This window comes from Cajanus cajan, chromosome 2 (assembly GCF_000230855.2).
Source record: "Cajanus cajan strain Asha chromosome 2, NIPB_CcT2T_4, whole genome shotgun sequence".
NCBI lineage: Eukaryota > Viridiplantae > Streptophyta > Magnoliopsida > Fabales > Fabaceae > Cajanus > Cajanus cajan.
Window position 1 is genome coordinate 52,560,766 of NC_138518.1, and position 72,089 is coordinate 52,632,854.

A 72,089-nucleotide genomic window follows, 5' to 3' on the forward strand; every position below is an offset into this window, starting at 1 on the left:
TCAATATAAACTAAGCTATGTGCAAACTATAATCCTCATCGCGGGAGTCACGTACGTTATCTTTTATGTACAGATTTCTCGTTTGTTTGTTTTATTTGCCACACTTTTCTTTTATTTGCGTGAGAATATGGTTATTTAATTTGTATATGTTATTTGCTTTTGGCCAAGATTTTTTCTTTTCTTTGATGTGTATCTTTGAATGCAGCGTCACCTTCACTTCATTTTCTTTACTACCTCATTTGCTTATTTGTTTTTATTTTATGTTATTAGTATTTCATGACAATGTTGAATCTGCTTTACCACTATGTTTTTTACTTATCTGAACATGTTTGTAAAAAAGGGGCTAGTCCAGTGAAATGGTGAAATGGCTCCTAATTAAAATATATTGTACACGTTTGTTTAATGCCTCTTTCATATCAATCTAATCATAATAATATAAAACATGTAAAATATTTATTAATCTTGAACTAAGTAATAAATAAATGGAGTGCATATACATGTTTATGTAGTGATCAGATTTTAAAAAAAGGGTTACTTGAATGTAATATGTTTTTTGAATGTTTGAATTTTATTATTATTATTATTTAATGTAAATTCTGATAATCTAATTGTTATTTTTTTTAAAGGATAATTTATTTCATCGATGTTAAAATGAAGTATTTTGGACTTAAAGGTATAAGTCGTGACAACTTATTATCTTAAAGTATTTTTAAATTAAAAATATAAAACTTACATCATAAATATTATAAATATCACTTCAACATTTTAATAAAATATTTATATTCATCATGACAAAAAATTTATGTGAAAAATGATTAATTAGAGGTGACATCTTTTTAATCTATGAATTTTAAGGTACAAGTTATGACAATTTGATGTCTTTCTTTTTAAAGTGAAAATATTAAACTAAGATTATATTTTTATACCATAATAGATAATGACAATAATTAATTAATATTAAATATTTCATTGAGCTGACTTTGGTGTACACCTTAGTCAATTTTATATTTTGAGGGTGAATGAGTTGAGACAGTTCAAGAATTCTAAAATTAACAAAAATAAAAATTAAAAAATATCAACACACAAATATTTTCTACAAAGAACTACGTGATTCTAATTCTTCATTACACATGGAGATACGTAGGAGCAAGAAATAAATCTTGTCGAGCCAAAAAATAAAAAAAATAATGTTATCTTCCTTTTTATATAACAATAATAACTTTAACCTTTTTTAAATGCATTGATTAAATTAGTTAAATAAAATACATTTGATCATTATAATTAATTAATTTAGGGTGATATAAATATTTTATAAGCTATAAATAATTTGTTTAATTAATTAAAGGTAATTGACTTAGGACGAACGTTGTGAGATGCTAATACCTTCCTCGCACGTAATCGACTCCCGAACTCAAAAATCTGGTTTTCGTAGACTATTTTCTATTTTATGGTTTTTTCAATGTTTTTTCATAAAAAATAACATTGGTGGCGACTTCCTTTTTTTAATTTATTTTTCATCGTCCCGTTGCGATTTCGGTTGCGACAATGAGTTATATGTTGGACTATGTTTTCACATGAAAGCTGATGTGCGAATGGATGTTAAACACTACTCTATGTATGCTCACCAGACATTTGTAGTTGTTGAGTCTGAATTGAAGGTTTTGTCACGATGCCTTAATAATAATGAAGGTTGCCCTTGGAAACTAAGGGCTATTATGTCCACTAAGTACAATAACAAGTGGGTGATAAAGAAATGAGGTGGTCGACACACATGCATGAATGCAATATTGTCTCAAGATCACAACAAATTGGACTCCGAATTCATTTGCTTTTGCATATTAGGTAACTTTATTTATACATACTCTTAAAATATTTTAAAATAACGGTAATTTTTGTAATAATTATTAATAGTATGCTTAATATTTCATTTCAGGAATGGTGAAGGAAGATGTTTCCATGTCAATTTTGTTAATTCAAGAAAGAATAAGTGGACAATTTAATTATAAGGTTTTGTACAGAAAGACGTGGAAAGCCAAACAAAAAGTCATTTCAAGAGTTTTTGGTGATTGGGAAGATTCATATGACCTTTTGCCAAGGTGGTTGGATAGGATGCTAGAGTGTTGTCCTGGGTCTACTTATAGACTTAAGACAATAGATTATATGTCCAATAATGTCGTTGCTGCATGATTTCGCAAGTTTCATCGTGTGTTTTGGACATTCAAACCTGTTTGTGATGCATTCAACTACACAAAACCCATCATACAAATTAATGGAACATTTTTATATGGGAACTATCGCGACACTCTACTAATCACTACAACACAAGAGGACAATGCTCACGTTTTGCCAATTGCTTTTGCTATAGTTGACGATGAAACATTAAGTGATTGGTCATGGTTCTTGTCAAACATTTGTCGCTACGTAACTACAAAGCAAGACATTTGTATAATATCAGGTCGACACCAAAGCATCAAATCAACTATGGTAAATGAAAATAATGGTTGGCAACCACCTTATAGCTATCATGTCTATTGCATTCGTCACATTGCAAGCAATTTCAACCAACGGTTTAAAAATGTCAAACTAAAAAAAGAGTTGATTCACATGAGTATAATATTATTTCCTTCTTATATTCTATGTTTTTCGTACTACATAATATGTTAGCTTATTACCTAATGTTGATATTTGTGGTCAAATTTGGATAGGCTACACAACTTGCAAAATAAGTTTGTTAGGAGGCTTGAACAATTTCGTGAGATAAGTCCAGAAATTCGTCGGTGGATTGATGGAATTTCGCTAGAAAAATGGAGCCTCGCCCATGATGACAAAGGTCGTAGATATCACATGATTACAAACTTGTCTAAGGCTATGAACAAGATCTTAAAGGGTAGTCGTAACCTACCAATAACAGCTCTTGTAAAGTGTACATATGCAATGTTAGTTGAGTATTTTGTGCAAAGGTTAGGTCAAGCAAACTTAGAGCTTGCGATTGGTCAAAAATATTGTCGAAAGTTAATAGACGCTATGCAGAACAACCAATAGGAGGCAACATCTCATTTCGTTCGAAGATATGATTATGAGGCCACCAAATTTGAAGTGAAAGAAGCTTTCAATCCTGTTACACAAAGAGGTGGTCATACTTAGATAGTAATTCTTAATGAATGAAAATGTGAGTGTGGTGCTTTCCAAGCTTACAGATATCCATGTTCACATGCCATTGCTGCATGTACTTATGTTAGCGCAGATCCGTTGAACTATGTTGATGCTGCCTATTCAAATGCACATATCAAATAGGCATATTCTAGGCAATGGTACCCACTTGGTAGTGATGATAACATTCGTGCTAACAATGGACCTCGCATTTTCCCTGACCAAGGCATGTTGCATGCTAAAGGCTGTCCAAAATCAACCCATATAAGAAATGAAATAGATTGGACAGAGTCACAACGAAAATAACGTTGTGGACATTGTAGGGTTAAAGGCCATAATAGAACAAACTGTCTGCAACTAGCATCAAATGTAATTGATGACCTCAATCATTAATGTGTATTTGCACTTGAAATATTAATATGTATTTTTTAAAGTATTTTACTAATGAAATTTGTTACTAATTTTAAAAAGCATATGTCCATGTCACTAAATTATATATAATGTATGGTGCTTTATTAATTAACAGTATGAAATCTTTTAAATTATTGGTAATAATCAATAACATGAATTATAAATTATAGTTCATTACGTAATTAAAATTAATGAAAATAAAAAAATATACAATACATACAAATGAATCATCTCTAAGGCCTTCATCGTGGATCTGTCGAATCATGAGGTGATAAAATACATTGACGACCACGATGCCTAGCACCCCTATCTGGGTTCCTTCTTATAAGGTCCTCCTCTTCTACTTCTTATGTATCGTGCTTTGATTGCTTAACTACAAAGGCTGACCCTAAAGAAGTAGGTTGTCCAAAAGGAGTACCTCCAAAATAACTCCCGCCTAAAGAAGTACCCTGCATATGATCTCCGCCATATTTAAATGGATAATAAGGTGCTAACGGAGTCATCATGTTCCCCATATAAGCATCTGGAGTGTATGTTGGTGGAGAAGGAACATATGTATCACATGGAGATGAAACATGAGCAACAAAAGTAGGACTTTCTCTACTAGTATCACTTGAAGTATATACATACTAACTATAACCCCTTGATGGTGTCATTGGATAAGCGTAATAACTACCTACAGGAGGGTCATGTGATGGCATGGATATATCTACAAGCTCGTGATTTACATGTCTGCGTCGGCATCCAAGGCCACGACCCTCTCGTCAGCCCGCACCAATATCTTCCACAACAACTACTTTAGGCTCATCTTGTGATGGTAGTGGAGCACTTGTAGAGGGATATTGCAATCTGTGTAATTCACCGTAAACCTCTAAACAGTTAGCAAGATTATCAGTCAATTCTTCCATTGAGAAACTGCTTCTAGGTTCTATTTTGGCCTTATGATACATTTCCTCCATAGTGTCCTCCTATAAATAAATAATCTGTTAATTTTACATGTTGAACTTAATATAAAACACAAACATAAACAACCAAACCAATTAATTATAAAACAATTATTATTATATATTGACTTACCACATAATCTTGTTTTGTACTAATACGTCCAATCCAACGTTTGGTGTGTCTTTTATACCACACCATGTACTTTTTCTACTACTTAAACGTGTAGTAGTATAAGCCTCTTGTGTCCAAACACGGTCTAACCTTGTTTCCCACTCGTGCATAAAGACAACGTGTTGAACTCGCCAATCAATATCATCTTTGCCACATAAAGTTAGATCATGCAAATTATCAGGTTGACGTGGAGGACGAGGAATGTATTGTACCATGCCAAATTGGCGTATCACACGGTCAGCATGGTGATACTCAATAATATGAAAGTCTATCAATGGCACTACTGCCCTCCAAATATTTGTGTTTTATACACAATATGATGGTAGAGAATGAAAATATTGAAGGTATGACTGTCAAACAAACTGCACACAAAAAATAAAAAGTCATAACTTAATACTAATTTCAAGATATCCAATTAAAAATTTTAATTATAAAAAAACTCTCAACGTACATCCTTATCCTTCATTTTATCTAACGCATCACGAATTTGAGTAAGAGTTCTTTTTGTCACCTGCAAAGCACTATTCCACCTGAAAATATGAAAAATTAACAAATTAATTACTTGTCTAATGTTAAATCTAATATTTAATAAGGCAATTTAATTTAAATTATTACCTTGCACCTAAAGGAACGCCAAAAATATTTAGTGGTGTCGTCAGGGATGCAAAATACGGCATCCGATACCATGCCCACAATTGTAGTAAAACACATGTCCCGCTAATTTCTTTATTGTCATAATTAATGGCAATGCATAGTTCTCTATATATATGAGCAAGTAAGGCTGATCCCCAACTAAGTTGGCCATATTGGTTTAAATCTGTCAACATGACCAAATATCGCATCGGTACTAGAGTTGAAGACTTGTCTAATAAAAGCATACCCCCAAGCAACCGCAAGATATAAGCTCAGCATATCGTTCCATTTGTTTCACGTTGTGCACATGCATGGAAACATCAAAAAAATGTTGATCGACCCAACTCATCTTTAGCCTTCCACCTTTAATTATAGTTGGTGGTGGTGTAATTCCAAACAAATCTTCAACAAGTGTGAACCATTTATATGTCAAACAACCAGTAATTGGGTCTCCATGTACCTTTAGACCAAGCAAAATGGAAACATCTTCCAATGTAATTGTACACTCTCCAAATGTCATGTGGAAAGAGTGTGTTTCCGGTCTCCACCGCTCAACTAATGCTGAAATTAACTGGTGGTCAATAGGAAAATATGACATTTCAACCACTCCTAGCATCCTTGCTTGTGTAAGATAGGGTCTAACTTCATCAGGAATTGCCCCATCTCGATGGTTGCTTTTGGTAGCTCTTCTAATACGAAGATATTTATCTGTTTTTGGTGGTTGTTTTCTTTCTTTTTTTCACTTCTCTCTTTTCACTTCTCTTCTTTTTTTCACCTTCATTCACACACTCACTAATCCACTCACTCACTTCCCAAATTTATATCCACTCACACTACTACAACAAACCTTCGTGGAAGCTTGCTTGGGAGCCTGCTAGAGGAGATGCGACCATCACGGGCTCTCATAAGGCCGGACGATCACGGGTGGAATAAAGGAAAACATCAGCTATAATGACGCCTTTGGAGGCTAAGAAAACGTCTCTAACCATGACGTTTTGAGTAAAGTTGTCAAAATGGGCTCAACCCGGTGAGCCAACCTGACCCACCATGGGTTTGAGCCGGGTTAGGCCAAAAAAATTTTGAAAATTTCAATACGGGACAATTTTGAACTCGGCTCACTAACAACCCCGCTCACCTGGGTTGAACCCGTGGTGAGCCGGGCTGACCCACCAACCCATTAAAAAAAACATATGCTTCAGCCTTCAGTTTATTAGGCCCAATTGGCCAAATGAGCATTAGGGTTTAAGACTCTCACTCTCAGTTCTCACTTCTCTTCTCAATTTCCCACACGACGCATGATGCACGCACCCTCATCTCAACATCAGTTCGCTGCACGCCACTTTGTACTCTACACAACACCACACTAGAGCCACAGCCACAAGCCATAGCTACTGCCACCATGTCACCGCACTAGCCACTTACTGCCACCGTCCTGCACAACACCACCGTCTTGCACAACACCACATCGCGCCACACTGCATTGCACAACACCGCGAGCCACCGTGCCCACCGCGCACAGCGAGTCGCGAGCCTCGGTGGGGATGGGCTCTTATGGTGGGTTTGGTGGGCAGCCTCCGATGGGGAATCATCGTCCCATGAATTCGTCGAATCCGGTGATTTTGGGCTTTAGTTATATATTAAAAAATTACATTTTTTTTTTAAATTAGGTGAACCAACCCGTTTAACCCACCAACTCGTGGTGGGCCGGGTGGGTTCAATTTTTTTGAGCCCACTAATAAATGAACCGGGATGGGTTGACCCACTAATAAATGAACCGGGATGGGTTGACCCACTAAATGCTCAACCCGTGGTGGGCTGGGCCGGGCTGGGCCGGGTTACCCGTTTTGACAGCTCTAGTTTTGAGACCTACAAACCTAGTTTTAAATTATTTGGAGGTTTTTAAATTTTTTGGACTTGGAAACGTGGTTTTAAATTGTTTGGAGGTTTTAAATTTTTTTGGATTTGGAAACGTGGATGTGATTTAAAAGGTGGAAAACGTCACCACCCTCGACGTTTTGGACTTGGAAAAGGTTTTAAAATGTTTTGAAAATGTCAATGCGGATGACATTTTCAAGTGTGGACATTTTCTGCACAATGCTCATCAAACACGCATGTAGACATAGGGTCATTAGTCATAGCTATGCAGGTTGATTAGATGCATGCAAGCTATGCAGCCACGGACACACAGGAGCTTTTTTACAATATAATGCATAATTAAATTTGAATACATAACATCAACCTCCTCATTGCTGACATACATTTAATTGCTTTGGTACACATATTTTTTTTTCATTTTTATCGCTTTTGATACTTCATGCATAACAAAACATCAAAGATATTGACGATTTACATTCCATGTTTTTTTCACGAGTGGCGTCAATTTGGTTGACGACTTCTGTTATATACTATACTCGTCACTGCTCTCGACGTTTTCTTCTTATCTGTCTCTCTCCTACCTGTCAAAAATAATTTATTTTGGTAAATAGTTTTTTTAAAATTTATTTACGTAATTTTTATTTTATTTATTATGGTCAAATACCCTTATAGTTTTGCTATAATAATTTTGATAAAGATATTAGTAGTAAAAGCTACTTTGAATGTAAAAATGTTAATGAGAGCAAAAATGTTACTATACTTCAACAGAATCATTTTAAGCATAAAATATTATCTTTATTTGATTTATTTTCAAAATTTTCAAAATTAAATCTTTTAAATAATTATTATTTATTTTCACTTATTTTATGAATTTACTTAAATGCAAGGGAAAAATTACAATAAGGAACATTTGGTACGCGAAATATTTTTACTTCTATGAGAATCTTAAATCTAAAATCTTAATTTATCATGTTTGGTAACTATTTTAAAAAAAAATTCTCAAAAATATAGTTTCTTGGAAACTATTTTTATCCCACTTTCTCACAAAAACACTTTCATGATGAGATGGAATCCCAATTTTCTCGAATTATGGAAAAAAGATTTATATATATGCTTAAAATAAGGATACAAATAAATATTAAAAGGAAAATAAATTTATTTTATGTATTTGTGAAACTACAAAGTTTATCAAGTTTGAGAAAATTTATGGATATTCTAGTAAATTGACTTTCTTTTTGAATTGTTCAAAATATTTCTAATTTAAAGTAAATATGACTAAATTAAATTTAAATATTAAATATTAAGTATTCAAATTAAATATATTTATTCTTTAATTTTTTTTAAAATTTTACATTTAGTCTTTAAAAAAATTTGATCAATTTTTGTCTTTAAACATTTTCTCTATTAACATTTTTTTTTTGCTCACAACATTTTTTTTTGTCACTAGTTCTAAAAACAAATACACCAACACATGTTTTTTGGTCTCCATATGTTACATAGAAAGATCACTAATACCCCTAATTTTGAAAATGTATTGTTAGAGAAATAATTTTCATGTTGATTATAAAATATTAAGTTGAAGGCAAAAATTCAAAAGGATAAAATTGTAAAAAATGAATCAACTTCTCCTTGTTTAATGCAAATATATATATATATATATATATATATATATATATATATATATATATATATGTGTGTGTGTATATATATGTATATATTGGATTTAAGCATGTTACACAAAGAAACAACTCAATATTTATTTATATAAAATGACTATTCAACTCTTGAAGTTGTAGATCAATTACTTGTTAAAATAACTCAAGCAATACCGTATTGCATCATCAACACCCATGAGGAAGCTCATTGCTAATTTTCTTATATGACCTACTACATCCAAAAATCCTCATTTGTCTAAACCCAAACACTCATCATCACTCAAACAAAATCCACTCAACCATAAACATAAATCCTGTCTTAAACCAAACCTAGGATCATCCTCAAGAAAGATCCTAAGGTTAGTGAAAGATTTTCCCCATTTCTCACGTCATAAATCTTCACAAAATTTTGAAAATTAGTGTTAGGAACGTGTTTATTTTGTAGGTCCCTCTAATCGTAATTTTCAATCCCAATTACAACCTTTCCTACATTTTGCATTAAGAGCCACACTACCAACTTGGCATAACCTCTTGGTCTTTAAGTTTTAAGTGTAATCCTATACTTTTTAGTGCCTTAAGTAATGAAATCGTGTGCCCATTGAAGCATTAGATTGACACATTTCTAACCTTTAATTTTACATTCCACATTACCTTGTGTATGCAATTTTTGCAATGATTCCACATAAAAGTCTTGTTTCCTCTTTTTTTTGCCTTGTTATTATTGTTTTTTCTTTACCACTAACCACTTGGTATGTATTAGCTCATGTTCATTTGTAATCACCTTGTTAGTAGTTTTTTTTTATTTGTAATGATCTAGAATGTTTTTACACTTATTACAACTTAGTGATTAACTAGCAAAAAACATAAATGTAAACTAATTTAGGATTTTTCATGCAAGTAATACCTAAATATTCATACAACAATATATATGTAAAGAAATAAACAACTGAAAATATAAAATCTCTTAGTGGTATTACATACACAAATATCAAAACAACAAAAAATAAAATGTTCTAAGTTATTGGTCAAGTAACATCTAGCTGTATCAGAACAACTTTCTCTCAAAATACGTCAATAATAATATGACTCAACATCTTACTCTCCCTTCTACCTATTCTTACCCTAATCCCATTATATATTGTAGAAAAAAAGAGAGACACTGGAAGGAGAGTTAAATAGTGTCAATAAAAAATTTACATTTTTTTGAAAATAATGAAGTAATAACTTTATGAAGTGTAGATGAAGAGATAAAAAATTGAACACAAAATTTCTATACTGGTTCGCTTCAATTATCGAAATTACATCTAGTTCTTAATTCAACCAAATCAAGTTCCACTATCTTATACAACAATGCAATTATTCTTTGGCCAAGTCACTTTCGACTCAAACCTAAGTGTTCTTTGACTTGCATCTTCAAATAACTACCTAAATATTCTTTTCAACACAAAGTCTCCCCAGGCTTTAATAACCAAGTATTCTTTTACAGACAAGTATCTCCAAGCTTAACAACAAAGTATTATTTTACAGATAAGTCTCTCCAAGCTCAAAGCAATAACATAAAATTAAAGTTGGTTAAGCTAATTATGTTGTTTCATCTTACTATCAAAACATAATACAACCAATTAAGTGAAAAGACTTTTTACAAAAAGAAAGGATATAATATTTTACAATATTTTTGAATTTCAAACTTCCTTTTATAGGACTTAAATGAAGATGACGATTGCAAATCCTTTAGCATCTCTCATAGGCTTACTTCATTTGTCTTCATCTTTGTTTCTTGTGGACAGAAGTGTTCGTTGATGCATTAAATGTTTTCACTAAATAGTTACTTTTTAGTTGATCAATGAAATTACTTATCACCTTTTAAGTATCGAACAAGTAAAGTCATGTGTGTGTCGGTTCAAAACAATTTTTTTTAAGATTTTCATAATTCATGAGATCTGCTTGACTTTTTTTTGACAAAAATCATGTCTTCATTATCTTTTGTTAGTGTAGGTACCAAAGAAGTTATTTTGCTTCGATTTGTTAAGGAATATTATACACAAAGATTGATTTAGTTATTAGACATCATAAATGATATAAATTCAACATAAATGCCTTACAATTAAAATATTTCGTTTATTAGACACTTATGTCAAGATAACAAGTTGTCTTAGTGCATTCCTTACAAAGAGCATTCATCTTATTGAATGGTTTTAAAAAAATTTCTCAAATAAATCATTTATGTTTGTTATCATTAAGACATTATGGTTAATGGATCTAAGATTGTCTTTTTGACTCAACAAATATGATCATCACATTCTAACAACATGGAAAGTAAGAAAACAACATAATATGTTAGAGATACAAACTAACTATATAAACATATTTACAACAAAAGTACAACTTCACAACTAAACAACTTTACCACATCACTTTCAACTCAACATTTAACAATGCATACAAGTTTCAACAACTTTACCACATAACAACACAACAACACATAATACAACTTATCAACATATCATCTTAACAACACAACAACTTATATGCATTGTTATACATTTCAACTAATATATCTCTTACAACATAGGTGAACAGTCTAAGTGACTTGACCCTACCGAATTACTATATTTATCCCTAAAAAAAGATCAAGTCAATACAATGTATAACATACCAACACCAAGTCAATACAACATCTAGTATACTATTATCAAGTCAACAACTTTATTGATTTCTCAAATGTCGCTACTTAAATTACAAAAGTACAATACCATTATCAAAAATACAACAATTTGTGTGTAAGTTTGCCACGACATTAGTATGCATCAACTAAGCTTATATGGAATTAACCTGTCGACTACCCTCCAAATATTGTACACCTTTTTAGTAATTAATTAAGGATTTTATCCCTCAACTTTAACCTTATTCAATTTGGTTACTTTTAAACTAGTATGACTCAACCTTACCCCCATAGGTATCAATTAAGGACTTAGAGGAGACATAATACTCCACTTCAAGAGTTAGCTCTCTCAAGAAGGGCTTTTCAACATTGGGTTCTCAAAACACCACAACACATATCTACACAATGAGATATTTCAACTTTCAAAAACAACACTTCTTCCTCTAGTCCTAAGTTTGCAATATAACTTATCATCGTGTGTTGTGCATCATGCACAATACAACACAACACAACTCAACTCAATACAACATCTCTACTTGTCAACACAACTTATACAACATTTAGAATAACTCCTAGTTTAGTTTAAACAACTCAACATACTTTGGTTTCAACTTTTTACAAGATAATTTATCAATCATAACAGTATAACATATCTTTATAATAATTCAACTTATCATCTCAACATATCATATAAAAGCATTAAGTGTAAAGGCCATGAAATAGGGCTCTCTCTAAGGCTCATCGTTGGGCTCTGTAACACCCTACGTTTTTGTAATTAGATTAATACATACACACACATACACACACACACACATATATATATATATATATATATATGTATATATATTAAAAAATTTAAAGGGATTGACATCTGAGAGCATTTTAAGGTTGAAACTATATTTTGTATATTTATTTTGGTTAAATTATATGAGGATTATATTATAATATAATATTTTATTATTTGTTATAACTCAATTTTGTCCCGATTAGTACTAAATAAATTAAAAAAACAATAAAATAAAATAGAGATTTACATTTTTAAAAATAAAATAAAACAAAAGAAAAAAAAAGAAAAAAGAAATGATATGCTCCAATAGAAAGAATTGGAGAAGGTACACATAACAATAACAAGCAACACACTCTAGAATTTTATTTTGGATATTGCAATCAAGATGACTTTCTTTATGTCTTTTAAAATTGCTATATTAGTGTAGGCAATTCTTCTTTTGTGCCATGCATGCATAGTTTGTTTTGGGATTGCAGGCTAAGCTAGTTGTCACCCTTTGGCAGCATGCTTTAGTTTTCTATACGACTCTTCTTCATAAAGGGAGGAAGAGAAGAGTATGTGGGGATGATTTTTGAATTCTCTAAAAAATTTGAACCTCTCACACACAACAACCTCATAAAAAACCAAAGCATGTTGTAGTTTGAACCAATTCTTCCCATCTAGTGCACAAAAACAAAAAACAAATTAAAAAAGTTCAACCACCATACATACCACCCATGATGCCACCTAAGTAAACCTTTGGAACATCACCAATGAACTAACTCTTACACCTTACGTCAATCTCAAACTAGCAATACCTATCTTGAACCAGCAAGCAAGTACACTTTGAATCAAAATAACATGAATCCTTTGCTACGAAAAACAAGTATCCGCAATCATGAAATACATTATGAACTCATATTTTCCTTTCTTAATCATATTCCAAGAATAAAGGCATGAATTTGATTCATATTGAGATTAACTTTTGTTTTGGGTTGTATTCTCTACGATCTATATTTATTATTATTTTTTTTTATATAAATGTGTCATTTTTTTTGTTTTTTTAGCTATCGATAATGTACATGTATGCTTCCCATCTACATTTTATAATTGCTTTTGCATTTTATGTTCATTGTAGTATGGATGGATTTAATATCTTTAAAGGTGATTTTGTTTAGTATTATTATTTGAATTGCATATATGTGTAGAAAATCTAGGTGATGTGAAAGTTTTGTTAGAATAAGCGTGTCTTTTGTATTTTACTTTTATATTTATAATGATATTAATGATATATTTATTATAAGATAAAAATATTGAGAAAATAGTTTAAATATTTTTAGTGACTAATGACAATAATTAATAGTTAAAACCTAAAATATGGTTAATTTGATGTGATATTTCTTTGACCTTGGGTTCTTAGAATGCAAGTTGTGACAATTTGGAGGTTCCAAGTCTTTTAAAATAAAATATTTGATGGAAGTTAAAACTAATCTTTGCAATTTAATCAAATTATAATACGTTTAGAGAAAATGAATAATTGGATGTGACACCTTTTTTAAACATGAAATTATAAGGAAAAACTTGAGACAATTTGATGCCTTATATCTATTCTCTAAAGCAAATAAAATTATCAAATAAAGATAACAAATAAAATATTTCAATAGATTGACTTGGGTGTACACCTTGTTCAATTTTACAATTTGAAATGTATGAATTGTGACAATTTAGAAATTCTAAAATCTAACAAACATAAAACTAAAAAATTAACCCACAAATATTTTCTACCAAAAGAACTATGTAACTCTGATTCTCAATTACACATGGAAATACGTAGGAGCAAGAAACTATTCCTGTCGAGCTAAAAATAAATAATAATATTAATCTTTTTTCAATATAATAACAAAATTTAGTTTTTAAAAAATAAAATAAAATAAACACTTATTAAATGAATAATAAATCATTATCATAATTATTTTCTTTAATTTTTTGGGTGAGATAGATATTTTTTAAAAAATTATAAGATGAATGTTGTAAGATGCTAATATTTTCCTTACACGTAATTGACTCTCAAATTCAAAAATTTGGTTTTAAAGATCATTTACTTCTAAAGGTTTTTCCTGAGGTTTTTCTAAATAAAAATTGGTGGTTACTTCATGTTTTAAATTTATTTTTGTTGTCCTGTTGCGATTCGTGTTGCAACATTATTGTTTTATTATTATTATTATTATTATTATTATTATTATTATTAAGTGAGGAAACGAGATTTGTGATCATAATTAAGGTTGAGTAACCATGGATGGGTTAGATGAAGGTTAAGTTAGGTTTAATATTAAAAAGGAAGATATGTCATTTTTCTACTCAGGCTTTCACTTTTTGTTTACACTCCGAAGAACCAGGAGGAGAAGAGACAAAAAAGATATCATCTCATAAATCCACGTTCTTCCTTGTTTGCCAATAAAAGTAAAGGGGGAGTGAGAATTCTCACTTTAGGACGTGGGGTAACTGATGGGTAGTAAGGTTGACCTACAACCACTGTATGTTGTATGCATTGCATGAAGGGGAAATCCCAATTGTTTCTGTTCTCATTGTTGTTTTCCCATGTGATATTATTGCTCTTAGATTGATATGAATTGTGATCATATATGATTAATTTTGTGCATTGGGCCCTTTTTGATATGAATTGAGTTGCTTGAGGGTTCTTGTGGGAATCCTAAGAATATGCGAGTGAATAGTCATTGCGTGAATAGTTGATGGAAGTTGTAATTGCTTGAAATTCGTATCTTATGATGTATTATTGTATGAGTAAAATAAAGTGTTTTACCAATCGAAATTATAAATGTATGCGTTGAGTTTGATATTTGCAAATCACGATTCTACATGTTTCTAGTTTCTAATATAAGGTCGGGCACCACTTGCGTCTTGTCGGGCGCTAAGGTGTCCGAGAGTAAGGCTCGCTCCCTGTTCTTTTGTGTTGGGCGTGGGATATGCCTCATTAGGTGCTAATGAGGCTGCGAGTCTTTATGACACTCATGCCGAGTGTGGGTTGAGCTCGTTGAGCATGGAGGTTCTAAAAAGCTCCCTATTATTATCTCGCTAGGCGTGACACGTCGGATGTAAGTCATCCCAAGAGCTATGAGTGCCCTCTAGATGAGATGTGTTGGGTGTGGATGGACTTCCACTAGGTAGAATTCGTGTATGAAGAATGTTCCTTTACTTGAGATGGAGAGGTTTGATTGAGTAAAATTAATGTTGATGAGTTTGAATTAATCATATATGTTGATAAACTAGTTGAATAAGATACTTGACTCTTATGACAAATTATGTATATGGTAAGTGTATGTTTGGTAAATAACAATTGAAAGCATGACAAATCGCATGTGTGACAAATCATTTGAGTGGCAAATCATTGAATATGTGTATATATAGTGATTTCATGATATGAAAGAGTCTATGTGACATGCATCATATGCATATAAATCGACAAATCGTTTAATATGCCCTACATATATCTTGATATTGGTACCACATGCTGTAAATCGAGAGTTTGTAGCTATTGCATCTCATATTCACATGTGACTAAATTACTTATGATTGATATGTTATTAACAAGTGATTGTGTTAATAGTAATAATTGAATGACTGTGATAGTTACCTGTTATTATCATGTTATTGTATAAGTCATGTATGGAGTGTGTTTACTTATCTATTTCTTATTCCATGCCATGAGCTAGAGTAAGAAATTTTCTCACTCCCGTTTATTTCTCACTTAATAATTATAATTCAAAATATTATTTATTACTTTAATTAATACTATTTATTTTATTTGCCAGGCTATCACTAAACTAACTAAGATCTAAAAATAGCAATTTTTTTGCAAGAGGCTTAAATAAGAAACCATATTTACATGAAATTAAAACATATTTAACTATTTATGTCTAAAATTTATAAATATATAAACAAATTCGTAATTTTTTTTTATATATAAATAAGAAATATTACAATAAAAAAAAGGTAAAACTAAGTTTTATGCATCTACATGATCTTAGTCCTACCGATAGACCGACGTTAATAATTCATATATAAATATACGTATTTTAATCAATAAATAATGTATGCATAGAAATGTTCGATAATGACATCAATAAACTTTATTATTCTTCTACTAAAAATATAATAATAATAATAATAATAATAATAATAATAATAATAATAAATAATAATAAAATTCTTTTATAAAGTACACATTAAAATTACATTCTCTAATTGTAACAAACGTCTCATCGATTAATACTATCTATTAAATAAATAAACAATAAAATATCTAAAATGGAAATGTCTAAAGTGCCTCAAGTTTAGGCGAAAAAATGAATCAAAACTATAATTTAATTTAATTTTATTATATACATAAGAATTTACAAATTAGAACGTGATGTTCTCACTCTCCTAAATTTCTTAAATGTTCAATTTTCTAACTGTGTATTTAGATACTACGTTGCAAGTCAGAAAAATATTTTTCCCTCAATTATTTTAAATCACTTTTTTTTAATCTCAATATATAAAACAAATTTCAATTGCTTTATAATTTTATTTAAATGGTCAATAATTAAAAATAACCTTAATTACAGTTTAAATCACAATCATAATATTTTTTTCTTCATATAAGTAGTATAAATATAGTTGTGTTAATTTAACTTATTTTTTTTTTGTTTGATATTTTTTAGTTTATATATGTGATATAGAGAAAGTTAAATTAAATAATTCTAACTTTTATTTTAAAAAAACTTAAAATAAAGATAGATCTTAAAATAAAAAAAGTGAAAAATAATAATTGAAATATCAATAATCTCTGATTCCGTATAAAACACACTATTCTTATTTCATGGTTTCGGTTACGTACACCTCCAAAGCAGTTAACTTTATTAATTGTCGTTTTTCGGGCTGGAGTGAGTCTGTAATCATCCCAAAAAATAAAAAATAAAAAATAAAAAATAAAATCTTAGAACTTGCAATAAATAAATAAATTTATAGTTGTATTTATAGTATTAGAAAAAAAAATTATATTTTTACACTCTTAAATTTAAAATAAATTTATTTCTAATCTCTCAAATTTAAAATTAAATTTTTAGTTATGTAATTTCAAACAAATTTATTTTAATCTTTATATTCAAATTTTTAAAAATCTATTAAGTATGATGATACAAAATATGTCTTTATTTTTTTTTTAGGTTCGTTCCTGGAGTATCTACCGCCGACAGCAGTGACTAATCTCCTTGCTACGTTGGAGGCACCTCAAAGGTGGGATAGCTAGTCCCAAGATTTAACGCGGCTGCATACAAAATATGTCTTTATAAATAAAAATATAATATTAAATTTAATTAGTATTGTATAATTATCTCAATTTCTTATTTTCAGATGTATTATTAGTGATTAGAAAGATTAAAATAAATTTTAAAAATTATAAAATTATAAAATAAAAAGATAATTTTAAATTTGAAAGAGAAAATAAATTTACTCAAAATTTGTTAGATTAAAAACGTATTTAAATAAAAAAATAATGGGAATTTGTTTTAGGATGACGTTACCGAATAGTAAGGCTATAAAACATATTTTTATGTTTGACCGTTGAATTGACCGGATACATCTCCCCCGATTTTCGCTCCTCAAATTCCCTGCCCCAAACCACTTAAAATTTCCACCATTCAAAAAAATAAAAATTATATATCAATTTTTGTCTATCACAACACAACTTTTTTATTTTTTATTTTTTTTATTTTTTTATTTTACATATAAGAATATTTTCTCAACATATTACAAAAGGAAAAACTATTTGACATCCGTGTTAAAAGTTTTCCATGTAAGTATAACGTTGTGTATGTGGTCAATACTAAAAAAACTCTCATTTCCCTTAAAAAATACAACCTAATTATATTTTGGCCTTTTTACTTTTATTTTATTTATTTAATTTTTCTGAATTTGACTTACTCACTATATTAATTATGTAATTTTAATCTACTTATTCACTATTAATATTTAATAAAGATATTAATCTGACACCGCAATAAAATATCATATGAACATAAATAAACGCAACAATAAATTAGAGTGTCACATAAATAATTTTGTAAAATACTAACTATTAAATTAACAGATCGATGAAAACCACATAATTAAAGTAACATTATCAAATTTAAAAATAAAAAAGGTTAAATTTATAAATTTAAGAAAATAAAGAACAAAATTTTCGATCAAGTCACTGAAAAGCAAAGGCCCCTAGTAAAAGAAAAAAAAAATAATATAAAGAGTTTTTGGTGCTTGAATTTGGGCACGGGACTTGACCCTCTTCTGGCTTTCTTTTTCTCTGATATATGCTCAAAACACAGAACGCACTTTTTTCACATAAAATAAAAAAGAAAACCAATTCCACCCACTATCACTAACCTATAGTCTCTGATTGATCTCGCTCTGCATAAACTTCCCATATTTTTTTAAGGTACTTTATTTACCACTGCCCCCTTTTTCTAGTTTCGTATATTCTTTCAAATTTGCCTTAGCCAATGTCCATTCCATTACATGTCACATTTATTTCCTGTCAATATCGCTTCAATTTCTATGGTGTCTGACCTATCTCACCCCAAGATATGTTGTGTACTTTATGCATATTATAATTTTATTTTCATACCCAAAATAAAGATGTGCTAATAATGGCAGCGGGGAGAACTTGCCTTTTATTAGGAATTTTGTAAGTGTCCAAGATATAATTGATGCCCAATTTTATACTTGTATGATTCTGCAACTTTATTTATTTATTTTTTCATTAATAAATTTTCAGATATGCAGAACATGGTCCTGAATTCTGATCCTTAATCAACCTTACATAATCAAAATTTGATTAGGGTTTATCTTCGTATTACAGGTTGAGCACAATAATGCGGGGAATTAATTCTATTTTTAATTGGGTCTTTGTCATTGAGGGTTTCTGGGTCACAGTAAGTAGATGTTAAGGTCTAGGTTTCGAAAACCTTGATGGGTCTGTGTTGTTTTGTATAAGCTTTAAGGTTGAAGCTTTTTCGTGTTGCTTTTGACGAAATTATTGCTGTTCCGGATTTTACGTCTCGTACTCTCGTGGGAACTTAGATCATTTGATTCCTAAAGAAAGTGTGGTTTTGGGGTTGGGGGGGATGAATTTACACACTGCGTGACAATTGTCAGATTTGATTTTAATGCAGTTGTCCATTTTTAATTAACAGAAATTCACCTATTTTAATGTTTATCACTGGTTGAATTTATTTGACCAAAAAAATTTACTCTAGCAAAACGATGTTTCATTTTAGACTTCAATGTTTAAAATTAGAATCAAATCATTTGTCCCCTTTGGCTGTAAACTTTCTTCTCCAACAATTAAAAATAAACATCTCTACAATAAAAAATAAAAAATAATAATAATAACCTGAAGAGACAATTCTTGTATTTAAAAGAAATATATTTTTAATGAGACGTCATTTTTCAACTAGAGGGACTAGCATGAAGATAAGTGATTTCCATTTGTTAAAATTTTCTTAAGCCTTACCCAAGAGTCATATATTTTTTTTTTAGTACATATCCAAGAGTCACAGTTCAAGTGCTTCTAAGTCTATTTTGGGAACTATTTCATACTCAGAGAATCTCACCCAGGTGGTTTTGCATGAATTCAATGAATTGTACCCTATCTTCTTCTCCATAAACCAGGTATTAGACCTCGATTGTAAATGTGTAATTATGAAAAAAAAAAAAACTCTACAATGGTGCTGTATATTTTGGGAATGCATCTATTGATTCAACATTGCATGGTAATAACATTCCATCATGAAGTTATGTGTGAATTATTATCGTTTCAGAAACTAAAAAAATTATAAAAATCAATGATGCCCCAATTATTATTGCCCTTCATCACTAAATGGTTTACTCTCGTCGGGGCAGTAAGAAAATATGTATTGTTCTGCTAGATTACACTGAATTCGTGGTTAGGTAATGCAATCTGAAGTGAATGGATTGTCCTATCTGCTGCTCTCTGCATGTGCAAGTCCCCACTTAATAGAGAGTCTGAGACCATAAACTGATGGGAAGGGGGAATTCTTTATAGACAGATTACTTAATTTATACGCTGTCAAATAATTTCACCTTTTTTTTTTATTATTATTTTTTTATTAAATTTTATACAATGGTATAACAGATATTATGTATTATTTTGCTTATTTTTCTCTTATGTATTTATTTTTCATAACTGTTTTGAACTTATTCATTCTCGTTTTATGAACTAATCGATTCTACTGTTTTATTGTATGCAGTCTATAAACAATTATTTTGATATATGAAGAAATAATTCTTAATTCATTGTACTTACTAGTTATGAAGCTCAAACACAAATTTGAAATGATCTGACATGTCATGGGATAGAATTAAATGTTTGATATAAAATGATGTAATTATTAACATCTAAAAAGCAAGAAATGCACCAAAGTTTATAGTGTCGCATTAAAATTTGAGGTATTTTGACATGGACACTGTTAAGATTTCATATGGGGCTGGGCATATGGTCAAACTAATCCTTATACAACTTTGTTAATCCTCTCACATTGAACCCACATTTGAGGTTAAGTTAGGATTGATCTGTTTTTAATATGATATTAGAGTCTATTCTTATAATGAGCTATCTGCAGATGCCGTGTTCTGCAAAACATTATGCTCTAGAGCTGAGTTTTGGAATATAGGGAATGCATCAAAATCTCATATTGGCTAGGAATCTGGCCAAAATACTCCGTGTAAGATTTGAATAATCCTCCTCCCTTGAGCTTGCTTTGGGGGTTTGAGTTAAGCCCAAATCATTTCTAATATGTTATCAATTGCAGATTGCAAAAAATGGTGGAAAGCCAATTATATGCTATATCATATAGTAGGTAGCGTATTGGGCAAATAGCGGAAGTTACATAGTGTTAGGAAACCATTTTAAGGTATGGAACATTGGGACTTGAGTCCCATATTGGAAGTATGGGATTCTAGTGTGAGGTTTATAAGACCATGGGTTCTCTAACTATAATAACTAACTTTTGTAGTGTGGTTCTCCCAAGATTCTTATCAATTGGGATCACAGCCTTCCATCATGTCTCCTATTTGCAAAGGAGCAGTGCAAGTTGTATGCCAAAGAAAACAAAATGCATAAAATTTGACATAATATTAACTAAAAAATTCAAATAGTTGGAGACTCGGGCAGAGATGACTAGAGGATGTAGGATACATGCTCTGCAAATATGACACCATAACGGCTACTATGGCCAGATGCAGTCATGATCGTGAATTCATGGAAAATTCTTAAGTGCAGCAGTGTTATATTACCACTATAGCGGCTATTTAACAACACCCAAAACTCATTTATTTTTCCAAATAGATTCTTATTGAACTTGTTAGGACTATAGTGGAGGGGAGTTAGTTAGAATATTATTTTGTTAGTGAGTAAGTGACATAAATAAATAGGAGGACTGAAGGTAAATAGGAGGACTGAAGGGGAGAGAAGGCATTCAAATCTTTTCATTTGTAAATTAAGCTTTGACTCTTTGTAAAAGGAGAAATCCTTTGTGTAGGTAAAACTCTTGTAGGAGAGTTATCTCTCCTATTTTGTGTTCATTCCATGCTATTCAATAAAATCTTTCCTTTCTTTCTCTTTACAATTCTTGGTTCCTTACAGAACCCTCCAAAAAGTGATTGCTTTATAGATTAAAATCAATTTGTTTTGAAAAGATTTATTTTAATAATTACAAAATCTTATGAGTTTGATATGTTTCTTTTTTGGGTTTGACTATTGCCATTAAAATTCGTATGCATGGCAGAGTAATTCTGAGAGTATATACCCTGTCATGGTTCACCATACATCATTTTGCTTTAATCCTGTAACTGAGAATAGTTAAAAATTATATTAGAATTCAGAATTATTACCTTGTGATATACATTTCTAGAGGTTATTTTCTGTTTTTGATGGTTAATCAGGAATACATAAATCTAAGGGTCTTATGTTTCTATCTAAATTCAAATAACCTTGCCACTTCATTTTAGGATCTGGTACCTGAATGACCTTGATAAAACTACTTAGTTTTGAGGGTGATACTATTAATACAGAATTAGAGAACTGAATATTCAGTTTAATTTTCATTTAATATTTGTACTTTAATTCTTTGAAGCTGTCGAACCTTTTAATGAAATGGGTTCCTTGAATATTGCCAAGTCATAAAGCCAGTAATTTAAGAAGGGAACTTGAATATGGTAATTTATATTTCTGGTGTAATCAAGTTCATGTTCTGCCATATTTTTTGGGAAATCGTTGAAATCCTAAATAGATTTTCACAAGTTCATAGCGGAGTTTGCTCCTAGTCAGGGAACATATATGGTGTTTTTCCTAGTTCTACTATATATCGCCTCTGAATATTAAATATTTTGCTCCCTTTTTCTTTTAATTTGAATATGATATACTCATGCCATTTAGTTTCTATATATTTTATTTCTGTTTGATTTTCAGCCTCTTTTTATCAATTACTATGTCTAACACTACATTATTATTCTTTTTGGAATGACCTTTGACAAAACAGTGGTTAGATGGGAGTCAACAATCATAGGAAGCATATTGTATGGTATTGCCAATTTTAAAATAGTATCATGGAAGTACTTCCTTGTTCTGGTGTTCAGTATGCTGGGGGATCTGATTGCTCACAGCCATGTTCAGGAACAACTTTTGTAAACCAGGGTGAACCTAATTTCCCTGAAAGTACTGATCAGGCTAAATTGGAGGATGATCGATTGAATGATTCATTAAAATTGGAAGGGGCTCAGATAGAAGGACAAGATCAAATGCAACAGACAGTTTGTGAACTCTTGACTAATATAGATTGTCAATGTGGTGGAGCTTCATGTTGTGACTGTCAAGTGGAGGGCCAGAAGGAATTCTATAGTTTTCATGATGTTGAAGATGATGAAATAAATGAACCCTGCTTAGCCTTTGAAAACTCTGTCTCTATTGTTGATACAATTGAAAGTGAATTACCAAATGATATTAGTGAAGTAGAGTTGTTATTTTCTGAACCCACTTGGCTGAAGGGGGATGCGCCTGTGGCATTGTGGGTCAAGGTGTGTATGCAAAGTTTGGTTATTTACTGTCTGTTGAGAGCCTTTTCTGATGGTTGTTCGTTATTCTTCCTACAATTAAGAGTATTTATTATTCACAAGTCTTGTGTAGCTAATGTTGTTGTATTTTTAGTTTAAAAGCACTCATATCACTTTACTAATATTGTAACAAGGATTAGAAAATCTTTATCTTACATATTCAATTGAGCACCTGGTTGGGGGGGGGGGGGGGGAATCAGAATGCAATGTTGCCTAATTTGTATTCTTTTTTACTTCTCTGTCTTTTTTAGTGGAGAGGGAACTGGCAGGCTGGTATTAAATGTGCAAGGGCTGACTGGCCATTATCAACTTTAAAAGCAAAACCAACTCATGGCCGGAAGAAATATTATGTCATATTTTTTCCTCACACAAGGAACTATTCTTGGGCTGATATGCTGCTTGTTCGTTCAATTTATGAGTTTCCCCAGCCTATTGCATACAAAACTCACGAAGCAGGACTGAAAATGGTAAAAGACTTGACTGTTGCAAGACGGTTTATAATGCAAAAGCTAGCCATTGGTGTAATTAGCATTGTTGATCAGCTTCATCCTAATGTAAGTGATGGTGGTTCTATTTCTTCTTCACTCTGTTTTCTTGTAATCTCTACCATTTTTTATTGTATTTTTTACTTTTGATATTTTTGATTCTCATAGGCCTTGCTAGAAACTGCTCGTGATGTGATGGTTTGGAAGGAATTGGCTATGGAGACTTCTCGTTGTAACAGTTATTCAGATTTTGGAAGAATGCTTCTAAAGCTACAAAATGTAAATTACAATTTCTGATAATAGTTTATGGAGTATAGAGCTTACATTTTTTCAGTATTTTAAGATTGTTTTATTTTAAAATGTCTGAACTTGTTTTAGTTATGCTCTCTATTGGGTAATGGGTTAATACACACTAAAATATAGTCATTGTGAATGTGAAGCTTCTACTTGCATAACAAAGTAGTGTGATTTATTTACAATAAGTTTTGCCTTTATTATATATTTTCAAGTCAAATAAAATTGTAAAGATACTTGATAACAATGCAGCTTTGGAACCTTATGTTTGAAAAAAAAAAATTCTACAAACAATTCAGCTTTGGAATTTGCTTCACAGGTTAGATTTTGGTAAATGTTTGTGAATAAGTTGCAAATGAAACCTTGATGATCATTTTTTGCTCTTCTCTAACATGTCTTTTAGGGATAACGCATACCTTGGTTACTATTGTAATGTTGTTCATTGGCCCTGAAGTTTTTTATGCTACATGGCTTTTGGGTTTCCTGTCCTCATTTTTTTCTTCTGGTTACTAATATTCTCCTACTTTTAAATTATATGGTTTCTTTTCTTGTTTCTTCAAGCCTCACTACTAGTATTTATTGTTCTTGTTTGGGCTTAGGCATTAACATGCTGCCAGGGGTTCCGTTTTCTTCCACTCGTTTGGGTGATGCGTCTCCTGGGTCCACAAGCATACTTAATATCACGTCTTAAAACTAATGGTGAATTCATATCTACTTTGCATGTAATATCATGTATTTCAGGATAGCACTGTAAAATAAGGACCATTTTAGTTTTCACTTATACATATTTTTATTCTTATTTTAAATATAGTTGGCCTGATTTCTTATCAAGGGGAGATATAAGAGACTGGCTTGGCATCTCTTTAATATTGCATATCATCAATTCAATTGATTTTGCATCTGTCACTCGGCTGAGCACATATTGCCGGTACATGGCAACTCGTTAATTTGATTGAATTCAATTTCCAGCACTCCTGTGAGGTTGTACGCTGATGTCTAATGTAAATTACTTGCATAATATGTGCTATTTATGTCATTCGGGCTATAATGTAGTTTTAAAATTCATAGATCCTAGTATTTTCAGTTCTCATTAGATAAATTCAAGTATCATGGTTTCGGTTAATATTTCTTGGCAACCTTCGTTTTTGGTGACTTAAGTAGCATAAGCCCTTTTTCATTACAGAGCATAGTAAAGCACTACACAAATGCTGATTGGATGCAACATTCATCTTACTCTTGGGCTGCACGATGCCAGAATGCAAATAGTGCCGAATCTATAGAGCTACTGAAGGAGGTACTTTATAATTTTGGTGACCAATTCATGTATCCAGAAAATAGGACTTTGTCTATTCATGTTTGAATGATCATCAAGGCAACTTTCATTTTTTTTTAATACTCATAAATGGACGAGAAACATAAAAATAGGACACTAAAATGCTTAAAATTCACATGCATAGCTAAAGGTTGTCTGACGCTACTATTTTGTATGCCCTGGCTCCATTTCTTTCCTGAAGTGTATTTTGATGAAAGGACATTCAAGGATAATAAAGACTTAAGTTATTAGGTGAAGGCTCAAGTTTGATTTTTTATATTTAACATAACCTCTCATCGTGCATGCATCCATTAGGCTTGAAGTGTGAATACACATGCTTAATCTACCTAGTGCTGAAAACTCAGCTTTATTTAAGAGAATGGAGATGGAGAGGATTGAACTTCTGCAGGAAAATAATTTATCTCATTCTCATCAAATATATATATATTCAAATTTATCTCATCAAAGTGATTCAAATAATTTAAAATATCAAATATCTCATCAATAAATATTATATAACTTTTCAAATATATACTATTAGTTTTTTTTGCCCAACTTGATAATTTATTTATTTATTCAAATAGATACTGAAAATTATCTTCTATTAAATATATTTTTCATAAATAAGTTATGTGATAATTTTACAAATATATGAGAAATAAAAATGTAAGCACAAGTTGTATCATAAATTTATAAATAAAAATAAATACATATAAATAAATTCAATTTGGATTAGATTAGGTTGGTTTTTAAAATCAAATCCAAAATCTGATTCAATTCAATAAAAAAAATTGGTTTTTCCAATTTACATTTTTTTTTGGTTTTTCAATTTTTTTAATCAGTTTATGAACACCACCGCTCACCAAAATGTGTCAAAGATAAAGAACATTCATTATTATTATTTATGATCTTACATAATTCCTATTATTTTAAGATAATGTGTAGTCTCTAGAAGTTTATCTGATAGGTTACTGAAAACCAAAATCCGATATGCATTCAATTTCCTATTTTGATTTACTGAGGCTATCTTCTTCCATCTAGGGATATCAGTATAATATAATTAACACTTCTAATGCCATTTTTTTAATGCAATATTTTTAGGAACATTTGTTAATGCATTTTAAACTTTAATAGTAGAGAATGTGGGTAATGTGGTGCTTCCTTTCTGATGCAGGGACTGAAATCATGTCAAATTTCTAAAGCCTGCTGAAATAAATACATAGCTTTGTTTTAAACAATAATCACAAAAACTTTTGCTTTGCTCAATATATTTGGTTGGTTTATTCCTTATTCTCTTGTTCAGGAATTGTTTGATTCTATTTTATGGAAGGATGTCAACACTCTCTGGGATACACCGGTGCAATCAACATTAGGTTGTGAATGGAAAACCTGGAAGCATGATGTGATGAAATGGTTTTCGACATCACCTTCCTTTTCTAGCAGTGAGGATATGCAGCAATTGACATTTGATGGGTTGTACCAAGTAAGCCTTCAGGTTGGTAGAAAAAGGCCCAAACTTGAAGTTCGTCGGGCAGAGACACATTCTTCACTGGTGGAAACCAACTGTTCAGATCACCCAATTACTCTTGAAACTGACCCAGGTTTCTATAGAAATAAGGACATTTCGAGTACAGTATCAGTTGAGACTTCTACACACAAATATGTTAGGGAGGTACCTGTGGCAACTGATTTACCTAGTAATTTGACCAATAAATGGAAAGAAATTGTAGTTGATGCTGCTGATTCCAATATGTTGCATTGCAGTGGAATGGAATCAACACATATGAATGAAATGGTTGGTAAAAAAATTGTAGAACCTGATACTAAGAATCGACAATGTGTAGCTTATATTGAAGCCAAGGGAAGACAGTGTGTGAGATGGGCAAATGATGGTGAGGTATACTGCTGTGCGCATTTGTCATCTCGTCTTTCGGGCAGCTCAGTAAAAGCTGAAAAACCTGTTTCAGTTGATACTCCAATGTGTGGAGGTACAACTGTTCATCATACTAAATGTAAGCATCATGCCCTTCCTGGCTCTTCATTCTGTAAGAAACACCGTCCCCGTGCTGAAACAGATGAGACCTCAAATTTAACCAATAGTATGCTGAAGAGAAAACTTGAAGAAAAACAAATTGGTTCAGAAGTCTTGATCAGCAAAGACATGGTATTGATAAATGCTGAAAGTTCATTTCAAGTAGAACCGGTGCCAGCCATTGATGGTGATTCCTTCGTTGAAAGAAGCAACTTAGATGAGAGGCCCATCCTTTCTGGAAATGATCAGATTGCAATGGAGGCACTTCGCTGTATAGGCTCTCCTCCTTATGATAACAAGGACCCTTGTTTGGAGGCACCAAACCGATATTTCTTATATTGTGAAAAACACCTTCCAAGCTGGCTTAGACGTGCAAGAAATGGAAAGAGTAGGATAATATCAAAAGAAGTGTTCACAAAACTTTTAAGGGACTGCTGCTCATGGAAGCAAAAGGTGCACCTGCATAAAGCATGTGAGCTTTTTTACAGGCTATTGAAAAGCATTCTGTCACAAAAAAGCCCAGTTTCTAAGGAAGTTCAGTTCCTGCAGGCTCTAACTGAAGCCTCAAAAGATACTAGTGTTGGAGAATTCTTTACAAAGTTGGTTCGTAGTGAAAAGCAGAGAATCAAATTGATTTGGGAATTTGACGATGAAATAAATGTATCCTCACTTGTGGAAGGACCACCTCTCATTCCATCCACAGATAATGACAGCTATGATAATGAAAATGCCATTAAGTGTAAGATTTGCTATGCAAAATTTCTTGATGACCAAACTCTTGGCAACCATTGGATGGACAACCATAAGAAGGAAGCACAGTGGCTGTTCAGAGGTTATGCGTGTGCCATTTGTCTGGATTCTTTTACAAACAAGAAACTATTGGAAATCCATGTTCAGGAGAGACACCATGTGCAGTTTGTTGAACAGTGCTTGCTTCTCCAATGTATTCCCTGTGGTAGTCATTTTGGAAATATGGAGCAGTTGTGGCTGCATGTTCTATCAGTTCACCCTGCAGAATTCAAGCCATCTAAAGCTCCTGAGCAGCAAACTTTGCCTACTTGTGAGGACTCTCCAGAAAAAATTGAGCAGGGAAATTCAGCTTCTGTGGAGAATAATTCTGACAATCTAGGTGGTTTGCGGAGGTTTGTTTGTCGGTTTTGTGGGTTAAAATTTAATTTACTACCTGACCTGGGTCGCCATCATCAAGCTTCTCATATGGGGCGCAAACTAGTTAGCAGCTGCTCTACAAAAAGGGGAGTTCGTCATTATACACATAGATTAAAATCTGGCAGACTTAGCCGACCTAGATTTAAAAATGGTTATGCAGCAGCAGCAGTTAAGATCAGGAATAGAGCTAATGCTAATTTAAAGAGAAACATTCAGGAAACAAAATCACTTGACATGGTGGAAACAACCATAAAAGATCATGTAACTGAGACAGCAAATGTTGGGAAGTTGGCAGAATATCAATGCTCGGCAGTTGCAAAGATTTTATTTTCCGAGATTCAGAAGACTAAACCCCGGCCTAACAATCTTGATATCTTATCCATTGGTCGTTCTGCATGCTGCAAAGTCAGTCTTAAAGCCTCACTAGAGGAGAAATATGGAATTTTGCCTGAAAGGCTCTATTTGAAGGCAGCAAAACTTTGCAGCGACAATAACATTCTGGTGAATTGGCACCAGGATGGGTTCATTTGTCCTAGGGGTTGTAAGGTTTTGAAAGACCAAAGGCATCTCTCTCCCTTAGCATCTCTTTCTAATGGTTTCCTAAAGCCGAATTCTGTAATTTTATCAGATCCTGCTAGTGACGAGTTGGAGGTGGATGAGTTTCACTACATCATTGATTCATACCATTTAAAAGTAGGATCCTTAGAAAAGGCCACAGTCTTGTGTGAGGACATAAGCTTTGGGAAGGAACCAATTCCTGTGATTTGTGTTGTCGATCAAGATATTATAAACTCTCTTAGGCATGGGTCCAATGAGGAAGACATAAATCTCTCTATGCCATGGGAGAGCTTTACCTATGTTACGAAGCCAATGCTTGATCAATCACTTGGTCTTGATTCTGAGGTAGTTAACCGTGACTTAGTTTATCCTTTGCTCAAATCCTAATCACATAAGAGTGAACTACTTTTATAATAAATGCATGTTATGTCGCATACTTATTTGTCATATGATAGCTCATCAATACTCATGTTTGTTTAAGGATCTAAAATGAACCAAGTTCTATGCTCAAGGATCCACACAAGTGTTGCACTTTTATGTTATATTTGTTTGTGAAACTGAAGCTAGAAATCAGTTTTGTAGAGCACACTGTACTTCTAATTGGTTCTCAATAATCTTAAACCTATTTATTTATTAGCAGAGTCTGCAACTGAGATGTGCTTGCTCATTTTCTGCCTGCTATCCTGAAACATGTGATCACGTCTACCTTTTTGACAATGACTATGATGATGCAAAAGACATATTTGGGAAACCAATGCGTGGAAGGTTCCCATATGACGAGAATGGTCGAATGATATTGGAGGTAAAATATTTGTATTAATTATTAGCTGCCATTATATATAAAATCTGTTATAAATATGTTAGGCATTGTTTGGCAACATATCTAGGTTATCCTTAAATCCCATGTACAATATACCTTCGACCTTCGTTCTTATTTCTGGATTTCTATATTTTGGTGTTATGTCCCTTTTGTGTTAGGAGTACGACTGTTTTGTGCAAACTGACTTAACACTCTTATCACCACCATGGGCATGCAGGAATCTGTTTTAGAATTAATTATATAGGATATACAGAAGATATTTCCCTTTTCTATTTCTATATTACTAATCTATAAATATTTTTTTTTTGTCTTATGCTGGGAATTTCTCTGCAAAACTATAGGAAGGTTACCTTGTGTATGAATGTAACCAGATGTGCAAATGCTATAAAACCTGTCCAAACAGAATATTGCAGAATGGAATACGAGTTAAATTGGAAGTCTTTAAAACAGAGAAGAAGGTGCTACTATTCTTCTTTTCATAAATTGCAAGTGACTTTTAAGGCCAGTTACATTGACTTCTATTATTTTATTCAAAGGGATGGGCAGTAAGGGCTGGTGAGGCTATCCTTCGTGGCACATTTGTGTGCGAGTACGTTGGAGAGGTTTTAGATAGGCAAGAGGCACACAACCGGCGCAAAAGGTTTACATTTCTTCATGATGTAGTTTCTTTTAGTTAAATGATGTTTCTTCTCTTTTAGTGACTCCGTCTATGTCAATACCAGATACGGCAATGAACACTGCAGTTATTTCTATGACATTGATGATCATGTGAATGATATGAGCAGATTGATTGAAGGACAGGCTCATTATGTCATTGATTCTTCTAAATTTGGAAATGTCTCGAGGTTCATCAATAACAGGTGAGCATAGCTTTAATGTAGGGCAGTATTTGTTATTTGATACAACAAAAATAAGATTATGCAATTTGTTCAATTTTTGTTTTTTGAAATGATAAAGATTTTACTTTTTTTTTTTCCTTCGAGCATTAATGGTTTTATTGAAGCTCAAGATTTTATCACTAGCAAATTTATATTCTATAGTGGTTTTTACTTCCTAATGCGGTTGGTTTTCTCTTAAAATTTGTCGTTATTGCAGCTGCTCGCCTAATCTTGTGTGTTATCAAGTTCTTGTGGAGAGCATGGATTGTGAGCGTGCACATATTGGTCTCTATGCAAATCGAGATGTAAGAACCCTTCTCTTTATGACTTTTCCTTGAGAGTGGCCCAATATTATGTTTCATGGGAGTATGCTCGGACAAACACTTTTCTTGATTTGGTGTGGGATGAGGTGAGTCAAACCAAATGAGATGTGGCTATAGGTAATCCCTAAAAGGTATGTTTGGGAGTTAGGTTTTAGAGGAAAAGGGAATGGAGGGCAATTTTTTCATTTCTAATAAATATTATTCAATTTGATAATTTTGTTTAAAATAAAAGAAATGATAGATTTGCATAAACTTTATGTGTTGATCTTTTATATATTTTTATAAACATTATATAACTCTCTTAATTTAAATATAAAATATTTGTTCTCCTCTTTTCCCCTCCAAAAACACAAATACTAAACATACTGAAAAAAAGTCTTCCACCATGTTTCCCAAATGTAAACAAGTAGCATGGATGGTGCTGACATTGCACTGTTCGCCCAAGACTAGTCAAAGGGCTAGTGCACAATCAGCCCATGTGGGTTTCAAGGCTGCTGACCATGGTACGATGCTAAGATCCAGTTACATTATGCAAGAATTGAGTACCACATTGGAAGTTTAAGATTTTAGTGTAGGATTTACAAGGCCTTGTACTATCCAACTATAACAGCTAGTTTTTGTAGCGTGGTTCTCCCAAAGTTCGTATCAATATACCCTATAAAGTGCTGAAAGTTATAACTGTTGCCCTCATTAGTAATGAAAGGGAAAAGAAGAATGTTTTGAATTTATGGATTAGATAATGGACATCACTTACTTGATAAGAATGAAAATTCCTCTGATGTTACAAATTCTGCATGATTGCCACTAATTGACATCGCTGTTTTGTCTAGCATTTTATACTACATGGATTAGATTTCACTTTGTCTCTTGTTAACAGATTGCTTTGGGTGAAGAATTGACATATAATTATCATTATGAGTTTCTGCCTGGAGAGGGATCTCCTTGCCTTTGTGGTTCTGCGAAGTGCCGGGGACGCCTGTACTAGAACGACAACAACATCCATTTAGTTTTTTCCAGATAGCCCAATTTGGGTAGTTAAATGATTCACTCAACATTTCAACATTACAATGTGGAAATCATGCCTGCCTAGCTTTGAAGGGTTACAATACTCTTGACGTCTCTTAACATACGAGACAAGTTAAGGCATCTATATGAAGCCAGGTATTAATTTACAGCTGTCTATACCAAACATGGTCGTATTCAAGTGATTAGGATTCTTTGCTGTGTAAAATTTCTCTCTCTCTATCTCTCTCTCTCTCAGTTTTGTAGCTTTGTTCACTTTTGTTTTCTTTTCTCTTTATTCTCTAATTTTCTCCTCGCCTCACCAAATGAAATCCAAAAGCAAGGAAGAGACATGTCTGAAGTTAATGCTGTCTGGATTAACTTTCGCTTTGTGTCAATATCATTGATAGTGTTGCAGAAATGTAAATAAGTCTAAGGGTTTAACTTACCTCCCTTTCTTTTGTCCGCTAAATTACTTATTTATAAAATTTTCTTGCTCGTAATTCTGTCAATCAAAAGATGAGCACCGAGTACGGTTAAGTGATCCTTTTCATTTATGAGTTTTTATTTATTTTTTGTTTTGGTTAAACTAACTGCATTACAGTTACAGAGAAAAACTAGTTGAAACTTTGAACACAATCTAAGGGTGAAAAGCATACGATGAATCTTCATGTTACAAGTTTCAGGTAATCTTGGTTCAGTGTTGAAAACTTAAATATGCTTTAAGTTGGTTGTGTTTTATAGCAACCATCAATTACCCAATTTGAAATTTCAATGGCCAATGGGTATGTCTGAGCGTGCAGTGGACGATCTCATGTAGCTTTGTTTTAAGCTGATAATGGTGGTTAGATAAATAGCATGCTTGGATCACTGGTGAACCATTAAAGATATTATATGATATGGTGGAAATTATGTTAGCACCATGATTTCAACGAAGTTTCATACATGAATCAACCATTGGAGATGTGTAATTTTCAAGTTTAATCAATGATCATAAGTTTAAGTTTTGTATATGGTTGTATTAAATATATGTGGTTTCTAGAAAAAAGCAAAATGAATCAACATAACTAAAATTTAAGTACCTTTCTTTGTCTTGATATGTTTCTATAACTTAGTAGATGAAACTAGTGCAATATTCATTTTAATTGGTGTGTTCAAGACTTAAATCTAGAATCCTTTTTTTTTTCTTCAAAGGAGTGACATGCATGTTTGACGAAAAATCAATTATTTCCGTTGGTAAGATATACAGAGTCTGTTTGTTTAATTATTTTTAATAAAATGATTTTTTAGTAGAATAAGTTGTTTTTTTATTATTTATTTTTTGTGTTTGTCTAAACTGTTTTTTCTTTAATAAACATTTTTTATAAAGCAATTCTTATGTTTCTTAAAGAAACACTTTTTAAATTTTAAACAAATAGACGCACAAAATTCAAAGCTAATTATAATTTATGAAGGTCTTTTTTATCCGTTAAAACTTAAAAGTGCTTAAAATTATCCAAACACGCGCTTGAAATTTTTTCAACCTTCAAATTTACTTGTAACTATTTGACATGGATACAGTTTTAAAAATAAAACAGATGGATTTTTGAGTCAAAAGTTCCGAGAGCAAGTCACAAGCAAAAATTGCAAAGTGCCCGTCGGTGTTCCATTCTATACACGAGCTATGAAAGAAATCATAAACAAAACTTAGATACATTTATTTAGTGTTATTCTTCCATTAGAATTAAAGTTTAATCTTAATAGAATACCCAAATGTACATTAATAAGGTTTGTATAAACTTAAATTTTGATTGAAAAACTGTACCTAAAGTTATGTATTAAAGTTGTCCTTTAATCATACCCTACAGCTACATAGTTGTGAAAGCCAGAAATTACTTATCCCGAAGGACACCCACTGACACTAATATTCCGTGGTTCCATAAGGCAGGTGTGGTAGGGGCTGTGAAGGTGACACTAAGTTAACTATCCTTCAACATATACTTACACACTAAAATGCATGGGACCACATAGCAATATGATTTGGTACTGCAACTATACTTTTCATTCCTAGAAATTGAACAAAATAAAATCTATGCATATATTTTTAGGTTCTGTTTAGCCCATAGGTCCAAAAGTATTTAATAGATTTTAGAGTTCTCAACTCTTTAAGAATTCAATTTTTATTCTTTTTTCAAAAAAAAATTGTCAACTTTTCATCTTTCATTAATTTTCTATTACATAAATTAGTCTTTGAGGTTAAATATCATTTTGTTAAGTAATGATGTATATTAATAAATTATGACTAACTTGACTATTAATATTCACATGATTGTTAAATACATGTCATGTCAAATCATATGACACGTATGATTTTATTATTTGTTCATTGTCATAGGAGTAAAAAATTATTTTAATAACATTTTTAATTTCAAAAAAGAATGTTTGACCATGAATGAATAGAAAAATTACATGTGCCATATAATTTGATATTTTTTAAGTAGTCATGTAGACATCTAAAATTAAGTTATCTATGATTTATTAACATACATTATCACTTAATCAATGATACTTAACTCTAAAAACTAATTTATGAGATAAAAATTAATGAAGGACTAAAAATTAGTAAAAAATTTAAAAGGAACTAAAAATTACACTCTTTACACGTTGAGAACACGTTGAGAGATTAAAAACTTATTTAACACTAAATTTTATTAAGTTATTATATGATTTTTGATAGAATAAAGTATTCTTTCAACTAAAAATTTTATACTTGTGTTTCCTTTAATCGGTGCATGATTCTAAAAGGACCGGTTAGAACATGTCGTATTTTTATTATCTATTTAATTTTTTTTTACTTGATTGTTCTGAAATAATGATAGATATTTGGATAAGTATTTTTTTTTATGTGTTAAAAGAGAAATAGAAAATAAAATAAAATATTTTACAATAAAATTAACGTTACGTAAGTTATATAATGTTTGATTGGATACAAATTTTTTATTCTATCAGTTAGAGACATTTTTGAACCGCCAATATTTATTTTAAAATGAAAAATATAATTGTGATAATTGAAAACCGCCAAAAACATTTAAAAATTGTAAAAACTATACACTTTATAGGGATTTATAACTGCTAGGAAAAAAAAATCGCGGCAAAATATAGTACAATAACCTTGGTTTGTGGCTGTTTTGTGTGGAAATAATAAGGTTGGAACTATCATCTTCTTATAGTACCATACACTTTTATTTTTACTATCTCCTTATTATTTTATACCAACCAAATAAGGGACCGATAAGAGGGAATTTCACTTGAAGCAAGTTAGACAGTGATTTTTATTATCTATTTGGATAACTATTTATGCAGGGTTGGCTCAAATCTTTATACCAACTCAACCCTTGACGTGTTTAAGATTAAATTCTGAGATTGTTTAGCATGCTATGATGAATTAGAGTTTTCCCTATGTTCTTAAGATTTGGAATGTTAAATATTGTAATTTAATTCATGTCTTGTAATCTTGTCTAGAATTGATTGGATTTATATTAAGACTTGTTTTTGGGACTCATAGTTTGGGAACCCATGGATTTTTTTGTAATTGGTTGTAAAAGCTTGAGTTTTTGCGTATGTCAAAATTGTATGCCGCTAAAATATTGTGAAATGCTAATTATTTTTTATTTATTTTATGTTTTTAATTAATAAATTCTTAATTTTAATATGTTAATTACACCAAAAATAAGATTTTTTTCTCGTTCAAAAATTAAATTATATCCTAGTTTTTAAACTCTTCGATATTTTTTTTAATTTACATATATTAATTAAAATTAAGAAAAAAGATGAAAGACAACTTTTTAACTGCATAATATAAATTTTAATTTAATATATACAAAATATTACAAAAAATTCATTTATATTACAAAAAAAATATCGTAATATATATCTTATAAGGCTCCGTCCTATGTATAAAAACACATCAACACCTTCATAGGTTTTAGGTAAAGATTTGTCTTTTTCCAACTATTTTAGGCCCAAAATCATCCTAGACAACATGATATATTTGTGTTTCTTACACAATTGGTGAGAAAGTTTAAAAATTAGAACACAACAATGAATTATGTTGGTGTAAAGAAAAAAACCATGAATTATCTTTACTATTAAGGTTACCGTAAAATTCATTCCATTCGTATAAAAGTATATTTATTCGTACAAGTAATTAAGAGTTGTCTTTTCTTTTAAGAAAATATATTAATACTAAGCAGAAGTGATTTTTCTTTTAAGAAAATATATATTTTTTAAAATCTTAAACCCTAAAAGAGATTTAAAACATTTTACACACTCACTCTACTCAACCAACTTGCCTAAATCTCTTAATAATAAATAGTATTTAGGTACATTTCATAAATTTAATAATATTTATTTTTTGACACTAAGTAATTTATTGCGAAAAATTCAAGTCTCACATCGACTAGAGATAAGACAATTAAAGAATATATAAGTGAAGAGCAATCCTCACCTTACAAGCCGATTTTGTAGGGTTGAGTTAGGCTTAAATCCATTATTTTAAAGTGATATCAGGTCTATCCTAGATCCTTAAAATAAGCCGCCTATCCTAGATCATTCAAAAAGGGTCACACATCATTTATCCGCATATCAAGCCCAATAGTGCTGGACGTGAGAGATTGTATTGAAAAAAATTCAAGTCCTACATCGACTAGAGATAAGTAGGAAAAATCTAAGTCTTACATCGACTAGAAATAAGACAATTAAAGAAAAGAATATATAAGTAGAGAACAATCATCACCTTACAAGCTGATTTTGTAGGATTGAGTTAGATTGAAATCACTATTCTAAGATAATTACTAAATTTTAAAAAATTTATTAGTAAAGTAACACATTTTTCAGGGCATTTAAAGTCAGAAGTTTATCTACTTTACCAACGGGTCAACTCTCACCGGTTCTTAGACAAAGTTTGATGGGGTTGGAGTAAGGAGTGGTTGCTATGGTTGGGTTTGTCGTGTTGCTATGTTGGACTTGGAAGAGAATGGGTAAGAAAAAATAAATAAAAACATTGACTCTGGTGTGTGTTTGGCTCAGGTATGGGTTCGAAGGTTGTGATGCCTTAGGATAAAGTTGTGACAAGAAGATTGGTGTTTGGTTTGTCGTTTGGTAGTAGGGTTGTAACATGATGTTTGTGCAGTGTAAGCTTAAGCAATTTGGTTGATTCCAATGGTGATGGGGTGGGGATGAGTTTTTTCTAGCAAGGAAGAAAAGTGGTATAGTCGACAAAGCTCTATATAGCAAAATCTAATTAAGTAATGAATAGACCTTAAATAATGAAAGAATAGAAAAGTTTTTCAATAAAATATTCTTGGACTTTGAAAGCAGTTTTTACCCACCCTAGTCCCATGATTTTGTTAGAACAATGATAAATCTATCTTAAGTGGTTGATAATAGCATTGATTTGGTAGGTAATGGTGTTGATGTGACTTTATCTGACCATTAAGCATGGCATTTGATTTGGGAGATATTTAATTGTTTTTTGGTTACTAAATAAAGATTATTATTCCTCCTCCCCAACTTTATCATTGGTTCACTCATTTCTTCAATATGCAATGGATTATCAATGGGGAAAGGCAAAGATTGTTTCTCTACTTCTGCGATTGATTAATAAAAGCTACAATGAAGTAAATTGTTATATTAATTTGACTGAAAAATGCTAGCAAATTAATCTCCTAGTCCTAGCACACTTTTATATATATATATATATATATATATATATATATATATATATATATATATATATATATATATATATATATATATACTCTTTTCAATTTGTTTTTTAAGGTTATTCTTTTTTATTTATTAAAATTTATTAAAAATTACATATTAGGTTAATCTCTCATCTTATTTAATAAATATGTCAAATAATTTCATAATATTAATAGAGTTGATCAAAAGATATATTCGAACAAATTTATTTTTATCTATTTTAGTCCAAAAATTTGTTAAAGTTATTTGATTGACCTAATAAAGTCTCAATAAAATAATAGATAAAATCGGATTAATCTAGTTTTTTTTTTTAATATAAGTTCAATTGTAGAATAAAAAAAATATAAAATTGAAATTAATATATTTTATTCTTTTGAAAATCATATATTTTTATAATATATTTTAAAACAAAAAATTTATTATAAATATACTATCATGTTATATAAAAATGTAACGATTCAGTAAGTCATTATGCTTAATATAGAACAGATATTACACAACGAAAATTATAAACTAATTAAATACACTAAAGTTCTCAAGCAGCTGTCACTTGAATATTCATATACAATAAAAATATATATAATTTGTAGAAAACTTAAAATAATTCTTACTTATAAGACTAGAAAATATATATATATATATATAAAATCCCTTCTTCGATTACACACACACACACACACACACACACACACACACACATATATATATATATATATATATATATATATATATATATATCAAAATAAACAAGTACTAAAACATAATCCTATTGTCAATCAAGCATCTATATACAACCATATTACATCATAGCAATCTATATACCAAAATTGGTCATCTCCCACATGACCATTCACTCACAACCTAAGTCATCCAGTTAATCTTATTTTGCTTTCATACCAAATATAATCATTATAGTCTAATCACAAGAAAATGGAAGGGTAAGTTTATGAAAGAATCGATCATCATAACAAGCGTGAAATTCAGAGCTTAAACAACATCAATAGTTAGCTCATAGCATAACATCAACTTAAAGCATCCATCATTGATTCATAGAAACAACTAGTAATGATCAATTATCAATTGGCCAACATATAAACAACTAGTAATGCATGACAACAACAAATAAATTGATCAAGTCCAAATTAATAAACTGGACAACTTAAACAATTGATGCGTCATCACGTATTTTAACTTACAAAAATCTCCTATAGTTGAGGTGAGTAGTCTAAGTAGCTTAACCCTATCGAACCACAACGGATGGTGTAAAACTAGAAACAATGCTAGTTATCAAACTAGAAACAATGGTTGGCATTGTGACCATAATTAATTTCTCAAGTTTTATCACTTAAAGTAGGAAAGTCTAGTACTATTGTCAAGGTAGGACAACTTGAGTGTGAGCCTACCATAGCCTTAGCATGCATATCTAAGCCTCATATAAGATTAATTTACCGACTATCCTCCAAATACTATGCACCTTTTCCAGTAATCAGTCAAGGTTTTTACCTCTCAACTCCATATTTTACTCGATTGGTTACTATATATATGTATGACTCAACCTGACCCTCATAATGTTTCCATATAAACCCTAAAGGAGACAACTTCTCATTTAAGAACCAACTTACTTACTAAAGGATTTTCAACTTAAAGCTCTCAGAGCACAACAACTTATATACACATAATACAATATTTTAAATTTTAAAACAACTTTTACTCTCATCTAGTGTTCATGTATCTCAACTAAAACACATGTCTCATCACCACATGCTTATACAACTTAAATCAACTCACTTCATACAACTAAAAAAAAACATATATCTTACAACTTAATCAACTCTTATTCATAAACAACTTACAACTAAAGTAACTTTAGACATCATCATACATCATTATAAATTAATGCATAATAAACTATAATCATACAACACATTTATATAGGTGAACCATCATACTTCAACAATTAGACAACTTAAAACATCATATTTCATTTCAACAAACTACATCCGACGCCATCCTCCCAATGCCCCGTGTTATTAAGGTAGAAAGTCTTTGGCTTGCCCACACTTGGCATGCACCAATCCACCTATGTTAGCATGGATGAGGTAGAGAGCTCTATGTCAATCACACTTGGCATAGTTAAACTTACACTCGTCCTTATCCAGGTAGAGAGTCTTTGCTTGATTCATGCTCAACATCACAAAACTTGTGCCCAATGTCATCCAAGTAGAGAGTCAATGACTTGGTCACGTTCAACGTTTTCTCAATTTTCACCTCATGCCAATCAAGCTAGAGACCTCCTCTAGTAATCATGCTTGACACCTTCCATGCCCGATGTCATCAAATTAGAAAACTTCTGATTGGCCCACGAGTGACGCTACCAATCATACACATGACATTGTTAGGGTAGAGAGAACTTAACTTGAGCTAAGCCTAGCACCGTGAATGCATTCTTGATGTGATGAGATTTTCGCTCTTGCTCGATGTGATGAAGAATTTTGCACTTAGCATAACCCTCAATTTTGCTCAAATTGCAAATCGCTTAGCTAAAATAGCATGCAACATACGATTCATCATATATGTACCATAAAGAACTCAAAATTAGCTCAATACATGGCATGCAACCATTAAAATGAAATTCATCAAATTTTTACCAAAATACCTTTGAGACACCAACTTAAAGTAAAACTCATCATATTTTCCAAATTTAATCAAAATAGCTACCAACTATCAATTACAAACTTCTTTTACCTTGAATCGCTCCGAAAATCAAGAGAAGGGAAGAAAATTGAGAGTTCCCAAGTCACCATACAACTCTCTCAACTTAAGATTATCAACTTCTGAAGCTTGAATCTCCAATTACTCAACTCTACTTAGCTACGAGGAAAATCTAAAAGGGTTATATTGATTTAGAAGGAGAAAAATCTTTTTTGGGTTTCGTCTCTCTAACTTTTCTAAAAATATGAACTTATGAAGTTCACTTCTTAAGAAAAATTTCATATACCTTTTCTTAAATTTAGACAACTTGACCCTAACTAAAATTATCTTAACAACAACTTAAATCTCAAAGGTTCTTTGTTCCTTAGAGCTCTAAAACAATAATAAATACAATAATTCAATAATTAATATATTAATATAAAAAATTAATAAATGATATTTTTGTAACACTGGATAATTTTAACTTTATTAAATATTAATTGTATGATATATATATATATATATATGTTAAAATAAAAGACTTAAATTTTTTAAAAAATATATAAATTATTAAATCGAAATGGAATAATTTAAAAAATAAGTCAACTTTATCCTCAAAATATGTCAAATCTAATTTTTAAAATGCGAATCCATAAAAATTACTTTGTGTTGGTCATAATTAAATAGACAAGTTGGATCCTACATATCTCTATTTTTAATAATTTTAATTAATAATAAAAATCATATTATCACTCTTCAAATTTATATTAGGTATAATAGTTGTACATAATATAATAAATTTCTACCAATTTTCCATAGCATAAATGAAATCGTGAAGACTTATATATTTGAATTTTTTTACATTCACTCTCTCTCTCTCTTTTCACATCATTTTCTTCCTATCTCTCTTTTTCTCATGACATCTCCAGTTTTCTGTCTTTCTTTCTTTCTATTTTTCTGTGTTTTCTACCCAAAATGAGATATACCTTTATCAAGGTGCATATATTTAAGAAAAATATTTTTTTTTTAATTATAAAATATATATAATTTTAATTTAATTTTTTAATTTGTATCTATAATAATAGATAAAGTTGATACGATGTTATTGTTCACACATTTCGTTATGCCTATTTTACTCTTTTTATCACATTATTTTTTATATTTTCTTTTATCAGTAATGGACAATTTAATAACTTTTATTTATAATATTAATTTAATAATTAATTAATTAATATTAAATTACTCAATAACTCTCTCCAAACGTTTATCAACTTCCACTACACATGACAAAAAAAAAAAAAAAAAACCCTCCATTACACGCATGACACAACTTGATTTTTCACCTCAATGGAATTACCAAAAAAAAATCTTATTTTTTTTATGCATAAAAAATTATAACTATCTTTCAGTTTAATTTAAAATAAAATATATACAGAAGTATGAACTGACTCAACCTTGTAAGTACAATATAATGAAAATAAATTTAATTATTTTTTCCATTCAAAGTTTTAAAATAAAAAACGATGATAATTTATAATTTAAAAAAATGTTAAGCCAAATAACCAAAAAAGAATTGTTTTAAACGCACAATTTGCCCTTTAGAAAATAAGTGCATGTTTGGATTTCATTTTGAAACGCGGATTATGCATTCTCTTTCCACGTCCAATGTTATATTTACGTAGAAATAAGATTTTTTTATTCAAGTAAACGTGAATTTTCACGTTACAAATGGAATGCAAACATGCACTAATTGGCTAATTTTGATACCTAGCTACTCATTCCTACAACAATGTTATTCCTAATTAACTATAAATGATAGTATAAAATCTTTAAATTATTTATATTATTTATTCAAAATGATATTTTATTGGATCTATCTTTTACATGATTGTATAGAATGAAAAAAAAAAGCTATGGATTGATTATTTTCACTCTACCTTAATGTTAAATAATCGTATTTTATTCTAAAAGGTTCAGGTTGAACTTTATTTTTATTCGCAATTTGTTTCTCAAGACAAATACTTTTCCTATTCTCTAATAAATAATATTCTAAATGATCATTATTTCACACTTATTCGGATAATTTATGCATAAAAGTGGCTTTTAATACAATATAAAAGTAATATATTATGTAATCACAAAAAAATTGAAATATATTATTTTAAAATTACTTTCGATCAATGTATCAAAATAAACAATTACTTATCACATTTTTTTAAAGATAAAATTTATATAGTAATTATTAAGAAAATGGTTTATACATATAAATTATAAATAGTTACATTGTCATCTAATCAAAATTCGTGATGTATAATAATTTTATTGAATTTTATAAAAACTATTTAGAAATAATATATACATACATACATATATATATATATATATATATTGATAAATAATATAAAATAATTTTACACTAGTAAAAAAAATATGATTATTTTTCTTAACTCTAATCTATAGACGTTAATTTAAACAGGATTGTGATTTAGGTTCTTTGTTGTTCACGTTAACTCTTTATGAGCTGGTGAGACCTTGAACGACACAAAACGAGTCAAGATTTAGGATTAATAATTAATTAGGTGCGTGTTCTTTACTACAATCTATAGAAAATTTGGCTAATTAGTTTGGTTACACTTTTGAGTAGCACATGGGACAGTGTCTATTGATCACATCTAATCTCAAGACTTGAAAGACCACTTAACATGTGGATCTGTTTTTCCTTCTAAAATCTAATATGCTTCATGAAAAAAAAAAATTAACATGTTTCTGTCATTCTTTTCTCTTTTCTCTGCCTCTTTCATGTTTAGAATTATTAATCATTACAAAGCTCTATGATTGCACTAAAGCCACTCCCACAGGTATGTGTAATTGCTTGGGAGAAATCACAAAGGAAACAAGTCAAAAGTTAATCAAATTATTGCGAATAGCAAACACAATCAATCCCTTTTCTTGGCATATATCTTACATCAAAAGGGGCCACAATAAAAGATAATTAAAGATACCTTTGGATATGAGATGGGTTATATTGTGGCAAATCAATCATTGATTAATTAGAAGGTGGCACTCTAATTCGGAGGGTATTGTAGCAACATCAATTGTTGCCTTTGATGCAAATTGCATTCATTCTTGCCTAATTCGACCTATTATCATAAAGGAGCAATCCCCAAATTAAAGTGAATCGAATTTGTTTAAAAAGCTCTGGATATAAGCAAAGAATTCAATGGAAATATCCATAGGACTCTTCTATTTCTTTTCTAGCTTTCCAGCAAACCAGTGATGTTTTAATATATCCATTAATTGTTTGCTGGATTTGGATTTAGCTTCCCTGAAGTTAGGAGCTACACTCACAATTGACAGAGTTTTGATAAAGTTAAATATATATTTATATTCAATAAAATTTAAAATTAAATACAATCTTGATCATTGAATTTTTTAATTAATAGTAATTTTATTTTATAAAATGCACTTTCCCTATTTGAGAAGAGTTAGACCTTATGGAATTCATTTCTTTTTACCATGATGCTTTGTTAGATTTTTTTTTTCAATAAAAAGTATTACAATAAGAATAATATTGAGATTGAATCCATATCTTCGTGTATCTTAATTAGTTATTTTAATCTAAACTACACCATTAAAAATTATAAAAATGTTAATTAATTCATTTGGTTGGTTTAAATTAAAATAAAAAACAAACTAATTATAATTAATTTGATTTATATTATTAAATTTATCAGATCGATCCGATCTTATAAGTTATAACTAACTTTAATTAAGAGCCGTCCTCTCGCATCAAATAAAATTTTAAATAGAATAAATTGCACTGATCAATAACTTATGGGATCAATAGTGCATAAAATGATGGTTATTGATATTTAGTATATAAATAAATATTATAAATTATTAATGAAAAATATGCAAGGACGATCTCCTACAGCATGCCCAGTAAATAATGAAAGTTCCATGCAGTAATCCTTAATTAGTAGATCGCCTTCATTAAGTATTAAAAAATTCATTAAATTAATTTTTGATATTAGAAGAAGACAAAAGTAATTATTGTTTTCCATTCTCTATCAAATTGTAGGACTATCTTACGATAAAAACAAATAAAGGGAGAGACGAGTGATGACAAAGCATCTCTTTTCCCCCGAAGAATCCAATTAATGGTAACAACAAACACTGCAATTTTATATTCTTAAACTATACAAGTAAAAAGTTTGTTCTTTGTATCGTTTGGATCCAAGATCACATAACACTTTGGGTTGTTTCGAGTATACAAGTGCCATCGTATAACACGAGAAAACAATGTTATTCCAAACAATCGCTCCTTTCCTAACAATAGTTGTTTTATAGTCGGTGTTATTTTACCATATGATCATCATTGCAGGTCACAATTCTTTGTTGCAGCGGAATATGTAGTTAAAATATAAAACCTAATAAATATTTCTTTTATTTGTATCCGGTTTTTTCTTTTTGGGGGGTAAGTAGATTAAGGATACGTTTTGAAAGGTTTTTTTTTTTTTTTTTAATTTTATTTTATGGAAAGAATGTTATAAATTAAGATAAGAAACATTCTAGGGAAATATATCTATTCTGGTAGGATAGAATGGCATGCATCTTATATACATTTTGTAGTATTGCATATGGTACAACTTGTATCCATTTATATATTTTCTCTTGGCTGATAAAAAAAACAAAAAATTGTTTGATCTTATATATCTTACTGGGGGGATTTTGACCTATCAGAGTTTCCCCCCCTTAAATATGTTATATCTTGATGTTAATTTTTTTTTTTAACTTGTAATTATTTTATTAATTCAACATTTTTATAATTTTTTTAATATTTTTTTAGTCTGTATCATTAACTCTAATTTTCTTTAGAGAGCAGGGTACAAGTGAGGGAGATGAAATCTCTACACTCCAATTTTTTATTTTAAAATTTCATATCATATTTTATTAAAGGTTCTATTTTATGTTTTACTTAAATAATAATTATTTTGAATAAAATTAATGACCGGAAAATAAGAGGAATTTTATAAAGTTTATTAATAGTATTGATAGATTTGGATAATTGGATTTCTTGTTCAATTGATAGATTTGATTGTTCTATGATCAGGTGTTTAGGGTCATTAGAATATGTCATGTATGATTGTAATAGTTAGTTTACTTTCTACAGTGTAAGCACAAGCTTTTCTTCAAGTTCGATTGTTTTATTTTTATTCTCATCTTGTTATATTTTATGTTAGTTAGTTATATGTTACTATTCAGTTACATCTGAACATTGTATCTTCCCTATTATAAATATAAGGATACTTGTAGCCTTAATATAATAATGAAATGCTTCAAATTCAGAGTAATTTTATTCTCTTCTTTTTTCTTTTATTGACATAGAAATCTAATATGGTATCTAGAGATCAGTGATCTATAACCTTGACTCTTGCACATAAACTAGTTTCTTTCCACCCTCCCCCTCCAAACATCTTTTCTTCTTCGACGTTAACTATCTTTTCACTCATGATCTTAGAGGAGTTAATAGTGGACAATTTTCTCCTATGAAAACAACAGCAGATCAAACTAGTTATCAAAGGCCACCAACTGCACCGTTACTTGGTGAATCCAAATGTTCTATCGCAATTTCCCATCAATGAAGATCGCAATGCTAACAATGTTAATTAGAAATATCTTCGGTAGGAACAACAAGATTCCTTACTTCTTTCATGGCTCTAAGCATCGATTTCAACACCAATTTTATCTCGATTAATCAATTATGTTCACTCTTGGAAAATCTCAGACAAGTTTCACAATCACTTCAATGCACACACACGTGTATATTTGAGAATGTTTTGCGCATAATTTTGGAATTTGAAGAAGAAGAACCATACAATTAATGAGTATGTTCTTCGCATCAAAGCAATTGTCAATGCTCTCTACTCCATTGGCGATCTTTTCTCCACTCAAGAAAAGCTTGATGTCATTGTTAAAGGTTTACTAGAGGAGTATGATTCCTCGATTAATTTGGTTACAAGTTGATTTGAATTGTGTGATCTAGATGAACTCAAGGCGATGCTCTTAGGGCGATGCTCTTAGCTCAAGAAGTTCATTTGGATTGTTATCACCAAAAATAATTTCAGTAATGAAAGCAATGTTGTTGCTCATCTATCTCAATCTATTGAGAAGAACAATTGTGTAGATGAAGAATTGAAACCACAAGCCAATGTCGTAAACAATTTATAGTTATACTCAATGAACCTTAACTATTAACATGGGAGAAATGTCGAGGAAAAATTTGTGGTCGTGGCCATGGTCATGGTTATGGTTGGGACGATCAACGTTTTATTCAATGCCAAGTGTGTAACAAATTTGGACACAATGCCTTTGTTTGCATTCAACCCAGGTTACGTTCCTTTTAATCAAAACTTTAGCTCCAACCCTAATTCGAATAGTTTCTAGCATTTTGGTAACAATTTTGGAAGCCATTAATAATTTATGAATATTAGTGATAACACTCAACAATTTGGAAACAATCATGGCACCAACAAGTATAACTCGGCCGAATTTCCCAATCATAACCAAACAACACCCTAGGCTTTTATCTATAACACCAATAACAATTTCTCCTCTAATTGGTATCCAAATTCAGGAGCTTCACACCATGTGACTCCTAACCAGTTCAACATAAACCAACCCGTTCAATATGAAGGTCCTGATCAACTATGGTTGGCAATAAACATGTCCTTACTATCTCCTCTTCAGGTTCAACTTGGTTTCCCTATAATCTTAATCCTAATGTTCATCTTGTCTTTCATAATCTTTAACATGTTCCTTATATAAAAAAAAAAAACCTTGTTACTGTAAGCCAATTTGCTAGAGATAACAATGTCTTCTTTGAACTTCATCCTAAAGTCTATCTTGTGAAAGGTCAAGGAACTGATGAGGTTCTTCTCCAAGATGAACTTGGTCAAGATGGGCTTTATAAGTTCTACAATCTTCATATATCTTTTGTGCAAAATAAACAATACCAATCTCATATTGTAAATACTATTAGTTTTGCTAATACTAGGCTTTGCAAGTTGGGTCATCCTAATAAGGATACTCTAATTAAAAAATTTTAATGTTTCAAATTTCAATGAAAATGAGTTAGACTTTTGTTCAACATGTTGTCTTGGAAAGTCATATAGATTACCTTCACATGCTTCCTTAACAAACCTTGTTTACTATCATAACTCTCTTATTATGTATCTCCTTTCTATATAGATAACATTGTCTTGGTAGGAAATTCCAAGCAGCTACTACAAGATCTCACTCAAGATATTAACACTATTTTTGCTCTAAAACAACTTGGTGATCTCAAATATTTCTTGGGTATTAAGGTCCAACATTTGAAGAATGGTACCCTATCATTCACTTAAAGGAAGTATGTACATGATCTTCTTAAGAAGGCTAAAATGTCTTAAGCTAAAGGAATTTTATCCTTAATGGTTGGTGGCCTCAAACTATCCAAGCATGGCTCTTACTTTTTCTATGATCCTTCTCTCTATCGCTCTGTGGTTGGCTCTTTATAATATGCGACTCTCGCTCACCCTAGAATTTCTTTCTTTATCAACAAGGTTTATTAGTTTATGTCAACACCCTTGGAGTCTTATTGGGTTCTTCTCTTGCAACCAACAATTTCTAATGAACATCTTTAACTCACAACATTTTTGGATGTGGACCGGGCCATGGATTTTGATGATAAGAGGTCTACTTCTAGTTCTTGCATATTTCTTAGGCTTGATCTAGTATCATGGTGGTCCAAGAACAAACAGTCTTCTCCCACTCCACCATAGAGGTTGAGTATAGGCATCTAGTAGCCATAATTGCTATAACTTTATGGATACAATCCCTTCTACAGGAATTTCACTACTCAACTACTCCACCTACTCTATATTGTGACAACCTTAGCATAGTCTTTAACCCACAATCTAGTTCTCCATGCAAGGACAAACACATGGAACTAGACATATTCTTTCTCAGAGAAAAGGTCATCAATAAGATTCTTAAGGTCTTCCATCCTTCAAATGAGCAATGTCTAGACATCCTCACTAAAGTGTGTTATCTCCAACATGGTTTATATACCTTCAAGACAAGCTAATGGTGTCAGACAATCCTTCTCAGACACATTCAGCTTCAGGGGGGAATGTTAGAATATGACATGTATGATTGTAATAGTTAGTTTACTTTATGCAGTGTAAGCACATGCTCTTCTTAGTTGTATTGTATTTTTATTTTCATTTTGTTATATTTATGTTAGTTTTTTTTTATTGTTCAGTTCCAATTGAACATTGTATCTTCTCTATTATAAATATAGGGGTACTTGTAGTTTTGGTATCATAATGAAATACTTTAGATTCAAAATAATTTTATTTTCTCATTTTCTCTCTCATTGAGATAGAAATCTAATAAGGCTTCTTGGATAATCGAGTCTTATAATTGAATTGTAATTTTGAAGAGAAATTTGAAATTACTATATGAATGTTTATGATTATTAAACTAAATGTATTGAATTTTGTATCAAAACCTAAAGTACTTGGATGCTAAAAATATGAGTTTGAGGGGTTTTTCAAGAAACTCCAATTTGTGTAGAATTTGCGAGTTTATGCTAAGCGTGAGACTTTCTCTTTTCTAACCACAAGACTCCTAGAAAACTCCAATTTGTGTAGAATTTGTGAGTTTATGCTAAGCGTGAGACTTTCTCTTTACTAACCACAAGACTCCTAGATGGTAAGGTTTGATCCTGATTCTCTAGCACTAAGCGAAATGAGGTTCTTGCTAAGTGTGATAGCTAGCCATAGTAAGCAAGGTAGTTTTGACACAAAGTGTGAGAGTCCTCACGCTGGGTGCAAATGCCATAGAAAGTGACCTTTAGTTGTTAAATTGTTCTCACTAAGCACATGATCCACAACAAACATAACGTATTTGGATGCTAAGTTAGAGAATGGTAGTGAGAAATAGTGTGGGTTTGATGCTAAGAACAAGATGATTCACACTAAGCATGAAAGTTTTAGACATCAATCATTGCCTTCTGCATTCTTGGAATTAGGCAAGAGAGTGTAGAGAACAATCGTTGCTCTCTGACCTCTTCACGTTGAGCTTGGAGAGACTAGTACTAAGCTTGAGTCCTTAGAGAACTTTACGTGTTTTAGTGATTTTATTTTTGAATTGAGCTTTATGACATAAGAACATGAGAATTGAGAATATGAGAACTTAAGGATGATATTTGACAGGATTGATTCGAAATAGATTGGATCCCCCATGAGAATACATAAGTTAGTTATATCGATAAACATGAGATAATATGAGAATTATTAAGTGAGTCATGCATCATAAGCATGAAAACTAAGTTTTGGAGTACATTTATGAACCTAACTAGAGAGGTCACTAAGAGTCTTCAAATCTTGACCTTGTAGGTGTACTTGGTTTGGGATCTCTACACGACATATAACTTAAGAATGAGTTAAAATAACCTATTCAAAATGGATTGGATCCCCCATGAGAATACATAAGTTATTTATATTGATGAACAAGAGATAATATGAGAATCATTAAATCATTCATGCATCATAAACATGGAAACTGGGTTTTAGAGTATGATTGTGAACAAAGAGGTCACTAAGAGTCTTCAGATCTTGACTTTGGGGTGTACTTGGTTTGAGACCTTTATATGACATATGTATGTTGATCTCATGAGGTCGGAGTACTCATGCAAGGCTTTGTAACCTTGACGAGTTGTTATTGGACATCATCCTAATCATTACAAAAAAATTGCCATATAGTGACATAATACTTGTCACTAAAAATTATTTTCACCTACACTATAGATACAATGTATATTGGTATATTATTAAAAAGTGTAGATGTAGGCTATAGTGACACACAATATATATTATTAAATTTCATTTAAAATCAACACTAAAATTATGTGTAGCTATATATCAAATATATTTATACCTACATATTTTGTACCTATAGTGACACTTTTTGTATGTCACTATATATAAAATTTCTTGTAATGAGTTGATAGTGATAATGTTGAATGCTCATGATGTGGTGTTTTGTTAACTATCATGTACTCCAAGGTTATTTTTATTTGAGATACGAGACTTTGAACTAATGTAACATGCATAAGTATATTAGAGTTCTATAGAGACATTGCATGACATCAATTATTATCTTGAGATGTCTATTGAATAATAAATTTTACATTGTTATATGTTTGTATGTATGTGAGTTGTCCAAACTTGGTCCTCACATCGGGAGCATTAAACTAGTGAGACACATATGCGCATGCGCGCACACACACACATACATATATAAGGATGGCAACAGGGCGGGACAGGTATGGGTTTCTCCTTACTTGTTTCTGTTCTCGTTGCCATACCCTATACTTATCCCTGTCCCTATACCAAATGAATATGAAATTTGTGTCTCCATCCTTGTATTCGTCAGATATCAGGTATACTCGTGCCCATCTTGTACCTATCCAAAATTAATTAAATATTACTTTTTGTAAAAAAAATATAAAAAAAGAATTTCAACATAAAATAATAATTATAAAATTACATTAATTAAATTTTATTTGACATAAATTTAAAAAAATAGTAAGAAATTACATAAATTTTAAGTAAATTCCAAAAAAAATAAATTAAATATTTATAAATTTTAAGCGGGTATGGATACGGGACGGGTATTTATATACTCGTCCTCGTTCCCGTACCCAGTTTAATGAATTGGGTAGTACCCGTACCTATGTCCGATCAAATTGGGTATTCTCCATCAAAGTCAGGGTATTATCCACAAGTACGGGTTTACTTGCCATTCCTACATACACGCACGCACGCACGCACGCACGCACACACACCCACCCACGCACGCACGCACGCACGCACACACCCACACACGCACACATATATATATGAGGATAGATCCATTTACTCTAATAGTAAGTCTATCTAAACTTACTCCATTCATATATATATATGAGGATAGATCCATTTACTCTAAGAGTAAGTCTATATAAACTTACTCCATTCAATAACTTATGTTTTAGATCGAATTTTAATGATCCAATCAATGAATTAAAAGTTCTTAATGCATAGATCGAATCTAAAAAATTTTAAAAAAAATTTAAAACTATATGATACCTTGTTTCATTAATTCAAATCAATGTATAAAATTCTTTTATGGTTATCTATCAATTTGAATTAATGAAACGAAGTGTCAAATAATTTTAAATTTTTTGGAAAATTTACAAACTTGATCTATGCATTAAGAATTTTTAATTTAATGTTTGGATTACTAAAATTTGATGTAAAATAATTTATTGAATGAGTTAAGTTTAAGTAGACTTACTCTTGAAGTAAGTGGGTCCCCTATCTCTCTTTCTCTTTCTATCTATCTATCTATCTATCTATCTATCTTTCTTTCTTTCTTTCTTTTCTCTCTCTCTCTCTCTCTCTCTCTCTCTCTCTATATATATATATATATATATATATATATATATATATATATATATATATATATCACTTTCCTGTGTTTGTTTTGTTTGTTTAGGTTGAAATCCCTTTGTAGGCAAGGATAAGTTAAATGTTGATATTAAAGAAGAAACTTAAAGTTCAATCTATTGTCGTGTTAGGTAACATTGTTTTGATAGGGTGTGACATCGAAGAATGGATTTTAAGTTTTAAATATTGTTATGAATTTAGGTTATTCAATTTTTAGACTTATGTATGGGCTTTGAAGTGTCAAATACTTATATGCTGCTTTACGTTTTCTTTTATTTAAATCTTAAATTTAAAGTTAATTTGAATATGTGATACTTTTTATGTACTTAAAAAAAGGATTTTGAAAACTCCACTTCTTTTATTTTCAATTGTGTCACAAATAGGGTCTTGTGTGGTGATGGTCAATAAGTTTTGGATATTCACGAGGGACTTTTGTTTCTTAAAGTAGGTTTGTATATATGGGTTTGTTGGTTCAAAAAACCTTTAACATGAATCAACCACAATCGGGTTTAACAGATTAAAATTGAACCAATCTAATGATCCAAACTTAAATTGAAGCTCTACCATTAAGTTAGGTTAACTAGTTTACGTGTCAACTTGCACCCACTTATCCCCCACTCTTGCTATTTTAATTAATAATTAATTAATTGTACAATTATGATATTTATTAATTTACCATCAACATACTTAGAGAAAATATTTGCATGATTCTCTACTACATTGTCATATCAATACATTAATATTGACATGATATTTTGCTATAAGAACTAAATTGGTGATATACTCAATCAAGATATTGAGTTAGTGAATTACTAGTTGAATTAAATATACATATATGTTCTTATATATATAACTTATATTAAAAATATAATATAAAAGTTATTTTTGTCACACATAAGTTGATAAGATATGTTGGTACAGTAATTTATTTTCTTTTAAGAATTCAAGGGACTTGAGTTCAATTCATTTTTAAAGAAAAAACTGCTTCAACGCACATCTTGAATTAAACACATTTTTACTAATTGGTCATGTCCGAGTTTAATGAGATTAAATTTTCACAAAAACATAGTAGTAAGGGATTAGAATAGAATTTTGATGATAATATAAAATGCATTTTCACCATTGTGTTGGATTTGAGTTTAATAAGACTAAATTCGTGTAAAAATAATTATAAAAACTAAAATAGAGATTTTAGAACACTATATATTACATGAATTATGTTCACAGATAAAAAAATATAGAATTCAACAATAATAAAAAGACTAAAAGATTAATTAAATTATTAATTTAATAATTTTCATTTTGTATTTTTTCACAACTTTTAATTTTAATTAATTTTTTATTAATTAAAAAGGTTAACTGCGTTGGTTTTCAAAATCTCTCCATGATTAAGGTAGACTTTCAAGAATATAACACTTGCAAATGAGTTTGATCTTTACTAAAAGGATAGACCTTTTATTGGTGTTTTGCATTAGCTTATCTGTTAGTGTTATTTATTTCTTAAACATACTATAATTTTAAATCTTTATATTCAACAACTATTTATTTTCCAAATAAGAGGCGTGACATCATCTTTCACATCGAATCATTTGTTTTTAAAGCCTTCATTGAATTGATTAGATAAATTAGGCTGATCATTAAAACACACTTGATTCGGAAGATATTGGAGGTTAGATATATAAAGTTAGGCGTGGCTAGTGGCTACGAAGACCCAGTCAAATGAAAAATTGTTCAGCCTAGAATAGGCACTCCATTCATGAACACTCATTATCTTCTGAATCATTCAATCAAGTGCCCCATTGTCATTAATTGGCGTCCACGCTCTAATTCATGTTTTCATTCATTGACAGTTTTCAATCTTTGTATTCCCCATTTATTTAGAACAGTTCAATTTGCTAGCTAGCTAGCTTGACCAAAATTAATCAATGCACGCCAAACTTTAGGTTGGGAGGATCGATTTCCATGCAAGAAATTAAAGAAGGAAAAAGGGTTAGGTTAGGTGTGAGTAAACTCAGTGATTTAATAGTGCTTGTTAGGTGTGTGACATACATACATGCAATTAAGCCACTGGGAATTAAATATTCAACATATTGGATGCCAATAATAATCTTTATATCACTTCTTACTTTACATATGTTAATTCTCATTATAAGATTAAAATGGCATTACACATGAAAAAAAACGTATTAACTAGCGTTTGGATATATACCAAGGTTCCAAATTTAGATCAAGATGCCCCACACGGTGTGAACCTAGTGGACTGACTCATTGATCTAGAAAAGTTGTGGAACCGAACATAACAGGGTCAGAAAAAGAACAAGCACCGCTATCCAATTCTGAAGATCCAAGAAGGTAAGGTAACACAGCATATTCTGCTTTTGGTTTGGACTTTACACTATCCATCGTTTTCGGTCCCCCATCTACGATGATATTTAACTGCCACTTTCATCATTATAAACTCAAAAACAAAAACAAAAAACAGGGGGAATATGCAGTTCTTATTTAGCAAAAATACTACAGACAAATTAATGCTAGCGATGTACACTGATTTTTTTTGCACACATTTTACTATAAGGTCAGTATTGAGATATGGGATCCACATGATATTTTTAAGTTCAATTTGTTTGTATTAAAATAATGTATCATCAACATAAGTTATGTGCTGCAATTACAGAATATTAATTGCAGAAAGTATGAGATTACATGGTATTCACTTACTATCATTAATACTTTAAGGCTATATTAGTACATGAACAGAAACAGTATTCTACTCGAGAACCTTAAACTAGAAGGGTGTACTAGTAATTGCGCATGTAACATACTTCATCTTTACTCTACTCTACATGACGGTCACTCCTAGTCTAGAAAATCCAACGACGGTCCCTTAAAGCAACTGGGACACAAAGAATCTCAGAAAATTATGGAAAAAATAAACGGAACAAAACGGGTGGCATGCCTGCTGTCTGTGATGAGTGCTGAGTTGTTGTGAGTAGAGAACAATAGGAAAAACAAGAGAAGCAAATGAAAAAGCAATACTTTTTCTTTTTCTCTTCTTCCAAAGACCATCACTTTTAAACACAACAAATGGTGGTGTAAATAAAATTCTGGGGGCCAAGTGATGCAAATTCTGAGACCCACGTAGGTACGAAGACAAATCATCAAAAGCATGGAAGTGGCAAAGTGAAGAAAACACAGCCCATGAGCCATCATCATCCCTTTTTGCTTTTCTATGGTGTCTCGTGGTGTTTCTAATTCCCTCTACTTTACAAATTAAAGAGGTTAGAACTGTGTGCTACACTGCACTGCACTACTAATTGTCCTCTCTGGCTACAATACAACTCTATGTTACCTGGTTCCCTTCATGCTTTGCACTGTGGATCCTGTTCTGTCACTTTTCACACACTGTGGGTTCAGTTGAGTTGGAATAAGATAAAAGACATGAATTCTCTGAGGTTTCTCAAGTGACACCATGTCTTGGACTCTTGGTAATGGTAATGGTAAGTTTAATGCTTTTGGCGGTGCTGCGGTTACTTATGTCAATAGAAAGAAGCCATTTTTCTGTGTGTTTTGGCTTTTTCCCCTTTCTCTCTCTCTCACTATTTAGTTTTTCTCTTTAGGGCGAGAACTCTTGGTTTGTACTTTTAAATTTTAAAATTAAAAATGCTTTAGGCAATTTCTCTCTCTCTCTCTCTCTACTAAAGTGATTTGGGATTCAAATATTTTGAGGAAAAAAAAAATCAAATAGCATTCCTTATGTTCCATGCAATTTGTATGAAACTGCAGTAATTCTTTAAGGGGAGAAGTAGATCAAGTTAAGAGATTGCAGATGCTTATTTGGTTTGTTTCCTTAGTTACAAGGCGAAAAACACTGTTTTCAAGGGAAGAGCCGAACTTGCGGAAAGAGTGGAGCAAAATTTGACGAGCGATTTTCTCCTCCTTGACTTGACTTGCAAGTACAATACAACCAATTTGGTTGTTTGTTACATAGGAAAACAACGAGGGGCTTGTTTGGTTTTTGTCTTCCACCGCATCATTTTCACAACTCGTAACTTGTGATGCTCTCATATCTTGTTCTCCCACATTAGCTTTGTGTGTTTGTGAATCTTGGCTAGAGATGGCAGAAATTAGGCTCACCAGGGTGGAGCAAGGCCAAACCAAGATCAAAAATGTTCCAATAGCTGTGACCCCAGAAGGGTTTTGGTGCTGCCCTTCTCCTGTTGTGTTTCAGAAAAGCCTCAAGGCCCAAAACCCTCTCAACAAGCCCAAACCCTCTTCACCCCCGCCAAAAACCAGTGTTCAGAAGAAGCCAGTGTCTGTGCCAGTGTGTGAGAGAAGAGCTTCTGCAGCACCTGCCCCTTCAAGATTGGTGCTTTCTGATGATCAGCAATGTGCAACTGCTCCAGAGAGGCCTCCACCTACCACATCTGTGGCTGCAGAGAGGACACCTAGGCCCAAAATTGAATCTTTGCCAAAGAAGGTTGCTATTGAGTTTGGTGAACCCGGAACTTGTGATATGAAGGTGGTTTTGTTGGGAAAGCAGGGTTTTTGTGTCAAGTTGAGTGTGCACAGGGATGTTCTGACAGAGAAGAGTTGCTTCTTTTCTGAAAAACTCTCTGAACAATCCGGTTTGTCCTGTCTCCAAATCGGTGACTGTGAGGATGTTGAGATATATGTTGAAACTGTTGGTCTTATGTACTGTAAGGAGATGAAGCAGCGGCTTATGAAGCAAAGTGTTTCTCGCATTCTTCGAATACTCAAGGTAATTTGCTATCTTTGTGTCTTGTTTTGGTGTTTTTTATCAACCCTGAAATTTGTTATGCTTACACAATTCTGTTGTATAATGTGTTTGTGGGGTTGAAATATGTTAAGTGTTGCTATCAATCTTTTGTTGTTATAGGTATTGTGATTGCGATTTTGGGATTATCTTTATGTTGTCTAGTGTCTGTTCATTTGTTCTTTTGAAACGCAATGCTGGCTCGAGTTTGACTGCTTAATGTTCATTCTCTGCTTAAGAGTATTAATGCTCCCCTCATTAATAATTCTCCTCGTGTAACTCCTCTCATTAATTATACACCTCTCAAAGTTAATGCGATTTTAAAAGGAAATTAAAATCTTTTGTACTACTTTTGATACTGAAAACGAGTATTGATAATTAATTGGAAGCTGGTGTAGCGAAACGGAAACTGGTGGTGCATTACAATTGTTTCAAAAATAATTTCTTATAGGGCTATTCGTAGTTTCTTTTCTTTTTTTTTTTCTTTTTCTTGGGAGGCCTTGATTGTTTTGACTTCAAGATTTCTTTTCAACTCTGGTCTTAAAAGTGGAAATGCTTCCATTACACATAAAACATGGAATTTCATGAAATGTGCTTTTATGATAGATATTAGATATACTCATATACTGACTAGGGATGGCGAAGTCAAGAGTTGCACAAGAAGATAACTTGTGCTATGAATGCCAGTTATGTTGATGATAAAATAATCCTCGTGTCTTTGTACCCAGACAAAAAAGGCTCTTGTCTTGTACTACTATGCGGAATTTTTTATATTATGGTTAATAAGTATATACTTATGTGCTCGTCAAAAGTATATACATAGCAATCTTGAAATACATAGAACTTGTATGTAAATATAGTTGACACAGATAGATCAAAGTTGCTTTGCAGAGTGGAGGGTTCCATGAACGAGGACTCTAGTGATGATCATGATAGAATTATGGCGTCACATGGGATAAAATTACCAAATTTTGACTGTTGAATGCTAGTTTTTTAAGATGAGCTAGTATTGAGGTCAGAAGAAAGCAAATAATTTAATGTGATCCTGCTGAATCTAAAGGGCTCTTTACGTCGTGTATATATATGTAAAAGGAGGGATTCACTTATTTCCAAGAATAAATTTATCTAGATTTACTCCACTCAATAACTCATGTTTTATTTCAAATTTTAATGATTTAACTTTTGAATTAAAAATTCTTAATTTATAATCTACAAATTTTTAAGAAATTTGAAAATTATTTGATACTCCATTGTATAAATTTAAATCAACGTATTAAATATTTTTATAATTATCCATCAATTTGAATTAATGAAATGGAGTATCAAAAAGTTTTCAAATTTTTTAAAATTTTGTAGATTTGATTTATGTATTGAGAATTTTTAATTTCACAGTTAGATCGTTAAAATATTATGTAAAACATGAGTTATTGAATGAAGTAAATCTAAGTAGACTTATTCTTGGAGTAAGTGGGTCCCTTTTCTCTCTCTATATATATATATATATATTTTGTACTACTCAGTGCATATTGAAATATGGACTATCGCGACTAAGTTAGCTTCATTGACATTGTGTAACTGTAGAGGGTAGATTTTTAGGGTCCAAGTAATAATCAAAGCCTTAGTCTAAAGTTTCTAAATTTTTCAAATTGATTTTATCTGAATGTCTACGAAATGCTGAACAAAGCATGCAATTTGCTCAATTATAGAATACCTTGATCAATGTCCATAGCGTATATTATCCTGCTTTACATTAGGATTTGTGAAAAAACTTGAAGTTGGGTGGATTTTTTATAATCAGCCTATGCTTAAATTTTTCCTAGAATCACTTGGTAGTTGGAATTTAATGAAGGAATATTTAAAATTTCTTTTGCAAAACCTAAAACATGTAATATTTCCCTCAGGTAGCTGAATTCCTCGGCTTCAGCTCATGTATCCAGTCATGTTTGGAGTACTTGGAAGCAGTCCCTTGGGTTGGAGAAGAAGAGGAAGAAAAGGTGGTCTCAACTGTACTGCAACTCCAAGCTGAAGGAATTGGGGTCAATCCTGTGCTGAAAAGAGTGTCATCTGACATTTCTAATGTCCCAAAAGACACTCTTTCCCACATCATTGAACTTGTTCTCAAAAGCAATGAGGAAAGAGGCCGCCGAGAGATGAAATCCATTGTCCTAAAGCTCCTCAGGGAGAACAACAGTCTTCCAAGCTATGCCCGTTCAACTGACATATGCAATGACATGATTTACAGATCATGCAGAAGCTGCTTGGATTCATTACTGTCTCTGTTCAAGCAGGCTGCAGAACCGGACAAACCGAGTGAGGAGCGTGATCCATTAACAAAGTGCATAGCTCTTGAAGCTGATAACTTATCATGGTTGCTTGAGATCTTAATTGACAAACAAGCTGCTGATGAGTTTGCACTGATGTGGGCAAACCAGCAGGAACTGGCAGTGTTACATGCTAAGCTGCCGACCGTGTTGCGCTACCATGTTAGCTGCCTTTCTGGGAGGCTTTATGTTGGCATTGGAAGGGGGGAATTGTTGCCGTCGAAGGACACACGGCAGTTGTTGTTGCAGACATGGCTGCAGCCTCTGATGAATGACTACAACTGGTTGCAGCATGGATGCAGGTCATTTGATCGGAAACTCGTGGAGGAAGGCATTGGGAGGACTATTCTCACCTTGCCTCTTGAGGATCAACAGAGCATTTTGCTTTCATGGTTGGGGAGTTTCTTGAAGACTGGTGATAGTTGTCCCAATCTTCAGAGGGCTTTTGAGGTGTGGTGGAGGAGAACTTTCATTAGACCTTATGTGGAGAACCAAGGTAATGTTGCTGTGTCTGCTGATAGTTCAATGTTGCCAAAGCAACAAGAATGAAGAAAGTGTCAAATGGGGTTCTTGAATGTCTTTCATTGGTAATGGAGTTTTTGGTTTATATTAAGGAGTTTGAGGAATTGTAAAGATATGTGTTGATTGCAGAATGTGGATTAACCTCCAGCAGCTAACTAGTACTGAGACGTGTCATGTGTCCCTTGCATGAGTTGACTCTCTATTAATTCTTTGAGGAAGACCTCAATGAATTGATAAATTTCAGTAATTGGATTTTGTATAATCTCTTCAAAGAGAGGAATGGAATGGAGTTTTTAGTTTTTTTTTTCTTCCTATTTTGACTGTGTAATACTATAATTAATAATTACAATAGGGTATCAAACATTATAAATCCCTAGGGAAAAAAAAAAGAAAGAAAAACAAAGCAAACCAAATGCATGCTCTTTATATATCTTTCATTTGCTTTTTATATTTCTTTTTATTGGCGTGTCCAGTAAAACTAACTTACAAGTTAGCTGAATGTTTGTAAGCTTAGATGTTGAAAAATTGAAAAATTATTAGTTAATGATTGAATTGAAAGTGTTTAATAATGTTAGTTGATAAATTTAAAATGATATAAAATAATTTTTATAATGAAAGTGGAAAATAATAAGTAGGTAAGAAAGGATTTAAATTGATGAGGATTTTTATAATGGAGTAATTTTTAAATAAAAGAATTAAAAATGATTTTAAATAAATTACTAAAGATAAAAAAAGACTAAGAACTTATTATTTCAATTAATTTATAATAAAAAAATTAAGCTTTTAAAATAAATTATCATAATAAATTTATTTTTGTCAAATTAACTTATAAATTAATAAACTAGATAAAAAAAAAAGTTTATAAGTTCATTAAAGGTGTGTTTGAGATGGGAGAAATGAAATAGAAAAGAAGTGAGAAAACGTGGAGAAGTGAAAGCAAGTTAGAAAAAATGGATGGTTTGGTATGAGAGGAAAGAAGTGTTTAAGCGGGTTCTATTGTTAAAAATTTCCCCTCTAATATAAGGGAAAGTGTGCGTAAATGTTTGTCAGTGTTGTTGTTTATCATTTTGTTAGATTGCAGTTCATAATTTGGTTTTGTTTTATATATAAAGTAAAAATAATCTAAGTTTTACATTAAAGGTGATAATAATAAATAAATGAATAAAATTAACTTCTATTATGTTAACAAATAACTTTTATTTATTCTTTATTTCTTACATATTTCCCTACACTTTTTTACATTTTTTTTCTCTATACCAAACACAGTGTAAATGTCTAGTTAAACTCTCTCTCTCTTTCTCTCACTATATATAAATCAAATTATTTACTAGATATTTTTACAATGCCATCTGATTGTTCTAAATTTAGAGTAGGACAGTGATGGTTTACCTCGTATTTACGACTCAAGTTGTTGAACAAAATAGATTTATAAATAATATATATTAGGGGTGGGCAATATTTCAAGAACTGGCCCGCAACTGAGCTATCTAAATGAAACAAAAGAATTTGGGTAGATTTGAACGATTTTGCAGGTTAAGCAGATATAAGAAACAGCTAAGATGAATAATAACGAGAGGGTTCCCATTCGAGATATTTTTCGTTTGAAATCGAAATCGAGTGAAATGCTGATTAGGAGCCTAAATGTTGATGTTTCATACTTCCATTTCTTACACAAACATGCATGGAAAGCTTTTATATATTTACCCGCTTAGGCATGTTATGTCGTTGTCAACTCATACACTTTTGTTCTATAACACATACTTGGGTTAACTTCTAATAATAATATGAAAATAAATGAATGGTTTAGATTTGAAGAGCCTTTTGTATTGGTCAAATTTGTTTGGTTGTAGTAAAATGTTTGTTATCATATAATGGATCAAATTTATAAGTAAAAATTAAATATATTTTTAGTCTATCAAAATTAGAGTAAATTTATTTTTGATCTCTTAAATTTAAAATTATTATTTTTAGTCATGTGATTTTTAAAAGTCTTATTTTAATCCCTCAAATCACTAATAATATATTTGAAAGTGACATATTTAGATAATTATGTACAATCAATTGAGTTTAATATAATGTTTTCGATAATAAGAACATTAATAAGTAAATTTTATATGACAATTTTTGACATATTTTTTTAACAAAATTTGAATATAAAGACTAAAATAATATTTTTTTTGAAATTATAGGAACTAAAAAGATTAATTTTAAATTTGAAGGATTAAAAATAAATTTACCTTAAATTTGAGAGATTAAAAATATATTGAAGTCTTAAATTATTAATATTTTATAATGTACAAAAATAACATGTTTCACAACCTATTTTCACTTGGAGTCTCATGTAAAAATTTTCACCATTAAAATCTCATTTTTTTATATTTAAATCTCCTCTCTTATTTTTAATTAGAGGTTGAATTTTTTTCATTTCCCATGCTTTACACCTTCAAAGAGTTAGTGGTTAGATTTCTTAATTCACATGGGTAAAAAAGCTACAATTAATCCTCTCAAGTAGTTGTTGGAAACACAAGGGGGAGGAGGTTAAACATCATAGAGAACTCTATTAATGAGTCATAAGCAAATAACACAAGTAAACTCGACATTACATCTTAAGCCAAAACTTTAAAGCATTAGATTTATGGGTCGTTCTATACGTTATTCAACATACTCAACTTTACCTAATTCAAGACTTTTATTCAAAAGTTGCACACCAATCTCTTCCACATACCTCAAGTGGCAGTCTTTTTTCATCCATGAGTGTTCAATGATGACCCTCAGAGCATAGCCATCTCCACCAATAAGTTCTAGATACCTTCACCGCCATTAACTCACATCAATGGACACATTGTATAACCTCTATATTGTCAAAAAGAATTTTGACACATAGGATCTCCAAACATGGATCTACCATTAATTTCATTAACCAATACTTGTCTGATTCAATTACTTGGTCAAATTATCAGCTATTTGATACCAATAGTTGGGAGCATAGGGGGCTTAAACATTATTGAGATCTCCATAATAGGTAATAAGAAAATCCCACAAGTGAACTCGATAACACATCTTAACCCAAAACCTTAAAGTCGCCATGTTTATGGGTATTTCTCTCTTATATGTTACTTAACATACTCAACTATATCTAATGTAAAAATCTAATTTGCACTTGCACATAACAAGTGGCATCGTCTATAGGAATCTTGATATACAAGTGCTATTAGATCTGTTGGTTCAACAAGGTGATTGACTCAAAAGTATTGAGGGTAAGCTATTATTAGTCGACACTAAAATTTGATTGTACTAACTTTGTCAAAAAAAAAATCCACCAAGTGCCAACAAAACGATAATTAATATTATTAACAGCCGGTAGAGGAGCTCCATTCTATTTTGTCATCCCACATGTCATCATCATTGATAATGACCTTTAGTTCATAGATAAAAAATTCAATGAGTTTCTACAAGGCCTAGGTGTCAAGCATTGATTCATGTTAATTATGAATGAGAATAGGTTAGATCAAACTAGACTTTAAATATATAAGTCGAGCTTTGATTATGAAAGAAAACCTATTCTATAAAATTAAAGTCTAAATTTAATATATAATCTATTATAGACTTCTTTTCTAGGTCTGACTTTTTTAAAAAACCTGATTTGGTCTATTAGCATATCAAAAATCTATTTTACATTAACAATATTAAATAGACCAATAAATTTGTTTTTAAATAAGTCAATACATTTATTTTTAAATATGCGTACAAATTTTTTTTTAATAATTTTCGTGATAAAAATATAGCTTATTCTAGTATTATTAAAATTTAAAGTTTAAAAAAAATAAAAATTAACGTTAAAGGGATAACTTATACACACTTCTATGTACACTAATATATACTCACACACGTGTAATGAAAGAAATAATCTTATAAAAAAATTCTAAATACTTCTTATATTCCATTTGGAATATCCTAAATAAACAACTATGAAATTGAAGGAAAATAGCAAACAAAGATACGATCGCTAGATTTTATTATTATTATTATTTCTTGATTTCATATGAACATGAAATGTAAATATTTAAACAAGTTAGTGAAAATGTAAAAAATATTAATAATCTATTTTTTGTATTACAAATTTATTTATTTAATTTTATATTTTTAATAATGTAATATGTATATTTTTTTTATTATATTATATAGATAAATAAACTAATCTATTAAGCTTAACAAACTTTTAATAAACCCAAGTTTAACCTTTTTAATTAAATACATTTTTTAAAAAATCTAAATTTGACCTTTTTATTAAATAGATCAGACCATGTTAGATTTAAAATAGGTTAGGCCATGAGGTCCTATTTAAGACTTGACCTATTCTCATCCCTAATATTAGTGGAACACATGTAGTCAAACAGGCAGACTGAGTCAGCAAACAAGCTTATTTTAATGGAATTGCACAAACAACTTGGAAGTGCGAAGGGAACATGGTTTAAACAACTACCTGAAATCCTATGGGTATATCGATGCACTCCACAATCCACCACGAGAGAAGCCCCTTTTCAATTGACTTACGAAACGGATACAATGTTGCTAGTAGAGGTCAGAGAACCTTCTTTCTGGAAACTCCATTTTCAAGAAGAACATAATGGGCAAGAGTTGAGAACCAAACTCGACTTAGCAGAAGCAAATTAGGAGCAAGCATGATTACTAGCCAAAGCTTGCAAACAAAGAATGATTAGAAGATTCAACTCCAAGTTAAGTCCTAGAGACTTTTAAGAAGGCGACCTAGTATGGAAACTCCACGAGGAAGCACAAAAAGATTTAAGAGAAGACAAACTCGCAACAAATTAGGACAACTTATTCTGTATGTGGCAAAATCTCAAGAATGGAGCTTACAAACTCGAATGGCTCTCAAGCAAGACCATTTCAAGAACATGGAAATCCACCCATATGATGTATTATAGTTGACCCATTTGTGTAGTGCATTTTTTTCTCACTCGATCATTTTTTCCTTAAAAAACGTGAAAGGATTTTAGGCAAGGAGGTTTTTAAATAGGTATTGTTATGATATCATTAGGTATTGTTGTCCTTAAAAACTCAATTTAATTTATTACAAGGTTTCCCTCTCAAGTCCCCACTTGGTCAAGGATGTACCTTCAATATTAAGTTTTCTTAATTTATTACAAGGTTTCCCTCTTGGGTCTCCAATCAACCAAAGATGTATCTTCAATATTCACTTTGCTTAATTTATTACAAGTTTTCCCTCTTGAGTTTCAAATCGGTCAAGGACATACCTTCGACCTTCCCTTTAATTAACTTATTACAAGGTTTCCCTCCTAAGTTTCCACTCAAACAAGAATGTACCTTTGATATTCTCTTTGCTTAGTTTATTACAAGGTTTTCCTCTCGAGTCTCCACTCGGCCAATAATATACGTTCGGTATTAACTTTGCTTAATTTATTACCAAGTTTTCTTCTCGTATTTCCACTCGGCTAAGGATGTACCTTCAATATTCACTTTACGTAATTTATGATAATTGTGTGATTTACTTAACATCAAGTGTGTAAATCTCAACAATTATCTTTTTTCCCCTTATTTCTGGTAATGTCAAACTCTTTTTAGCATGAGTTAGTTAGTTTTGCAATCCTTGTCAGTCCTTTAGAAGTTTTAGACCAAATTTCATGAGTGGAACTCCTTTTGTAGAAAAATGAGGATGAAGAAAGTTGAAGACTCCAATACTTAAGGATCAACCAAGAGCAAAGAAGTAACTCACTCAAATTGGCTCGTTGGGCAAAATTAAAGGATGGAAAAACACTGAGCCATAGAGCCATTTTCTAACTCAACAAGCCTACTTTAGCTTAATGAGGCTACAAAAACTTTCTCTTGTTGAGCAAGACATAGGTGTTGAGCGATAGACCTTTGTAAGCAATAGAGGCATTTTCTCACTCAACAAGATATCGTGGTTGTTGAGTGAAAATTAGTGGACACTTGGACATCTAAGGCAAAAAAAATGTCTTTATTATGGTAGACTTGGAGATTCAAGGAGCATCATTGAATACACTATTAAAAAGACCCTTGAAGGTTGGGGAACACCCTAGGAGAGCTCCATTTTCATCACTTCCATCAATTCTTCACCATTTTGTTTAGTTCCAATGGCTACTTGTAGCTAAAACTCCACTCATTGGGATTGAATGTAACTAGTTAAACAACATGTATTAACCTTGCTTTATTAATCTAATTTTTGTTTCATTCATTAGTGTTTTTACTCTTCCCTTAATTTCTTGATTTATTGTATCTTGAGTTGATTTATTGCTTTTGTTGTCATTGGATAATGCTTCTTTAGTTATGTATGAGTTAAAACACACATTGAGAGTCATGTTTAGGAATGACTATGATTCTCAATGGGCATTTGTGAACTACCCATGTTTAATGCTTGTATTTCAGTTAAGTCAACCAAGGGATTGGAGATTTGAGTGAAATACACAATTTCAAGTTCTTAAGGGATTAGGGCTTGTAGATTTTCTATGGTAATGTTAATGTTGAGGTGTAACATAAAGGAAAACCTTTTATAAACTGCTACATGATGGAGATCTAGTGAAATCTAATCCCAATGGTTCTTTCCATTTGATTTTATGTAATTATTGTCCCACATGTTTAAAACAAACCCTAAAAGATAGATTTAATTCCTTTTCTCATTTTATCACTTTAGAGCTTGTTTATGCAAAAACTCAACTTTAACAATTATAATTTCATTCTTTTGAGTTATAGTATAGTGTATTTAGTTACATTTGTCTTATATTGCACAAGTTCCTTAAGGAGATGATCTTAAATTGAAAATACTACACGTGATTTGATACATTTTTCAATTCATCAACAATTTATTTCAAGGTTTGCCTCCCGATTCTCCAATCATCCAAAAATGTACATTTGACATTTGCTTTGCTTAATTTATTACAAGGTTTCCTTTTTAAGTCTCTACTAAGTCAAAGATGTACCTTTGATATTCACTTTGCTAATTTATTATAGGGTTTCCCCCTTAAGTCTCCACTCGACTAAGGATGTACCTTCAATATTAAGTTTGCTTAATTTATTATAAGGTTTCCCTCTCGAGTTTCCACTCGATCAAGGATGTACCTTCGATATTCACTGTGCTTAATTTATTACAAGTTTTTCCTCCCGAGTCCCCATTCGGTCAAAAATGTACCTTCAATACTCACTTTACTTAATTTATTACAAGGTTTCCTTCTCGAGTCTCCACTCGACCAATGATATACCTTTGATATTCATTTTGCTTAATTTATTACAAGGTTTTCCTCTTGAGTCTCCATTCGACCAAGGATGTATCTTCGATATTCACTTTGTTTAATTTATTACGAGTTTTCCCTCCCAAGTCTACACTCAGCCAATAGTGTACCTTCAATATTCAATTTGCTTAATTTATTACAGGGTCTCCCTCCTAAGTCTCCACTCAACCAAAGATGTACCTTCAATATTCATTTCACTTAATTTATTACAAGGTTTCTTTCCCAAGTCTCCAATCGCCAAGGAAGAACCTTCGACATTCACTATGCTTAATTTATTACAAGGTTTTCCTCTCAAGTCTCCACTTGTCCAAAGATGTACCTTTGATATTCACTTTGCTTAACTTAATACAAGGTTTTCCTTCTGAGTCTCCACTCAGCCAAGGATATACCTTTAGTATTAACTTTGCTTAATTTATTACAAGGTGTCCCTCTCGAATCTCTAATCAGCCAAGGATGTATCTTTGGTATTCACTTTGTTTAATTTATTACAAGGTTTTTGTACCTTGGGCATATGTTTAATCTTGAATTGTTACAATGTTTCCTTCCTAAGTCTCCACTCGATTAAGGATGCACCTTCCGTGTTCATCTCACTTTACTTATTACGAGACTCCTTCTCGGAGCTTGGTTGGCAAAAGAAGTGTCTTTAACATAACTTAGTAAAATTATAATAAATGTGCATGATTATATGTCAAAGCAAATGAAAATGTTTCATTAAATAACTAAACAAAATGGGTATTATTGGCCCAACATACATAAATAGAATAAACTACTTTACTTAAAAAGTTGAAAAAATGTGCCTACTTGACTACCACATTAGCCCTACTAGGTAATTGCATCATTTTCTTCATCATCATGACTTCTAGCATGATCCTTTTCAACATCGAGGTTTGTCTCGTCATCACCTTGGTCAGACATATTCTTTCCCAATAGAGGGTTTTGACATTAGGTTCAATGTTTGGTGGCATCTCATCAAAGGACACGAAAGCTCCTTTGTAAATATATCGACTGATATTAAACTCAAAATCGTCTGGAAAGCCTTAGAAGTACTTCACCTACGGAATCGCCTAGTTAAAAATAGCTTCATGCTATTCCATGATCCTTTTTCTTAGCATACTTCTTGCACATTGCAAGATCGATATGAGCCCAACCAACATCCTCCCCACTTTTTCTCTTACCCTTCTCACTAATTTGCAGGTTCAATTTCAAAGCATCCATCTCTCAATGCAACCTTTCTATCTCCCCTCCATATTTTTTATTTTCCTCTACATGGTCATTATTTGCAATCAAGGCCTCAACGACAGCCTTCTCATATCCCTCAAGTTTTTGATTTAGCTCAGTACTCTTGACAATTGGCTCTAACACCATGTTTTGTGCAAACACAATCGATTAAGCCTACAACTCACGAAAGATCTTCCATTTTTTCATTGTGTAAATTTGATCAAGGTAATCTCTACTTCACAATTCTTTTGGCATCAACCTCATAATTGAGGAAGCTATGACTACACATAGTCAGGGGAATGGCCAAGGTTATCCAATGTGTGTCATTCAAATTTTGTTGCTTAAGTTTTTAAGCCTTCTCATGGCCATGGTCCTTTATTTTCCTCTTATTTGGCTACTTCAATGGAGTTCTTTTTCTTTATTCCCTTTTTTTGTCTCGACCCTTTCGGTGGGATTTGAGTGGAATCCTATTGACATTGATCAGTCACAACATACCTGTTGCCCCACCAATCGACAACAATCTAGTATCTTTTTCCTGTTACGTTTGACCAGCTAGTAATTGCGAATGTTCAACTCATCTCATCTATTGTTAACCATGATTATTGCCAAGAAATAAAGTCAAATCAATAGCATTTTCACTAACTTATACACAAATGGAACACTAATTTTCCTAACAAATTGTGCTCAATTTGAGGTGATTCAATCAAATTTATAAAATGCCTCGTGGGGAGATGCTGAGGGAGTTTTAGTAATAAATCAAGTCTGGTATTTTCCTAAAGTCATAAGGTCCTCTCTTGAAAATTTGTCGTAGCACCAAGGCACGTGCATTGATAAGTGCTATGATTTCATTAAGTTTATGGCCTAGTTTGAAGCAGTTATATCAATTTTCCTTGCTTTAGACTTTGTTTTTAACTCAAAACATATCTAAATTATTAGGTGATCACATTTTGTTTTTGAATCATGTTTTTAGGTAACTTACAAGTATTTGGTTGTTGTTTTGTAGTTTAGGAGAAAGCTAGGAAAGAAGGAAGGAAGTCAAGCACAAAGTGGTGAATTTGAAGTTGAAGGAATTTTTGGTTAAGTTCCCAGGCTAAGCCCCAGATCCACGCTTAGCCTCAACATGGCAGAGAATCCCTGGAATAGAATTTTGATTCCCACGCTGAGCGTGGAACTGAGGCTTAGCGTGGATTGTGCTGACATGTCATTATTCACATAAGACAAAAGCTTTTATGACCTAAAAGTGGGATTTTCGAAGAGAGAAGTAAGGAGGATCATTCTTGGACTTTGTGTGGCGGCTGGAGAGCTCTGGAACCTTCAAGATCAAGCTTCTTCCTTTCTTCATCATTTGTAGAGTTCTACATGTCTATGTGTAGCTAAACTCACCCTTGTTGGGGTTTGATATAACTAAACCCATTCTCATGTGTAAACTCTAAGCTATCAATCTAAGTTGTTATTCAGTTTTATTGCTCTTTTTCTGTGCATAATGCTTGTTATGGCTTGATCACCCTTAACTTGAACTTAAGGTTTTTAAGAGATTGAGAAATGATTTTAAACCTTTGACTTGAAATAGAGCAACTAATGGTGCTTATTGCTAGAGATAGAGTAAATGCCATTAGTCTTTCTTAAGCTCTTGTTTTTAAAGCTGGTTTCTAGGTTAAACTATGCAAGAGATTGATAGTTTAAGCTAGTAACTTAGATGCCAACTTGTAAGAGATTAGGGTTGGTTACTTTTGAGAGTGATTGATAAATTCTAAATAATAACTATTGTGAACTTAGTGATAAGCATGAGAGGAAGGTTTAGTGAAGTCAAACCCCAACAACTTATTAATATTGCATTAGAATCAAGTTTTGCACTCTAAGTGTTTACCAAAATTCCAAAAAGAATTATTATTGCTTGTTTACATTATTTACTGCAACAAATCAAACTCTTATTGCTTTTCGGTAGCTTAGTTAGTATAACAAGTGAAATTGTAAAGTGTTGCGCAAGTTCCTTGGGAGACGATACTCATACTTTCATTGAACTACTTATACGATTTGGTACACTTGCCAAACGACATAACATGCATCCAATAAAAAAGGAACAAGCTTTTGTCATCCTCCATGTAGAAAAACGTCTCCCATTTGGCCTAACAATTATTTTGAAGAACCCAGTCTTAAAGTTCTTGTACGATGAGGTGAAACTCTCTAACATACATCGTTTGAATATGCGTGCCAATGATACTTATTTTTCCAACTCACTTGGTCAACTATAATAAAAGTGTAGAAATAATGACAAAGTCCACATTATATTCAGACATTGGCAAAGAGTGTCAAATGCCTGCATCATCACCGAACTTTCAGGATGCTACTAAGTTGACGACACATAGTACCAACAAAACCCCTATTGTGAAATTATCAAACGACAATTGAACCTTCAAGTCTCAAAATGAACAATCATAAAGATAGAATTAATCTGCCTTAGCCAACGTTTTACCCAAGAAAATGTAGTCGGGATTCAACCTTCCATCATTTTAGTAGGCTTTGGTACCTATTGGGTACGAGTCCTCCACCTCGTTGAATTCAAAAACTTGGTATGTGAAATCAAATTTAAAATTGATTATGGATCATTTTATCAAGACTAGACAAAATCCACTTTTGTGTGCACTCAATCGCATCCAAGCATGGTGAAAGGTTTGTACTGCTTCCTTTGGCCTTGAGTTTGTTTATGCACAACCTAATCTACCGAGCCACTAGGAGACAACTCATTTGATGCACCATTTCATCCCTCCTGATGGTTTGTTGCTTCGTCTTTGATAACCATCACTTCTTGGTTTCCTTCGACCTCATGGTTGTTTTCAGAATTAATCTGCCTTAGCCAACAAGAAAATGTAGTCGGGATTCGACCTTCCATCATTTTAGTAGGCTTTGGTACCTATTGGGTACGAGTCCTCCACCTCGTTGAATTCAAAAACTTGGTATGTGAAATCAAATTTAGAATTGATTATGGATCATTTTATCAAGACTAGACAAAATCCACTTTTGTGTGCACTCAATCGCATCCAAACATGGTGAAAGGTTTGTACTCCTTCCTTTGGCCTTGAGTTTGTTTATGCACAACCTAATCTACCGAGCCACTAGGAGACAACTCATTTGATGCACCATTTCATCGCTCCTGATGGTTTGTTGCTTCGTCTTTGATAACCATCACTTCTTGGTTTCCTTCGACCTCATGGTTGTTTTCAGAAATAAAGTTAGTGGACCAAGAAGAGGACGTTGACGAGTCACTAAACAAACTCTCCAACACTGACAATCCCATCGAAGAGTCTTTGGTAGAGGAATGATCAGACACTTTGGCTATACTAGTTATGTCCTTTGACATTCAGCTAAAAGAAAGAAAACAAACCTAGCTATCTAAATTGGCAATGCACTCGGCTTAAGAGAGTTTCACTTGAATCGCAATACACTCAAACTCAAAAAAGACAATCACAATGGTGGGGTGGACTCCACCACTCAATCCTATTTATAATGGACCAGCTAAGGAAGGCGAAATAGCACATCACATCATAGCTATTAGATTAAAAGCAATCTAACAATTTGTAAGACGCAATGTTTTGCTTCCCAAGCAATGCAATCGCTTTGCTGAAGCTTAAGCAACACAATGGTTACAAAACATCATTCAAAAACCACCCTCGA

General features: G+C 31.5%; 2 protein-coding genes across 8 annotated transcripts; both read left to right on the forward strand.

Annotated features, from left to right (window-relative positions):
• The first annotated feature begins 18,599 nt into the window (after window positions 1-18,599).
• Window positions 18,600-32,826, forward strand: LOC109816176 (histone-lysine N-methyltransferase SUVR5). 4 transcript variants are annotated; one of them, XM_020381069.3, is made up of 12 exons: window positions 18,600-18,758; window positions 22,882-23,416; window positions 23,704-24,006; window positions 24,106-24,216; window positions 25,415-25,525; window positions 26,847-29,645; window positions 29,938-30,102; window positions 30,462-30,578; window positions 30,657-30,760; window positions 30,843-30,980; window positions 31,216-31,303; window positions 32,199-32,826. In XM_020381069.3, the coding sequence occupies exons 2-12, from the start codon at window positions 22,949-22,951 to the stop codon at window positions 32,304-32,306; spliced, it is 4,512 nt and encodes a 1,503-aa protein (XP_020236658.1). In that variant the 5' UTR covers window positions 18,600-18,758; window positions 22,882-22,948; the 3' UTR covers window positions 32,307-32,826. The 4 variants fall into 4 exon arrangements, with proteins under 4 accessions (XP_020236658.1, XP_020236662.1, XP_020236659.1 ...); XM_020381073.3 differs by having other exon boundaries at window positions 29,941-30,102; XM_020381070.3 differs by lacking the exon at window positions 18,600-18,758 and adding an exon at window positions 18,793-19,007.
• A 22,119-nt stretch (window positions 32,827-54,945) lies between these two features.
• LOC109816174 (BTB/POZ domain-containing protein At3g50780) lies at window positions 54,946-60,227 on the forward strand. Of its 4 annotated transcripts, none has more exons than XM_083068420.1 (3): window positions 54,946-55,793; window positions 56,080-57,055; window positions 58,972-60,227. In XM_083068420.1, the coding sequence occupies exons 2-3, from the start codon at window positions 56,411-56,413 to the stop codon at window positions 59,938-59,940; spliced, it is 1,614 nt and encodes a 537-aa protein (XP_082924546.1). In that variant the 5' UTR covers window positions 54,946-55,793; window positions 56,080-56,410; the 3' UTR covers window positions 59,941-60,227. The 4 variants fall into 4 exon arrangements, with proteins under 4 accessions (XP_082924546.1, XP_082924548.1, XP_082924549.1 ...); XM_083068422.1 differs by having other exon boundaries at window positions 56,148-57,055; XM_083068423.1 differs by having other exon boundaries at window positions 54,946-55,574.
• The last annotated feature ends 11,862 nt before the right edge of the window (window positions 60,228-72,089 follow it).

Excerpts from the sequence above, each read along its gene's own strand:
- LOC109816174 (XM_083068421.1), top strand. The coding sequence starts at position 56,411 with ATGGCAGAAATTAGGCTCACCAGGGTGGAGCAAGGCCAAACCAAGATC. Across the intron at positions 57,056-58,971 it reads GCATTCTTCGAATACTCAAG|GTAGCTGAATTCCTCGGCTT; the intron begins GTAATTTGCTAT and ends TATTTCCCTCAG.
- LOC109816176 (XM_020381069.3), top strand. The coding sequence starts at position 22,949 with ATGGAAGTACTTCCTTGTTCTGGTGTTCAGTATGCTGGGGGATCTGAT. Across the intron at positions 24,217-25,414 it reads TGCTTCTAAAGCTACAAAAT|AGCATAGTAAAGCACTACAC; the intron begins GTAAATTACAAT and ends TTTTCATTACAG. Across the intron at positions 30,103-30,461 it reads ATGGTCGAATGATATTGGAG|GAAGGTTACCTTGTGTATGA; the intron begins GTAAAATATTTG and ends GCAAAACTATAG.